Below are 72,089 nucleotides of genomic sequence, written 5' to 3' on the forward strand. Positions count from 1 at the left end.
CCTTGTCTGTTCATTTGAGTCTTTTTTCTTCGTCGCGAAACAAAATTTTGAACGTATTTTTCTAGCTTCTTTGAAAATCCTTCGAAATCTGCATATCCTGAGGTTCATTCTGTCACAAAACCCCTTAAGGCGAAGAGAAAAATAAATTGAGCTATTATAACCGAATAATAAATCATAAAGTTTACTACCCCGGAAAATGGAAAATGGCTACAACTCCAGCTACCAACATGAATCCTTCCATCATATCAATTCCGAAGATCCTTGCTGCTGTGAAAGAATGAGCCAGTAAGTGCCCTAATATTGAATACGGCGTAATACTTTGTTAGCCTAGCAAAAACTTGAACGTTTCTGCATACTTCGCTAGGACTACGCCATCCACAACAGAAAATTTGTTATCTTGGCAGAAAAAAAATTTCAGTTTAGCATTTTGCCAATTTTCCCACTCTGAAATCGCAACAACAAAAATTCCGCAACGAAATCACGAAACCCGGGGCATATTTTCGAATATGGTTGGAGGGTGGCAGGGAAGCTGAGAAAATATTTGCAAAGCAGTCATTCACCTAATTTCGGAGCTCTTCACAGAGGCTGGCTCTCGGCATCTACATAAGTATCTGCTCCGAGTGCGAATCCTTTGCGAATTGAACACATTTCCGAAAGGGATATGTTGAAAAAGTTCAATGCGTACCGACTCACTATCCTATCTGATTATGTGTGTTTTGAGAGATCCAGGACAATTTATGGACATACTTTTTATCCGTGGTGTATGCTTTCGGGTGTGTACTTAACCCTCAACGAGACCGCCTCTCCGAATGTACTCGTAGAGAGGCTCCTATCTGGTCGTTTCTATCTATCTATTCAGTAAATTATTCCACTAATAAAGTTTTACGACAATAACCATAATTTGGAAGTACTTTGTTGTTTAAGTACTTTTTCTCGACTTTTATGACGAATTGTTGTTGCTTTCTTTATCTTCCCAGGGAAGGAAAGTAGTTGTTAGCCCGTTGTGGGGGCGGAGGTGGTGAAGTGATTTAGATGAAAGAGTTGAGAAGAAAAGCACTTTTGATTAGACCAGGGAATGTTGCCTTGCGGTGAGTGTAATTACTTAATTTAGATAGGAAAGTGTGGTCACTACTTTGTTGTTTCGGGTGTTATTTTTAGAATAATAAAGCGGGATTATATTGATTGCTCCGAAATTAATGAGACCGCTGCGGCTGTGGAGCAGATTAGGAAGCAACTATTAAATCATCAATATTCTCTGCGTTTTCTTTACAAGTGGGATATCGTTTCGTTAATTTGAGACAATTAAAGTTAATTTCGTGGTAATTATTGTACTGAATTATGAAGCAAAGCATAACCGAATAAATGTATCTGATTGCTTCTCCCTTAAGTCTCACTTAGTCTACTTAATAAGACAACAATTATATATCTTTTTCTAATTGAGAATTAACTTTCTAAAAAAATTGTTTCCTCCAGGAGATATGCCCGGAAAGGAGTTTCGGCCAGTCAAGCTCACCTGTTTTTTGTTGGAGGCCTTAGAGCGGGTCTTCGACACCCCCCACAAATCCTTCCTCCCACGGCAAAGTGGATAAATGTCTTTCATTCAATAAAAAGTATTTGTGTGTGGCCCTGGATCTTAAGTTAAATTGGAAACTAAACATAGAACTGAGGGTTTAGAAGGAGTTGCTAGTCTTTAATATCCGCAAGAAGACCCTCGTTACGAAATGGCATCTTCGGCCAAGTATAGTCGTTTGGATGTACACAGGATGTACATACGGATCTATCGTATGGTGGCTGAGCAAGTAATACAATAAAACTCCACTTAATAGGATCCAAAGAATCACATCAACAACCGAGGCCCAGCTGTTTTGCCCGCTCTTAATATACTCAAACATCGAATCTACCCGAGCTTCATTTTAGAAACGCTATATTGTGCAGTGTTAACATTTTGAACGAATTACGTTGCGTGAGAGCCGGGCTGGGGAATTTAGCTGTAGTTTTTCATTCCAGGCCGGAGTAGAAGACCGAGCGTATAAAATGGTACTCTTCACTGATGAATCAAAGCTGGTTTGTAAATATGGTGCAAGAATATTCTCGGATAAGCAGAGTGTAGCCCAGTTACGCACTTCCCGAATTCACCAGTGCACTGGCCTATAGGGGATGATGCTGCCGGACTCGGTTTACCTCACAATTTACTTTGGTAAAGTTGGGAAGAGGAGGGAGCAATGTTTTAAAGATTTCAAAAAGTTCCCCAGTTATAAGGTGAGAAGCTGCCGCTACACTTCGACTTTGACATTCTGGACTTAAGCGAAGTAAGATGGTGGGCCTGTGGAGAGTGCTCGCCTCTCTCTTCTTATACCGTATGGCAGTGTGCTTCTGTACTCTGGTTGGTGGAGTGGTAGCACATGTGAATTGAAGGCACGCTCTCTTGAATGACTCCAGGTACAGGTTAAGGACCATCACAATTGCACAATTCTTCTGATATAGACGGCAAAGATGCTTTCTACGGCAAGTTCTTGAGGGGGACATTGTGATCGTGATGGGTAATTTGAATGCCAAAGTTGGCTCTGAGAGGAAAGGGGAAAGACGGTCATAGCGGCCGTAACAAAAATTATGGGAGACTCGTGTATTTCGTCCTTGGTGGTACAACGTTCTCGCGCAGAGCCTACCAAGATGACAATTGACCAACACCGTACGAGCAGTCAGATTGACTACTTTGAGATCAGCAGTCGATTTAGGGGTTTTCTCCTGGATGTGCGTAACAAGAGGGGCGCTGACATCGGCTCGAAAGCGTTCACAATCTGATGGTTGCCCATGTTCGCTTGCGCGTGGCGTCCACCACGGTGATGCAGAAGATACTGCAGAACGAAATGATTTCAGAAGTGTATACCATATCACGAAAGAGCTTGCATGTGGACGGAAATGATCCTATGAAGGCCGTTAATGGTCTACTCCTCATGCACGATGAAGAACAAGTGAAGAGGTGGAAAGAACAGTTCATCACTGCTATTAGTCGTATCACGCTTCTTAATCAGCAGGGTGAAATGGGTAGTAACCGTAAAATGCCAATACGGACTGTTTCTCCAAGCAGAAGAAAAATCATTTTGGCCACATCGATGCACTGAAACAGAGTAAAGCCTGACGGTCTCCCCCACAGTTATTGTCGTTGGACCTACTTGACTTAGGGTCCTACCTATGGATTATTTCGGAACAGTGTGCAGAGTGTAAATCTTCGCTGCACCTAAAGTTTCGAAATTCGCTGATGCTTGGCGACAAATTTCAATTCTTTTTATTCGAGAAGAAGGTAAATCTTTCAGGTTACAGTTACCACCTTACCTGCATAGACAGATTCCTCCGCCAGGCCTTCCTAATGGGTAAATGGAAGCCTTTTACAACGGATGGATTAATCGAGTTGATTGCTCTCATGAAATGACCACCGACCAAGATAAGCAGTTTCATCGGACTTATACAGGCTCTTTGGGCGGTTGACTGGCTCTGTGATGACGAAACCAATAGCTTATCATCTTCAAGCCAAGAAAATTTTGAAACGGCTCCTTCTACAGCTCAAGGCAGCCATTCAATATCACCAACCATATATTTTGACTGAGATATTACCCACCATTCTCACGGGCAACGTGCAATAGATCTTAATATACGAATTGGTTCATGCCGAAAACATATATCTGCCAGGTGAATTTTTAAGTTAATCAGCAAACGAGCCAATACGTCGCGGCTGTTTCAATTATGGTCATAGTCGGGCAGTTGAAACCCAACTAGCCTTGTGGCTCGGTGCCACACCATGTGGTCGAGCAGTATTTTCTGAATAGGATTGGCGTGTACACAGTGTGTTGGACTCCTACAACGGTATGACGTTAAACTACCAACTAAATACCACCCCGGCGTCAGAGAACTAGCCTGGAATCATTTGTCTCATTATTCTGAGCCAATCCTCTAGATCTCCCTCTCCTTTTAGGGAGTATTCAAATCAGGAAATTCTTTTCACCAACAGGAAGGAGAGAAGGAGAGAGAGAGAGAGAGAGGGAGTATTCAAATCAGGAAATTCTTTTCACCAACAGGAAGGAGAGGAGGTAAGAAACTACTATCTCAGGGGAGCCAGTTGCCGTTCATTTAGTATCTGTTGCTATTCTTCACGAGTGACCACCTCCTTAGCAAGTCATGAGTCTTCTCCCTGGTGCAACGTGCTGGTAATACCCCTTCTTGCTAAGAGCATACCATCATACCTCCGCCCGGAATCAGGAGCACAGATTGAGCTGCGAGGGTGAGAGGCTGAGGAATTCTGCCTTCCAGGTAAATTTCTAAAGTGTCAGGTAGTAGGTCTGGCCGATGATGGAATACAAGGCTGCATACTTCTGGTTAGATTCCAACGGATCCTGGAGCCTTCGTGCTTTTCAGAGAGATGATTTTCTCCTCCAACTCTTTTATGGGAAAAGTAGGCAATCTTCGGTGCCTCCCATGCTGCTATCAGCAACTTGTACGGAATATTTAGGCAATAATGCTCGTACAGCCATCTGTTCGGCAGTAAGTGAACAGAATCTCCGCGGAACCCCCATTTTTCAGGTTACTAGTTTACCGTTTAATCCTAAGGGATCTCCATTCACCTCGTCGATTAGATCCTGCCAGCAGTGAGCTTTTCTTTTGTTTAACGCTCCACAGAGTCTCCTTTTGGTTAGTCTGCACTTTCTTATTGTGCTGTATGCCTTCTCCGTGAAAATTTCCATTTTCCAATACATAGAAGTTAGGTCTGTGTTTCCTCCAGAGCAAGCTCCATAGAGTATCGTTTTCAGGTACCTCGCAGTATCCTGCTTTGGCAGATCTTCAGCGTCGAGCCGATGCACCCCGAATTGCCCTGTCAATAATTTCGAATACGATGTGTCGAATTTCACTTGCTGAGATTCTTCCAGAACTCCTCACCCGCCCATCGGTGGTTCTAATGCGAAGGTTACATCGGGAATGCCTCTTTTGCGGCCTGCGCGCCGGATAATTGGCCTGGGTTCTGTGTTTAAAACCACGAGCGTCGTTCTCGCTGCCATATTAAGCCTACGTCCAAATGCATGCATAGTCTCATTTGGAGTTAGATAGTCGTTAAAAAACGATATCCCTAAAACCCAAGCCCAGACAAATTCATTCCCTCGATTGTGGGGAAGAACCCTAACTCGGGTGCCATCTAATGTTGATGGCAGCAGTAATTGATAAGTCACTAAATTCGCTTTTACCCCTGGCGAACTGGGCGTGCAACTTATGAGCGTTTGCACTCCGTTACACCTGATTTGTAATATTGGATTTTACTCTTCCCAATTCTGACTAGACACTGCCCCGAGCACGTAGTATGTGCAATGCTCTCACCAAACATCCTATGACCCTTGCGGAGAACTCTCTTTATCGTTACTTTGTTCGCGTATTGCTCAGCAACTTGGCTCAATGACTTTTAGGCCTGGCGAATTAGTAACAACTATCCGGGAATTGGTTCTTCCTATTTTCTCAGGGCATTCACGTTTCATGGCTTTCTCTACTTTAGTCTTTTCCTAGAATAGAAACCAAAGTTCGACGAGAAATCCATTACGTTTCGTTCTCCATATAGAAGAAACTTCTGCTCCATTGTTTCGGGATTGATTTTATAGTAGATCTTGCTTAGGACTTCCACAAAAGTTTTTGCCTTCCATTGGTTTAATAAGCAGAGCAACCAGTCTAGCGTTGCTTGGTTTCCCCATTTTTTTCTTGGTGCCCTACCATTCGTGGCTGGACTTTGCCTCCCTGCTCCTATAACAACAGTCACGGTTTTAGGAGTTTGTGGCATCAAAACGGCGCACCAAAGCGCTAATTGGGCTCCTCGGGGCGTCCACTGATACCTACCAACCTACCCTACCATTCGAGCCTGTATCGACTTTAGCCACACGGTTTTTTAACGGTGGGACGTATTGTTTTTTCTTTTCCTCCTTGTCCTTCTATTTTTGAAACCGGGAGGCGATGTGGGTAAAGTTTCCTTCAGATGTGTTTCCCGCTTTTCCGCAATCCGCTCTGCAAGCGAGATGTTGCTTCTTTTGCTTGTAATGCATTTTCTGTCACCCTCCACGTCCGCCTCAAGGGAAAAGTACGATCCAGGGTCCAAATCCATCGGATCATCCCTTACGCCTTTGCTAATATTTTTTCTGAAGGAAGGTTGCAGACTACATTCACTGTCCAACTGCCGTGCATTTTCTGTTAAGTCTTTCCTTTTCGGCTTCCGCAAAGACACTCGACGGCGCTCCCATTCAGCTTATATTGAAAGCCCAGCCTCAGCGGTTTTATTTGTGCCGCTTTCCCCCACTGGTGGTTCGTTGGTTGCATTAATTTACGAGACTTTTTCTTTATTTGGTTTTTTAAGTCTCGTCGGGTATTTCATACATTTCTGCCTTTGGCGGTGAGTGTTTCGGCGCATTTTTGTATTGCGTCCAAACGTAGTCCAACTACCTTCTCAGATTTATAATTTTTTCTTCTGCATAAAAATTGTGCCAGCAATAGTCAAAAATTAGTGTACCCTTGGGAACGAAGACCCCACCCCCTTCCGGAAATCAAGTCGGGAGGCTCAGTTCACCCCATCGACGCCACCCAGAAGCTTTCGTAAGGCTAGTATCCAAGACGCGGGTACCTCGGGTACCTTCCCCGCATCGTGAACAGCCCATTAAGGATCGCTTACTACCCCTAAGGGTTATCGCAACCATATGTTACAGCGCACGATAAGATTTACGTTGCATCATTGATCGCCGATGACTATATACGCACATTCAGAAGATAAGTCCCAAATGTATCGCTACTCACGATATGGTCGATCTGATTAGATGTTCGTAACCGGTAAGTTGTAACCCAACTGACTTTGTAGCCCAGTACATGAATAGGTACTCGATCCCGTTATTGTTATGGTCACCATGTTCTCCCATCAAATTACCGAGGAAGGTATTGGTAGAATCCATATTGGTATTTAGATCATCTGCCATCTTTAGGTAAACCCTCCTGAACTGCGTGTTTTTGCTCATAGAAAGCATCCTTCCCAACTCTATGAGAAGCTTCCAATGCAAAATTGTGATGTTCTTTAACCTGGATCGGAATTTCACAGTCAAGATCCTGTCTGAAATCAGCTCCCGAGTCGAGAGAGCGCGCGTAGTGATAGTCGTCAACGACAAATCGACGTCGGAGTAGCGGCTACTACCACTTGGCAGAGGGAGAGGACTACCCTCCAGAAGTCCATTATTTCACTTCACTTTGCCGTAGAATGGTCAGCTAATATCAATGCAATTGTCGCTCAGGTTGGGCCCCCTCGATGAGTTTTCGAGGAGCGAATCCGCAACCCGAAAATTAGTCATAAACAATTGTCGATAGTCAAAGGTCAGAGCCGTGTGGTCAATCCCCCCCTCCCAACCATAGTGCTCAAATAGATTTAAAATAACAGGTGAGCACAGAAATACTCCTTCAAATTAAAGCCTCAAGTAAACGGAAATTCCGGAGCTAATAGCCAATGGCAACTGCATTTGACAAATATTTATGAGCGTGTAATATTAGGAAGATGGTATTGTAGAAAAATGTTGACGGACGTAACCAATAACCACAAATTCCTCCACTCATACAACTCGACGTGGTCGACCGAGGCCACGACGTTATCAAAGAAAGTCATTGCAATAATGTCCAAGAATTTCTAGTCACGTCCAGTTATAAAATATTAAAAAAAATCCTCAACAGTTTTCCAATGATGGCCATATGTTAGAGGTTAAAGCCACCCATTCTCCACATTTATGTAGGTCGCATTAACCTGATCCTTATCAAAAGTTTATCGTTGTTAGTAGAGCAGCGTGTTTTGCCTGCAGCATGCTCACTTGCTCGCCCCCTCAGTCGGCCTCACATCCCCATGGAAAGTAAAGGGTTGCAGGAAAAATATTTCCTATTCTCCGCCACATCAATTATAGTCACGTAAAGGTTTTCGGATAAGCTACCCTTAAAAATGAACAGGATGACTAGGATACCTCCAAGTTTGGCTATCAACGTCAAGGATATCAATTTTACATGGACGGTATTCGGGAATTGAGATCAATGTTCATTCCATGGCCACGGAAACCGGCACGACGATGACGATATTAACGATGGGAAAAATTCCTGTGTCATGTTATATGAAATTTTTTCTTTTCCGAAATGAAAGCAATGACTGTTAATTAATAACGACGGAACTCTTGCGGCAACGCTTTAGGTTGTGTTGCCAACTGCAAGGGTTGATTATAATTCACTTTTGATGTTTGATAAAACTTATCATCATTTGGACCAGATGTTGTTGTAGTTTCAGCGTGCAGATGCTTGTGTATCTTTACTACACATAGAAGTATCTCAAACGACGCAAATGAAAATAAGTACAATGAGTATATTAAATATTACAAAAAAATTTCAGCCAGTTTTTGCGGATGAGAAAAGGGATGAGACTGCACTGTACGAACAGCAGCAGCACTGCAGACAAAGCGTAATTAAACTACACTGCAAAGTACCAAGATGAAAGGCCACCCACAATCAAAAAAGGACATTAGCGACACTAAAAACGGAAACACATAAAATGAAAATTCCGGCAAAAATATCTTTGATAGTGTAATGAACGGATAGAAAGCAAAAAGCCCCGCACTGGTTTGAGCACCACGAGAAGCTCCGTGGCTGCAGAATAAAAGTAGCCATCGTCCCGTGGACAGAAAAAAATGTGTAAAATAGCAAATTGCATAGTCCCAAATGACCTGTATTTTTTTGCTCCTTATTCCTTTCCGTCTTCCATCCGTCGACATCTTGGCCCTTGGAATTTGTGCCGACTGTCCGGCACTCATCCCCGGGCACAAAATAAAAATCAATTCCTTTATTATAAAAACTATTCCAAGAAGGTTCTACGATCCTGTCAGATATGAAATGGAAGGTATTCATATATCATGAACTGTACAGTTATATATCTGGCAATCAATTACAGAAACGGGGCGAGAATTAGAAGACAAGATGACGAAGAAAGACATGGAGTTTGAAGGAAGCAAGATGAGACTACATCGAGAAATAAGTGATAAAGGATGTGGTGGAGATTTTTTTGCTTCATTCTCGTTTACCTATCTCTGGAAGACATTCTAGGCTAAGTAGTTTTTTCTTCAGTCTTCCTGGTTCCTTCTGAGTCCTCATCACAAGGCAATTTATTACGTTGGAAGGAATTTTCCAAGCTTCATTTACTTGGTGTGTTTTTTTCTGTCTTACATTCTTCTGTTCTCATCACCCTTCCTTATGACATAGTCACAGGCTAGGGTGCTGTGTTTTCTCTATGATGGTAAGTTGCGTAGCTTCATTCTCTACTCACCATTTCTTTCAACAAAGTGTTGAAAGTATCTACGAATGGGGAAATTTGTAGGGATTGGGTGGCAAAATGTTCAATATTTTCTGAAAATTGTTAGTGATCTTTGCATATCTGAAGAGTTCTACATCAGAAATGAAGGACTACTTTTTTGGTAATTGGTGTAATGAAACATTAAATGCATGGCTTCCTTAGTTCTAAGAACAGGTAAGCATTAGCCAAGGGACTGGTTTTTGGAATGTGCTCCAATTTTTGGTTGGTTTGTATTATCAATATATCGGGGTTTATTGCAGCCCAGTTCTTTTCTCTTTGATAATTTCATTAATCGAATCGCGGAGTTGTATACCCATACCGGAAAGCGATCCAACAACCATGTCTTCTAAGAAATTATGTAAGGTGGGAACCTTACCGTCTTTTTTTCTATACGATTTTCTAAAACTTCTGCCCATTGGCAGGCTCTTTAAAATGTCTACCTTCTCAATTTTCGGAAGTTGGCAGCCATGTGGGATGAATTTGTTTGTTTCCACAGCGATCATTCTCGTGTTGATCCACTGAAGTTCTTCTTCGAATACATGCATATTGTCAGAGTTATTATATAAACTGGTACACGGAGATGACCTTTTTTGGAGGTAGAAATTTCCCAAAGATACTGTCCTAAACATGCAATTGTCTTTGTACCCACTAAAACTTTGCGGTTTTTCTATAGACTACGCTCAGTTGCTGGTGACCTGCAATGCCTTTCCCCAAACTGGAGCTGAATTAGATTGTGCTTACTGGCCTAGTGTCAGATAAGAATTCTTCAGCCAACCCTTAATAGCACTAATTGCTCAGTCATAGTATAATTCAGCATCTTCGAGCTAATTTGCAACATACTCCTGGGCTCGGGGTCACACAGAAGCATCCGTTCCTGTAAATAACTGTTGATAATAGCTTCGAGATAGGTGAGAATACCAATATTTACAAGAGATTACAGTATAAGGTTCCGATTGGCCGAATTGAATACATTTCTCTGCTACTATCATTTAGGTCGGGAAGAGAATGAGTCAGCTGGAGGTTTCCAAGTCTAAGGCAGCAGTACTAATTTCTGTCAATTCTCTTCAACAGGAAATATCCCCGTGGACATGCATGTTTTGGAAATCTGTGCGAACATGGCCCGTCTGGGGAATAACAAAAGGGGAGGGCATATGATATGTCGCGATAAACGGCCTCTGAACTGTGCCATCATAATTTCATAGGCGCTCCCTCAAGACTTTACATCAGTTTCCAAAATAGAGCCAAAGCTTTCCCTCTTGTCCCATTTGATGATGAGCTTGAGTGTTTTGATGGCTTTCTTAAGTATGTACCCATTTTACCTCTTCTGGCTAGGTGGCTCTGGGTGATCTAAGGTTTGCCAGTTCGCTATTCCATTCCATTCCATCTATCTCTTCTCCCCTAAGCATGGATGCGTCACATGCTTTGGTGGTGCATTGTGCCACATGGACAGCTCTTCCTGTAAAGGCGCCTGCTTTATTAGGGTAGTCAAACCACACCTCTGTGAAGGAAGGCTCATCAAAGTTTTTGTAGTCCAGTCCGAAGCGTTTCTTGGTTTAAGCCATTCTCGTACTCTGCCCAGTGGCTTCACTCATTGTTCAAAGAGGACTGCCTGGTAACTGCTGTGGGTGTAGTCCTCGCTTACGCATAAGGATATGCCACGCACCGGTGCGTGTAAAAGGGTCTAGGCTAGCCAGAACTATTATCCGACGGGGAAAAAGCATCTAATAAACTGTACCCCTTTGCATTTGCTTGTTTGCTACTCTATTCAAGGGGCCAAACATTGAAGTCACCGACAATCACTCTTAGACTACATTGCCTTGCATCGAGGACAAGATTGTCAAGTATCTCCTCGAATTCGGACAGTGTCAGACTTGATGAAGCATAACAGTTGTACACATATATTCGAATTATTTTCGCCCATATGAAATCACTGGCTCCATCACTTGTGGACTACATGCCCATATCGCCGCTCCTCCACCGCAACAGTTTCTGTAGGATTCATTTATGATGACCATTCCCTTCTCAGATTCAGAGGTGGTCTGCGCAAATAAATCCCTTGTGATCTTGCAATCATTGAGGTTTATTTAATTAAACCACATTTTTTCACTACAGTCAACGCCTTCTTGAATTCGGGGCAATTATTACTTACGACAATATGCCGGTTACCTCGTCCCTCCTTTCCTTCGCACAATGTGCATTTGCAGTCCCTACTGCACTTTTGGCAATGCAGCCTGTCTCCTCTGTATCGATCGTACTGAACAGTACTGCTGGGGCCTGCTTAAGTTACTTGAAGGAACTCTTTAATGAAATCTACTTTTTCAGACGGCAGATAACTCATCTGATTCGAAATTGTTCGGTCGACAACTCCAGTTACCATATTTTGGAAAAGTGAAATTATGGTTTGGTATGGGTCCGAAAAACTCCCCCAATTCTGCGTTACCTCTGCCACCGTTTCCGTTTTCTGTGGAATTTTTAGCACTCTGTAAAGCTAGGGGGTGAAATAAGGAAGTACTTTCATCTGAGTTTTCATTAACTCAGACATGAAATAGATGCGAAATCAGCACCTTATCAATCCCAAAATGAAAAGTTGAAAATGAAACGATAAAACTAGAAACTATGATAGCTTATGAAAACAATGCTTGAAACTTTTTCGAGTAGATATTGTTGTGAATAAGTAAATTTACGGCACTTCGCTATCTCAGTGTGCCATCAGTAGTTAGTGTTGCGCTTCCGATAGTGTGCACGTCTTGCCATGGAAGTGTCACATGCTCGGTATATCTGTTGGGGCAGCTACGATGCTTTTTCTTTGGCTGTTCCAGTAAAGTCGGTGTTCCCCCGCAAAATTTTTAAAAATGTATCTTCTTCAGGTGCTTTTCATGACTACCCTCTTTCTGGTTTCTTCAAGAGAGGATTTATTTGTCTGGGTCTCTTATCAATAGTAATATGCATCGCCTAGTGGTCGCTTTGGGTATATTCTTCGCTAAAATGCCAGTGTAGACACTTGAAAGATCCACGATGGAGCCTAGTTCTCCTAGGCTAAAAATGCCGGGAATAATTTTGGGGTTGCGATCTTTGGCATCTCTTGCTAGTCTATCTAGTATGTTTCAATACTCTGGTGTTGGCATTCTTGAGGCTGAATAACAGCTATAAATCTAGAGGTCATCTATCGTAACCCTTACAAAGCTGTGTTGGCGATACTTAATTGTTTACTGCTTCATTACCGCAAGCCCACACTTATGTATGTTTCCCAAATGCCATGCAGCGTCGATTTCCTTTCCGTAGATTTTCTGCGCTAGCAGGTCCTGGGCGGCTTGGCAGTGGTTTAGATGCAGCTGGATGACTCTTATTTACGTAGGGTACTTAAAACCATCCTATAGGCTAGACACCCGATCTGGTTGCAATCGTGATCTTTGATTTCCCTGCAGACAATGAGTGTTGTTAGTGCAGTCCTTGGGCAAATGATTTTCCCCTCCACATCTTCGACACAGTTTGGATCTATTGGTGGAGCTAATGCAATCCTACATTGTCGCTAAGCTCCTTCATCTGTCTTAAATTTTCGCAAAATACCAGTATATGCCCTATTTTTCTGCTAGTACCAATGCTTCTTGCCAGTTTCGTTTCGGAATCATTCTCCATGCTTCACCCCGCTCCTTCCTTGATTTAACCATAGTTCTACTTGGGCTCGGATTCCTTTCAAGGTTGACTCTTTTCACCCCAGCACTGATCAGTATACTGGCGGAAGATCCTTCCTTTTGTGTAAACACAAAACCTTTTTAAAATCGGTTTACTATCTGTCTGTCCTCTTCTTTTTTTCTTTTTTCTTAAGGAGGTGGAAATTTTCAAAAGATTTTGGCTTGAGCACGCCAGAGTGTGGGATTTTTACCCACTAAAACCACCAGCTACTCCCTGATGGAAGGGATCAACCTGTATGTGTATGTGTATGTCCCTCTTTTGACTGGCCCCATCGATGCTGCCATCTCCTTATGGATCTCTTCCTTTCGGCTTTTTTCACCTGCGATAAGGGAGAGATGGACCTGGTGTTATAAATGTTCATCATTTCGGTTGCCAGGATGACTGCTTCCGTCTTTTCCTCCGCGAGTGCCAGTCCAGCGCTCTCTAACCAAACCTTAACAACACTGATTGCTTCGCTTGCGTTCAATTCAGCATCCTCGAAATAATTTGCGACCAGAACCAGTGCTATATAATCGGCGTAACCCACCCCCGTGGTCTCCTCCGGAACCGGAAGGTTAAGCACATCATTATACATGATGTTCCTCAATAGTGGGCCCAGTACAGAGCCCTGTGGACACCCGCGGAGACAACGTACTCCTTGGGTCCGTCATCGGTATTATACCAGAGTGGTCGCTAACAGAAATAGCTATCGATAATAGCGGCGAGGCAGATGGGAACACCAATCGTCGCCAGAGACTTTTGAATAAGGCTCCAATTGGCCGAGTTGAATGCATTCCTCACATGCAGGGTCACCACCACACAATATTTGCTGGTACAACCCCTTCCATGAATTGCATTTTCGGCCAAGCCAGTAACCATTTTGATGGCGTCAATGGTTGATCTGGCTTTACGGAACCCATACTGCCTATCCGAAAGGCTCCTTCGCTCTCGACGATTGGGAGTAGTCTATTATGAATGAAGGAGGACGGTTTCTCTGGCGGTTTGATAGCTTTAGGCAGCAGCACTGGCTTCTGCCGCTTCCACGGTGCAGGAAAGATACCCTCGGACATGCACATTTCGAACAGCTCGGCGAACATATCCGGTCTACATTTGGCGGTAAGGGCCTTATTTGGTATGCCGTCCAGACCCGGGTCTTTGCTGTCGCCCATTCGACTGCAGATCTCCAGCAGCTCCTCCCCGGTGAATGGTGGAATCGGCGTCACATTTAGGGGATGCTGGAAAGTGTCAGTACCCTTCTCTTGTTAGGGAAATAACTCCTGGATTATTTTCAACAAGAGCATAGGGCACGTGATCTGCGGAGATAATCGGCCTCTGAATCTTCCTGTCACGATTTTATAGGCGCTGTCCCATGGATTTATGTCCGCTTCCAAACAGAGCTTCTTAAAACATTCCCTCTTACTCCGCTGAGTGGCAAGCTTGAGGTACTTGCGAGCTTACCTATAGGCATGCTCCTTTTGCCCTTGATCGATCCTACCTATTGCCCTCTGAGCCGTTCGTGGCAAATCGATCGAAGACTGGCCTAACTTCACTATTCCACCAATAATTGGGTCTTCTAGTGGGGAATGAGCATCTCCTAGGCATCGACGCGTCACATGCCTTAGAGATACTTTGTGTAACATAGGGAATTCTATCCGTGGAGGTGTCTGCTTTACTAAACAGGTCCTGCCACACTTCCATGAATGTTTGCTCATCCATTGCTTTTTCAGACCATCCTGGTGTTTTGTTGGATTTCGACTTCCGGGGTGCGTGTCTCCTGCCTTGTGACTCCGTCCTTAGTTGAAAGGTGATTGCCTGGTGGTCGCTGTACGTGAAGTCCTCGCTAACTTGGCAGGACATGTCACGTCCCAACGCAGGGCTAACAAAAATCAGATTTACAATTGAACTAGTTCCACCTTTCCAATAAATGTTTACATCGCCTTCGTTGGACAGAATTACATCTAACTGGGCAAATGCTTCTAATAAGCACCGCCTCCTTGCGCTAGTCTTTTTGCTGCCCCATTCGATAGCCCACACAGTAAAGTCACCGGCTATCACCTTTGGACCTCGACCCCTTGCGTCATGAATTAGATTGTCTAACAGGTCTTCAAACTCAGGAAGTGTGAAGCTCGGTGGAGTGTACCAGTTGTATACGAATATACCGCTTATTTTTGCCCACACAGAGCCACTAGCCGCCTGACGCATGCTATATTGTATGGCTTGACCGCACGCCCATATCACCGCTCCATCAGTCGAATCTGTGGCCCATACACCACCGTAGAGATTTCTATACGGTTCGCTAATGATAGCAACTGCCATTGCGGACTCGTAAGTGGTCTGCGCAATCTTGTGCGACCCTGCAATGATTAAGGTTTATTTATGTTAACCTCATTTTCACAGCATTTAACGCCTCCCTAAATTCCGGGCATTTACCACTTCCGGCAATACGCCAGTTATCCCGTCCCTCCTTTCCTTCGCACAAAATGTATTTGGGGTCTCTATTGCACTTCTTGGCAATATGTCTGTCTGTCTGTCTGCCCATCACACGCATTTTGCTCGGAGACGATTATAGAAGTTGACACCAAATTTAGTAGAAAGGTGGGAACTGTGAATGCTCACACATGCAGTGAGTTACATCCTTTTACGTCGGATGCAAAAGGGGGGTGTACAATTTTTTTCATCAAATATAGTCATGTGCGGTATCAAATCAAAGGTCTCGTGTAGTACTTCTCGAAGCCGGTCCTAGTTTTGACATTTATTGGAAAGGGGGAGTGCGAGGGGTTAAAAGTGATCATATCTTTAGGGGGGCCATTCTCAGAAACTATCCAACCGAATCTGAAGAAAGTCAAGAGGCTGCCACTATATGGTGCCTGGGCTCCGAAATACCTTCCATACCGATATTTATTCAAATAAAGTTAATAATAGTATATTACTATAATTTTTTGTAATTGGCTGGAAACCCGCCCTCAAATTCATCATATTTTGTTATAAGAATCCCTCAGGGCCCGTACCTGATTTTTGATATCGTGGTACACATTAATTGTTGGGCTGACTTTTTCTGTTAGCTGTATAGTTACCAAACCCAGCCTGGTGAACTCATCCATTTTGATTGAAGTCGCGCTAGTGTCGGTTATGCCGTCGCCTGGGTAATTTTTCCAAGGTGAAAGTAGTATTTTGACACCTTTTGCCCCAATCTCCCGGTCATCATATCCACCAACGATACCACCCTTGCTGCTTATTCAATGAATCCGTTAAACAGTATTCCGATGAAAAGTAGACGACGGGAGGGACGTTCCTGTGTGGAAAATGAATAAGATGGAAGGACAGGGATGATGACTATCATCTTGACATGAACGAACTCAAGAGATAAAAGTCAAAATCATTCTTGACTGGCTTAATGGAGTTGTAAGAGAGCGAGAACTTTATAAAGACTCGATTCACTATAGTTATGGATAATGGAAAACAGCAAAAGCTCCAGTACCAACAGCCTATAAAGGAAGACACTGGTGAGGAGAGAAAAAACTGTGAAACTGGGTTAAGTGTCCTTATGGTCTTGATAGTGTATAAGCGGAAATTATTGACTGGCTAAAACTCTCTTTATAGGCATCCATTTATTCGATTGCTCTGCTCTGAGGTATCACACAATGGCGTAAAATACGACTATTAATTGGCAATAGGTTCAAAGTGGGGAGATTAATGGTGGGTTTTTTGTTCGTTTGAGGTTCCAAACGAGTTGAAATGGTTCTAGAGGTTAAATTAGGTTGTGGAAGAGTAAATAAATCGATAAAGGAACATATCTCATTTGAAATGCCCAAGCAGGTCTTCTGGTGTTTAATGAAAGGTACTCAAGAATGATTGGTGGTGGAATCTTTTCTAGAGCGGATTTTAATTGCTGTTGGTATTGAAGCTATGTATATATGCCATACGGTCTTTTCAGTCCTTTGTAGAGATCGTTAAGTCATCAGTCCACCGAGGATAATACATCCGTTCCTCAATGTCCACTGCTGAGTTTATTCAAAATGTCCATTCAAACGAAAGAGGGCAGCGTTGAGGGGTGGTTGTGTCTCCTAATTTCCCATTGTTTCCACGCGGAACCGGGTCATTGTCTTGCTCATGCTTCCTTTATAAACACATCCACTAATCATACCCTCCGGTGATTTTCTAGTAATTTCAAAATGCGGCTATGCACATGAAAGCGCAAATACTTGCTCTCCACCGCCAATAAGCTATGAGCATTTATTTGAGGATAAATAGTTTTATTGTTTGTCGACATTAAACAAATTCCGTGTGTATTCATTCCTCACGGAAAATGGAAAAAATCATGGGAGAGGAGCATTTTCATTTGCGAAGTGGAAGCGGAAAAGGATTCCTAGGCGAGGGTGGGTGGTGTAGATGTGGGATTTAGTCGGTTCGTTGGTTCGCTGCTTTGTTGCTTCGATCTAAATTGTTCCTTCTTTCTATTGTGTATAGTGTATTCCTCAAGGATCATTTTATTAAATTTACTTTCGTTCGTCTTCGCTCGTTATATTGGCTCGCATTGCCCGCGGCAGTGTTTTCCGATTGCGCTTTATACAAGTTCGTTTGTATGTTTTGTGTATGCATGTATGTATGTAGAGCGGGAAGAAGATGTGAAAAAGTCTTAAGGCACAAACAACTTATTTGCTGGATCCTTTTTGTAGATGAGCTTACCTTACTGCGCTTGATTTCCTAAAATCTTAATGAAATCCTTGGAGTCATTGTTACAACTGGGACTTTTGTTTGAACACTGCCGGCTAGTGGCATGTGTACATACATTTCCAAGTACAGAAATAAACAAGCATCAAGATGACGTTGGTGACGAATGACGGAAATTTCGGAGTTTTCGAAAATTTTAGTAGATTTATGTATACTTGTAAGTATTTGTATTTCCACTTCTTTGCACTTGCCGCTTCTTGCAAGCTAATTGCACTGGGAATTAAGATACTTTAATTTGAACTCTATAACATATTCGAATCCGCAATGAACAAGTCGAAGGATAATAAGTTGAATATCTAAAAAATAAGTGGCTGTTGACTATTTGAGCTTGAAAACATTTAAGGGGGCGGGGTAGGGGAGATAGGTAGGTAGCAGTGGCCGCTCCGAGGAGCCCAGTTAGCGCTTTGGTGCGCCTTTTTGATGTCGCAAACCCCTAAGACCGTGACTGCTGTTATGAGAGCAAGGAGGCGGAGTTCAGCCGGCTCGGATCTTCAGAGCCAGTCGGTAACATTCACGAAAGAAAGCAACTTTCCCAACCTGCTCCTAGAAATCTCTCTGAGGCCTCGAAAGGATGGTTTACCCAGTGTACGCAACCTGACTCTAACTGGAGCTGGATAATCGCAGAGGAAGTGTATGAGGGTTTCCCCGTCTTCTTCTCCGCATCTTCGGCAATGCAAATTGTACGGTATGCCAAGCCTTGCAGCCATCCAAGAACTGCGGCTGCTAAGTAGTGCGGGTTAATTTCGCCCTTGACAGTCACCAGCGGCACACCGACTGTACCCGCCGAAGGATTGCCAAGAGCAGAGCCTCCTCTGGCCAGTCCATCAGGCTGCTCATTCGCATCTATGTTCCTATGGCCGGGAATCCAGAGTACCTTAAGTGCTGTCGGTGAGAATGATTTGTTACGGTTAGGGCTCGGATCATGCCCCCTCGACAAGCTTCCAGCATCGTCAGTACCAGCTTGGAATACACTGCGAAACTTGGAAAACGATGTGACTCATATACATTGTGTGTATTCGAGACAACCCCGCACCGACTATACAGGCCATCTGTGATCCGTCGGTACGAAATACGTGTCACAGTCTTGCAACATACCGCTGCTCTTGTACTCTGGTCTGGTTAGAAAGTCCACAGCAAAGTTTCTCGTGAAGGTCAGCTTGCGTGTGGCATAGTCCGTGGGTATGCCCAGATTTTCCTAGATACTTCGTCTAGGATGCTACTGTGGGCGTAAGGCTTTGCTGTCCAGCATCCGGACTCACGTAGTCTGACAGCACAGCACGCTACAACCTATTTAATGTGGAGGTCTAGGAGAACGAGATGCAGGATTACATTGAGAGCATCTGCTGGGCAGGACTGCAGAACTCCGGTAACACCTGCACACGCGGTTCTTTGAAATATATTAAGCTTCGTTCTATTGTGCTTTTTGCTCAAACCTGCCACCATACAATAGAGCCGTACGTTGAGATTGGACGCTCCAGAGCGGTGCACATCCAGAGAACCATCCTCGGCGGGAGACCCCGTTTCTTTGCAGTTTCTCTTGCAGGCCTTCTTAAGCCTCAGTTCCATGTTGAATCTCCAATTTAGTTTTGAATCGAGAACCTCCCCAGATTCTTTACATTGAAGAAAAGAACCATTCATTGCACATTCAGCTGTAGTAGGTGGAATTCAGCTACTCGTCCCTTGGTGGTGAATAAGGTCAGTCCCGTTTTGGTTGGGTTGATGCCGAGTCCGCATCTTGTGCTCAGAGCCACACTTTTCGCAACGTTCCTTCCATAATGTCGCTCATAATGGATGGAAACATCCCTGACACTAATATCACCAAGTCGTCAGTATATACCACCACCTTAACTCCGCGCTGTCCAATATTCGTAAAATTTCGTCCATCACCATTAAGCAGCATCACAGGCGCGCGTCTCTGATCCAACTGGGCTATCCTGATACTTAGCATGAATATAATCCAATGCGAAAGTCCTTCACGAAGCCTCCCCCCTTTGTCTTGCATTCTTTTACTTGATCGGGGGTCGATAACCTCGCGCTTTGGTGTCTCATGGGTCGTCTGTAACACTCTTGGGACAGAAAATCAACAGGCACTTAAAGGAAAAAGTGCATTCTAAGCAGTCCAATGAACGGAACTAAAGTAGAAGTATCGGTTAGCAAAGCCAAACCCTAATAAAAGAAAAAGGGTGGATTGGCTGTGATCGTAAATAAAAAGAAGAATTCAGACGTGTGAATTCACCCAGAGGTAAATATAATCTCCACCAAGGAAATTAATTATATGCCGAGATACTAAACATGTTACACCCCTCTGTTGCATGTATGCGGACCCCCTTCTTAAACTTAGTGTAGAAAACTGCAACTTACTGCATGTGTGGGCGTTTATAGTTCACACCTTCTCACCGAATTTCGTTACTATGACCATTTCTGAGAAAAGTCCGTGCGACAGACATTGAACTGATTTTATTAAGGTTTTGTTTTACAAACAAACGATTAAACAGGTCAAAGCTGATCCCAGCTAAGGGACCTAGCACCCAGACAGCGGCACTCAAATGACCACAATGCGACTGCCATTAGAGACAGCGAAGAAGTTGTTGGCTTTAGGGAAAGTTCGAATTGGAGGGGCTGTTTGCCATCTAAGGGAACAGATCTCCCTAAAGAGGTGCTTTAGATCCCTGATGTTCGGGCACTTCGTGAGGGTAAGCACAAGGGTCATGCAGGAGGGTGTCGAAGGTCTGGCAAGAAAGAACACATTGCTAAGGAGTACAAAACATTTTGCACGAAGGGAAGGCGGGACGGAACATCGCCGGAAGTAGTAAATACCCGAAATTTAGAAAGGCGCTAATTACAATTTAGTGAATACAAATAAACCTGCGAGGTCGCACAGGATTTGCTTGCGTATCCCACTTATGAATCCGCGATGTAGATTGTCATGATAAGTGAACCCCACAGAAATGTTGACGGTGATGTATGGGTCGCAGATTTGGCTGGTGCAGCAGCAGCCAGTGGCTGCACATGCGTGAAAAAAAGCATAGCGCCTCACATTGTCTGATTTTTGAGAACCGTTAGACAATCTTGTTTTCGACGCAAAAGAATGAAATCCCAAGGTGATAGTCGGTAAATGTGTGGTCCGTCTAGTGAGGCACCAAACAGACCAACAAAAGGGGGCGGTGCTTATTAGAATCATTCTCCCATTTAAATATAGTTCTGTCCAAAAAAAGAGATGCAAGAACCTATAGGAAAGGGGGGTCTGGTTCAGTTGTGAATCCGACTTTTATGAGCCCTATGCTGACATGTAATATGTCCTGGCAACAAGGACTCCACGTGCAGTGACCATTATTGAATCAGCTTTGAAATAGGGACGGAGGCACAGAGTAGGAGATTCGCATAAATCAAAATTGAAAAAAACTGCTCGGCAAAACAATGGATGGACAAACATTCATGGAGTCTGGTTAGACCAGCCCAGCAAGAGAGGCACCCTGACGATTGGAGCTCAACATGCCACACAATTTATCACTAAAGCATGTGACGCATCGATACCTAGGAGACACTCATTCCTTACTTGAAGGTCCAATTATTAGTAGAGTAGTGAACTGGCCAGCCCTTGGTCGACTTGTTGACCCAGAGGGCGATAGGTAGGATCAATCAGGGCAAAATGAGCATACCTATAAGGCAGCCCGCAAGGACCTCAAGTTCGACATCCAGCAGAACAGGAAAAAATGTTTTACGAAGGTGTGTTCGCAAGCGAACATAAATCCGTGGGATGGCTCCTATAAAATCGTGACGGAACGATTCAAAGACCGTTCATCTCCACAGATTACGTGCTCTACCCACTTGTTAAAAATAATCCAGAGGTTATTTCCCCAACACTGATTCCGGCAGTCATCACCGACGACTTGTTTGAGATATACGGTAGAATAGGCCACAGGGTCTAGAGGGCATACCGAATAAAGCCCTCAGGTTACATATCCGAGAGACTTTTCCTGCATCATGGAAGCGGCAGAAGCTGGTACGGTTGCCTGAGGCTGGTAAATCTCCAGGGGAACAATCTTCTTATAGGTCAATATACCTTCTAAACACTATGGAAAAAATGTTGGGGATAATTTACAATTGATTATTCCTGGTTTTCGACGGACAAGAAGGCCTTTCAAATCAGTAGTATGGGTATCTGTTTAGCGGGGATTCACCCGAGCTCCACACCAAAGTAGCCCAGCACAACCCACCACGATTGAGCAACTTGAAACTCACCCGCCTGAGCAGCTCGCCTACGTATCGGTAGCAGGATGACAGTCACGGATCCGGCGTAGGAATTGGGCTAACTTTAATTAATTAATATATTGGCAGCTAATAAATGATTATTGTTTTTGCACAATCAAAAATTTTCCATTTACTTGTGAAAATTAAATTGCAAAAAGATTTGAAGAAAGTTAGTGATTCCCTCATTTTAGATTTAATGATTTCTCTATCGTAAAGGAAGACTTAACCATTGACGCTAACAAAGTAGTTACTGGCTTGGTCGAAAACCCAATTCGCGGAATGGAGTTGTACCAGGAAATATTGCATAGTGGTGACCTTGGACGTGAGGGATGCATTCAATGCGGTCAATTGGAGAATTATACCAAAGCACCTTTAAACAATTGATGTTCCAAACTCTTCCCAGTTATTTGAAAAAACGGATGCTCTGGTATGACACCGATGATGGATATTAGGAGTATGTTGTTTCCGGGAGTGTTCCACTCATTGTACTGACCCCGCTACTGTGAAACATCATTTACGATGATGTACTTAATCTTCCGGTTCCGGAGGAGGCCACTGGTGAATTCCGTCGACGACATAGCATTGGTTGTAATCGCAAAGCATCTCGAAAAGGCCGGAATCGGTGCTTTTAAAGCTTGATGAGAGAGCGCTGGACTGGAACATCCCAACGAAAAGACGGAAGCTGTCCTCACCACTGAGCTTCGCAAGAGAAATTACGCTCGAATTAGAATTGGGAATCATGTCATCACTTCCCGCCATCAAATACCATGGGGAGATCAATTATAATCACACTTAGTCTCTCGCCGCCATGGAGGATACCGCCATTACCTATGTGGGTTTAAATAGGACACTCTACCTGATTGGCAAAATTGCGAATGGGTTCCGGAGAATTCAGCACACGAATCTTTCCAATTCCCGGTGTTCGTGGAGAAAGAAGGAAATTAGACGAAACTCTAGGCGAAGTACTTTCACCGGAAAATTGTCCGAAGCATGGAATGGAATCGAATGAGATCAACTCCGTGATCCTATCAAGCTTCTATCCAGAATGAACTGCAAATAGCGGAAGAAGTCAGTAAAACATGGTAGCGAACGCCGCGGGTAGAAAAAAGGAGACGTAGGTAAAGGGCTAACTCTGCCTTGTGATGTAATACCTCATGGGGGTTCGACGACTCTAACGTGAAATCTTACATACAAGATATATATTATAGTAAAACAGATTAGTAGAAAAAACGGCTGCGCTGAAAAATTATATTATTCTATCCAAATAAAGTGCACCTCCCCTCTCACCGCCAGCGGCTTTCGGAATGCGCAAGTAGGGTCCCATACCCTCGATTGCAATGCCGCTGAGGAGAATCACTTGACCACCCCGCCACCAGGAGCATTTAATACTACAAGCAGTTTGAACATGGGTGCCTTAAGAGGGTGAATAATTCCTGGAAATACCAGTGAAAAAGATACAGAAAGATGCTTCAGCTTACACTAAGTCTTATGCCATAAAGGGAACTGCGAAAAGTATAAACAAACGTTGGATTCCTTCTTCATTCCTGCCGTAGCTGAGGAGGTGCTTGTGGAGATTTACCAGAGAATCGGAGACAATAAAGCTCCCCGTTTGGATGCCGTTCTGAATAGGATCCTGGTCGCTATTAAGACCAGGCCTGACTTCTTTACCAGCATACATTAAAGTATTTGAAGCATAAGAGGCAAAAAGTAGCTTTTGCCATCGAAGCAAAAAGCAACCAGGAGGCTCGTCACCCTCCAGTGCAATTTTTTTGTAGACACGCTAGGAAAGGTGCTTGGAATGGAATGGAAATTTATAATACTATTCTGACGTCATCTATCGAAACGACGATGTAGGCTTCGTCAGGCTTATTCAACGATTAACGCATTAGAAATGGATATGAAGTTGCTACGCAACCCGATTCATCATCAACGGCGCAACAACCGCTATCCGGTCTAGGCCTGCCTTAATAAGGAACTTCAGACCCGGTTTTGCGCCGAGGTCTACCAATTCGATATCTCTAAAAGCTGTCTGGCGTCCTGACCTACGCCATCGCTCCATCTTAGGCAGGGTCTGCCTCGTCTTCTTTTTCTACCATAGATATTGCCCTTATAGACTTTCCGGGTGGGATAATACTCAACCATACGGATTAAGTGACCCGCCCACCGTAACCTATTGAGCCGCATTTAATCCACACCCGGACGGTCATGGTATCGCTCATAGATTTCGTCATTGTGTAGGCTACGGAATCGTCCATCCTCATGTAGGACGGAGGATTCTTCTCTCGAACGCGGTCAAGAGTTCGCAATTTATTTTGCTAAGAACCCTAGTTTCCGAGGAATACATGAGGACTGGCAAGATCATAGTCTTGTACAGTAAGAGCTTTGACCCTATGGTGAGACGCTTCGAGCGGAACAGTTTTTGTAAGCTGAAATAGGCTCTGTTGGCTGACAATAGCCATGCGCGGATTTCATCATCGTAGCTGTTTTTGGTTGTGACTTTCGACCCTAGATAGGAGAAATTGTTAACAGTCTCAAAGTTGTATTCTCCTATCCTTATTCTTCCTGTTTGACCAGTGCAGTTTGATGTTGTTGGTTGATTCGTCTTCGGTGCTGACGTTGCCACCATATATTTTGTCTTGCCTTCATTGATGTACAGCCCAAGATCTCGCGCCGATTACCGCCTGCACGATCTGGATGAAGGCAGTTTGTACGTTTCGGGTGGTTCTTCCCATGATGCGGATATCGTCAGCATAGGCCACTAGTTGGGTGGACTTGAAGAGAATCGTACCTCTTGCATTTACCTCAGCATCACGGACCATATTCTCGAGGGCCAGGTCAAAGAGGACGCATGATAGGGCATCCCCTTGTCGTAGACCGTTGTTGATGTCGAATGGTCTTGAGAGTGATCCTGCTGCTTTTATCTGGCTTCGTACATTAGTCAGGGTCAGCCTAGTCAGTCTTATTAATTTCGTCGGGATACCGAATTCTTTCATGGCCGTGTACAGTTTTACCCTGGCTATGCTATCATAGGCGGCTTTAAAATCGATGGAAAGATGGTGCAACTGTTGTCCATATTCCAACAGTTTTTCCATCGCTTGGGCAGAGAGAAAATCTGATCTGTTGCTGATTTGCCTGGAGTGAAGCCTGTTTGGTATGGGCCAATGATGTTCTGGGCGTATGGGGCTATCCGTCCTAGCAAGATTGTGGAGAATATCTTATAGATGGTACTCAGCAACGTGATACCTCTATAATTGCTGCACTGTGTGATATCTCTCTTTTTATGTATGAGACAGATAATGCCTCGTTGCCAATCGTCAGGCATTGATTCGCTGTCCCATACGTTGAGCACAAGTTGATGAACTACTTGGTGTAACTGGTCGCCTCCATATTTAACCAACTCGGCTGTAATGCCATCGGCTCCTGGCGACTTATGATTTTTTAGCCGATGAATTGCACGGACTGTTTTTTCCTATACTTGGTGGTGGCAGTATTTGTCCGTCGTCTTCATTTGGCGGGACCTCCAATTCGCCGCTGTTCTGGTTGTTCAGTAACTCATCAAAGTACTCAAGCCATCGGTCCAATATTCCAATATTCTGTTGGAAATCAGGTTTCCTCTTTGTATCGGCAGGATGAGCATCATGGTGAATAAGGCTTCATCCGGCTGACTCGTTAGTAAAACTTGCGCCCACGGTGCGGTTGCTCCCTGTACTTTTCTAGTTCACAGACTTTTTGGTTCTCTCAGGCTTGTTTTTTCTGTCTGTGAAGTCGCTTCTTCGTTCGGCGGAGTTCGTGATAAGTCTGTACGCGTGCCCGCGCTCTTTGAGAATGCAACATTACTCGGTATGCGGCATTCTTCGGTTCCGTTGCTAGTTTACATTCATCGTCAAACCAGCCGTTCCGACTCCTTTTGCGGCTGGGGCCAAGTATGTTTGTGGCCGTATCAATGATAACGTTCTTCAGGTGGTTGTGAAGATCATTTGTTGATGCTTCATCTCCAGGTCCTCTATTGACTGCGGTTATTGCGGCATCCACTTCCTCTTATAGGTGTCGCGGAGGACTGTGTTGTGGATGGCTTCAGTGTTTGCTCTCACCTGATTGTCAGAGGGGATTCTAGGTGGTATTGTTATTCGAGCTCGGAACACCATGCCAACGAGGTAGTGATCCGAATCTATATTGGCCCCCCTATATGTTCTGATATTCATCAAGGCTGAGAAGTGGCGGCGTTCGATCAACACGTGGTCAATTTGGTTGAAAGTGGTCCCGTCTGGACAGGCCTACGTATGTTTGTGGACCGCTTTCTGCGCAATCCAGGTACTTCCAACAACCATTTCGTGTGACCCTGCTAATTGAATAATCCGCAGTCCGTTATCATTTGTTTTTTCGTGTAAGCTATGGGTTTCAACGTATCGTCTGAATACGGGCTCCTTCCCTACTTGGCTGTTAAAATCCCCAAGTATGATTTTAATATAATATCTGGGACAGGCTTCGCGGGTTCGTTCTACTGCCTCGTAGAAGGTATACTTCTCCGACTCTGCAGTCTCCTCTGTAGGGGCTTGAACGTTAATGATGCTTATATTTCTAAACTTGCCTCGCGAGCGCAGAGTGCATAGTCGTTCGCTTATATTTTCAAAGCCGATAACAGCAGGTTTCATTTTCTGGCTGACTAAGAAACCTACTCCGAGCACATGGTTTACTGGATGACCGCTATAATATATGGTGTAGCGGTTCTTCTCCAGGAAACCGGTCCCTGTCCATCGCATCTCTTGTAACGCTGTTATATCAGCCCTATATTGGGGCAGGGTATTGGCTAGCTGCTCATCAGCTTTATCTCTGTACAGGGAGCGCACGTTCCATGAGAAAATGCGCAAATCGTTAATCCGTTGTCGTTACCGGGTTCGTCGTTGTAAAGTCCATCCTGTCCGAGGCTCCTGTTGTGGATTCGTAACCAGTTGTTTTCCGTGCACGGTTGTCAGCCCTACCCAACCCCCAACCTGGAGGACCAGTTTTTATAGTTTGTCCCGTTTTTAGGCGCGGGAGACTCCCCTTCATCCTTCTCCGTCTGCAGCTTTTCGTTACGAAAGAGCTCCCAGCGGTCACCACGTGAAGGTGGAGATAGAGTTTGGTAGTAGAGCTGGTGGTGGTGGTTCTGCAGGCATTTCCCAGGTTTTATGCTCCATCGTGGGTACCAATCCACGTTTCGCCCTGGGACCTATACTACCCTTTGATGACCGCAACCCGATTATTTCCAGTAAATTCGGTGCCCTAGTCGGATGTCAAAAATGCATTCAATTCAAACCAGCTGGATGGATTAAAAAAATCATTAACTAAAACGAGTGTCATTAGCTACTTGACTAAGTGGCGCGAAAGCTACCTCTCCGAAAGGTTTCCTTAGTACAATATGGATGAGGGACATAAACAGTAGAGCGTTACTGTAGGAGTATCACTGAGTTCAGTGTTGGATCCTCTCCCGTGGAATGTGACTTACACTGGAGTCTTGGCTCTCCAAGTACCAAAGTAGACTACTATAATCAGCTAGTTGTGACTGTCGTCGCAAAATAACCTGAAGATGTTGAATTATTTATTATTTTATTATTTATTTATTATTGTTGAAGTTGAAACCATCCGTGTCATAAAAGTGGGCTATCCGGCTAAAAAAGACTATATCTGTGGTATTGTATAAACAAGACCTCGGCGTTACGCAACGACCAATAAAGGCATTTGGATAAAAAAGAACTTAAGTGAAAATTAGCATAATTGAACGAAACTGAACTAAAAAGGATATTAGAATCGTAGTTGAGTTCAGTTCAGTAAATAAGCATCCTGAAAGTAGGATCGGTTCAGATTTAGAAATGGCAATTGAGGTTGAGGCTCTCCATTATTCGTTGAACCTATGACAGTCTTTCAATTCCTCGAGCTTCAAAAGACGGTATTTTATTTTCAGTTGGACACCATTCTGGGTGAATACCAAGTCTCCTTTTTAAAAAATAAATTGGAGTATTGAGAATAATTTAATTAATTTGTAGGTCAACAACCACTCGCTGGGTAAGCTCTCTATCATCAACTTCATTTGGCTGAAATATTTCCATGGAGTCCATTAAAGTTTCCTGAAACTCTTCAGAAATTAATTTCCAATAATAATGAAATTCTGAGCTGTGAGAGGAAAATGAAAATTAAACCTTTTCCGCTCATAATTCATGTTTGCAGTGGTCGTTATTGGAGTTTCCTCGATGGTTAGCAAACCTAATTTGATTACTAGAGGCGGGAAGTTGCGGCCCCGGCCACCCCTCAAGCAATCAGGTGAATAAACTGCAATTAAGGCATAAAATGGGAGAAGACATGGAATACTCATTAGACTATCTACAATCCATCATATGATGTTTCTGAGTCACAGCGAAATCTAAACGCTCCGCGTATCGAATCGATCCCTCTGATTATGTTCTAGTTGATTCCAAGGATACGGAAGAGCTCATTTATTTTAATTACGCTTAATTTGAATAGACAGTAATCATAATGTGATGGTAATGAGAAGATGGAAGATTTCTAGGACCGGAGCAGCAAGGAGGACAGTGCAGTGTTTGGGTTATGCAAGGATTGTGCATGGATTTAATCCGAAATCATGTTTAGTCAGTCAGGTTTGAGGATAATGATGTTAACATTCCATTGTTATTCCTGCATTTAATGGGTGATGGCTGAATATGTTATGCGTGCTTGTAGGGTAATCATGATAAGTCGGAGTGAGCACCTTCATACATTGTAGTTTGCAGCTTGTTGTATTCAATTTTCGATAGAATTATTGAATTTGGATATGCAGGACCTAAATTTGTGAGCTTAGAGATTGAATTCCTCTAGGATGCACTAAATGCGTTCCTATCTCCTTTGTGTAAGGGCCACATTCAATGGTAACGTACGATATTCAAAATATCGGAATGATCCCATCAAATAACTCCGAAAAATCCTCCCTCACTAATAATAGACCTATAGAATTTGTAATCTGATTTACCTTGCATTTATGTGGCCAAAAAAGTAACTGCCTACACGTTACAAGCGGGAAGAGCGACATAGAAACAAATACGCGAAATTCCCTTCAAATATCTACATACTACGGTGAAAATGATTCAGCATCCAAATTTCGATTAAAAATTGAAGCAATTTTTCCCTTTTTTTCTCTGATCCATTTTTCCGATTTTAGTGATTGGATAAAGCATCGATGTTGATAAAGCACAGGATGTAAGACCAAATACATTCTATGAAATGTCCATAGAATATCTGCGTCGAGGACACGGATGTACCATTATATATCGGAATCGAACAAACCAATTAGTTTGCAATCAATACACTCCAATAAATTCAAATTTATAGGGTTTTCATTTAAAATCCATTGGAGGCAAGGGTTTGTAATATCCGAATCTGGCTATGGAAATTGGCATTAAGTTTACATGGTAATCATTCAATGTATCTTGTTGATTGCAAATTGATAAGTATGTACAGTTGTGGTGAATGATGCATTCGAACTAGTAACATTTTGGAATTAACAATTTTTTTACAAGTACCTGGTTATATTATTTCAATGAGGATGCATTTCCGGGAAATATTGAAATTTACAAGTTGTATCTTAATTGTGCTGCTGCATACGAATGTACTACATAATGAGAGAGCTTGTAGTCTGATTAGAAATCGACTTCCCTGTACATTTATGGTGTATTAGGGCCTGTTATCAACAATTATATAACAAGGGCACAATACTTTGGAGTTTGCCGGAAGTTTGCGATCCATAGTCGATTACATCAGTATTTAGAATTTGTTGTAAATGGAACTCCCCTCGGACACGATCCTGACATGATTAGGTAGTCTGCAGTAGCTCACTGTTAAATCCAACACCCTGGATTGCTCCACTCCTGGTAGGCTCAGTATAGCTCCCATACCCGTGCCACTTAATTTTTAAGATTTTGTTTGTCTGTTTATCTGGCTGTCTGTCTTTTTTTTTGCGGAGGTGGAAATCTTCAAAAGACACTGGCCTGGACACGCCAGCGTGTGGGATTCTTACCCACTAAAACCACCCCCGACTCCCTCCAAGTCCCGTGGAACCACCGTACGGTATTACATCACGGGGCGGAGTCAGCTCATTTTAGCTTGGTCCCCTTTCGTCTCTACGCGGGGTACCTAACCGCGCTGTTCTATTCTCCTCTGACTTTCGCAGTTTGCTCTGGATGGAGACGACCATGGAGTTGATCGCATCCCAGTCTTCTTGACATGCTAACATTTTTCGAACCAGATTCTCTGGTACGAGATCCTCTCCTAGAGTCTCCTCTATGTTCTTCCTTTCCTCCACAAACTTTGGACAGTGGAAGAATACATCCTCTGGGTCCTCTGGGACTCCATCGTAGTTTGGACAATCGGGTGAGATATCTAGTTTAAACCTGAAGAGGTACTGGCGATATCCTCCATGCCCCGTGAGAAACTGAGTAAGATTATAATTAATCTCACCATGCCGTCTCTCCAACCACTCCTTGATGGGAGGGATGAAACTGCGTGTCCACCAACCCTTTCCCGAGCGTTCCCAACGCTCTCGCCGTCTATTTAGAGATCTCTCCCTTTCTGCGTTCTTCGTCTGCGATAAAGGAGAAAGAGACTTCGCAGTATATATATTGCAGTGGATGCTTTATCATAAACATACTGCACGCGTTTCTTATAGCTAAGCTTCCCGTCTATCATTACTCTCAAGTATTTGATGACAGACTTAGAAGTGATGATATGACACCCAATTTGAATACGGGTAGAATTTCTTTTACGACGCTTGGTGATGAGGACCGCTTCCGTTTTTTCCTCTGCAAGTGTCAAACCAGAACTCTCTAGCCAACCCTTAACAGCACTGATCGCTTCGTATGAGTATAACACAGTATCTTCGAGGTGCTTTGCGACCACAATCAGCGCTATATCGTCGGCATAGCCCACCACCGTGGCTTCCTCCGGAAGGGGAAGATTAAGTACATCGTTGTACATGATGTTCCACAGTAGTGGGCCCAGTACAGAGCCATGTGGGACACCCGCGGAGACAACGTGATTTTGGGGTCCATCATCGGTGTCATACCAAAGCCTCCGTTCTTGTAAATAGCTATTGACAATAGCTGCAAGATAAGCGGGAATACAAGTCTTCGCTAGAGATTCCTGTATTAGATTCAAATTGACCGCATTGAATGCATTTCTCACAGCCAGGGTCACTACTGTGCAATATTCGCTAGTACTGCCCTTTCCGTGGATTGCATCTTTGACCAAACCGGTAACCATTATGATGGCATCTGTAGGAGGTTGGTTCACCCGGAGGTTTGCCAGCCTTAGTGTCGTTTCCATAATGCGGGTAATATCCCCTCGGACATTCACGCTTCGAACAACTCAGCGAACATGTCCGGTTTGGATTTCATGGCAAGCTTAGGGGTCATCCAGACCCGGAGCCTTGTTACCTCCTATCGTAGCACAGATCTCCAGCTGCTCGTCACTGGTGACTGGCGGTATTGTCGTGTCGTTCAGAGGTCGCTGGAAGCTGGCTTTGCGCTCCTCTTGCTGCGGAACAGATCTTTTTAAAGCATACCCTGTTGCTCCGTTGGATGGCGAGCTTGAGGGTTTTGCGGGCTTCCTTATAGGCGTGCTCTTTTTCCTTTGGTCGATTCTGCCTACCGCTCTCTGAGACGCTCTTCTGCCTCGGTGGCAGGCTGAACGAAAGCTAGCCAGTTCCACCAGTAATTTGGTCTTCTACTGGGGAATGAGCACCTCCTACACATGGACGCGTCACACGCTTTGCCGATGCATTGGGTCACATGGACAGCTTTTTCCAGAACCAGTTTTATTAGGTCTGTTTGTCTGTCTGTCTGTCACACGCATTTTTCTCAGAAACACCTTGTAGCCACCGATTGACACGAAATTTGGTGAGAAGGTGGGAACTGCAAACCCCCAGATATGCAGTGATATCCTTCTAGGTTAAGATTTAGGGGCGGTGTCCCCATTTATGTAAAAGAAGGGTGTAAAAATTTTTTCACCAAATATAGTCATGTGGGGTATCAAATGAAAGGTCTTGTTTGCTACTTTTCGAAGCCAGTCTTAGTTCTGAGATTTGTTAGAAAGGCAGGAACTGCGAGGGGTGGAAAGTGATGATTTCTTTAACGGACCCATTCCCAGAAACTACCCAACCGAAATATCTAGAAAAAATCATGAAGCTTGCTCTATATGGTGCCCAGGCCTCAAAATACTATCCATATCGATATCTGTTCAAATTAAGTCAACAATAGCATATTACCATATATTTGGAAAATTGCGTAAAACCCCTTTTGAGTTTATCCCAGAGTTCTAAAAGTTGATAACAGTATAAAATATGATATGAACCATATTATCCCCAAATTTGATCAAAATTATGCTATTAGCAACAAAATTACGGTAGCTCAAAGTTGTCTTTACCGTGTAAATTTACAACCCGAAGTACTAAATCTGACATGCAAAATGCATATACATAACGGGCTACGTACAATTGGCATAGTTCTACACTCGAATGTACTCACAGAAGAAGCAAACAAAACCTTTCATACTTGAAGCTCCTAGCTTCCGGTTTCCCGATTTGTTTAATATCATAGCCAGCCGTTTTCGATTCCACAGAAGCCCATGTAAAGGCGTCCCTGCTTCTTTCGTGGCTAAGTCGTCTGTTGCCCCATTGCCCTCCAATACAACATGGCGTGGGACCCAGAGTATCTACACCTTATTGAGCGAGCCGAGCGTATTCAGTCTCTCAAGGCATTCCTATCCCAGTATAGAGTTCATCTGGTTGGACCTAAGTGCCTTGATCGTCGCTTAGTTGTTAGTCAGAATGGCAATGTATTGCCCCTGTAGTTCCTTTGGAGATTAAAAGAGGCATATCTGTCTATTGTATATATTTCCGAATATGCTAGTGTACCTGCCTAATGGTTCCAAGTACATTTACCTTGGACCAATGGCACCGGCACCCGCTCCCTCTGCTGTGAGGGATCAGCCAGTATACCATGTAATCAGTTGCTGCTTTCAGTTGAATGTCGCAGCCACGCTCTGCCACTTTTCCTTGTTACTCCAACGCCTGTCAAATTTCTGATCGAAATGAAACCTCGTCGTCATGTTATCCTTTGATATTAATAATTCGGGGTACCACCTAGCAAAAATGTCAATCTTCTTTCAATTTAGGCAGTTCCCCATCTCACTGATACTCCCGGCCTACCAGAATATTGCGCTTCTTGGCTACATGTGAGTGTACAGATGGACAGGGGTTAATCCCAGAAGGACCTCAAAATATGGCGTTGGGCATGTCCCCAATGCTCCACTCATACACAGGCAAGCCAGTCTTTGCAGTTTGTGTAACTTCTTAGCTTTTGTGCTGAGTTCGGTTCTTTCTGCGCAGATTACCGCCTCAGCATTGGCCTTACTATTGCAATGTATATCCGAAGTAGTATCTTCGGGGTGCAACCCCATTTATTTCCTGTTTTGGACTTGCAAGTTATTAGAACCCTCTCAGTTTTCTGATATGCTTTTCCCAGAGTAATTTTTAGTTTAGCGTAATTCCCAAATATAGGGTTGGGAAAAAGAAATGTCGTATTTGTGATCGAAATTTGACGATTTATTTAACATACTTAGAGTTATCTGATTGAAGTCAAATATGCGCCGTTTTGTTCGCAAACTTGTTTCCAATTCGAAGGCATCTTCATTATCCCCCCTTATAAAACCCCCCTCCTTATTTGCAATGCCTTCTTTTTCTACCATAGTAACTTTTTTTCAGCTTTTTCTACCATAGCGCCTCTAAATACATCGCGGGCTGCATCATCTACACCTTCGCAGATTAGATGACCCGGCCACCGTTGCTTAATAAGTTTAATTTTATCCAAACATTCATATAATAATATCAGTCGCAGAATTCTTCATTATATAAGCTTCGGAATCGCTCATCTTAACTCCGCCATGCTATTAACATAGTATGCTGGCCCCAAACCCATGTAAAGGGGGAGCGTTTGAGGCAATGTACTTTGCACTATCCTCAGTAAAACAAAATGCTGAGATCATGGAAAGAGATAAATAGAGTATATTTGGAGTTATTCTACTATGCAAGATCCTATCTGATCTCTCTTGGAGACGGGTCCCGCAACAACCCGACCAACAAAATGCACACAATGTCGTTAGAATCAAGATGATCGGATTCAGTCACAAGCCTCGGAGAAATGTTAGGGCGTCCACCTCATTCGACGTGGGAGAACCAGCCCCGGTCCTGTCGAGAAAAAGGCGAGGGTTCTTGAAAACAAATACGTGTCTGCACGCTAAATGTTGGCAACCTAACTGGAAAGACTGAGCAAGTCGCAAGAGCCCTTCGGAAAAGCCACATTGATATCTGCCCTTTGCAGGAAATCCGATGGTCTGGTGCCCGAAGCTGTGACATTGAACGCGAACGTGGTAAAAATGGTTATAAACTTCTCTACTTTGATAGCCCACACACTCAATATGGTGTTGGCATTGCCATCTCAGAGAGTTTCCGTGATGCTAATAAAGAAGTCGAACGATTTGATGATCGGCTAATGAAGCTGATGCCGAGAAAGATGCCTTCTAGCAGCTGCTCGATGAAAAGACTTGTCACGTGCCTGCTGACGACTATATCATCATTCACATTTGGTCATTACATAATACATAAAAACACTCCGTGATTTGTGACCTTTTCTTTCTCTTCCTTACTTCCAAAAAGAACTTAGAAAGATAAATCTCAAATTGAGTACCTCATGTGACATCATCGTGGGGAAGAAGTCGCCATAGTACTTCTCCGTTCTGTCGCGTATTTGATTTGTTGCTGGTGGATGGACAACGCTCTAAAAGTCCATCCTGTTTCATTTTCATACCATCCTTCCCAACTGAACTCTCCGTTTCAAAACCAGCATCTTGGATTTTTCCAAACTTGAGCATTTGCACATTTTAGCCTTCCGTTACCATTTATGTATGTTACTTCGAATGAATTCTGTTTTTTTCACATTCTAGGTTTGAAGCACTACATTTTCTTTTTATTTGTAGGTTGCGACAATTGCCTGAGTCGATACTGTAAACAGTGTACTTGCGATCACTGCCGATAAATTCTTCTAAGATTTGCCACCCCTCTGTGGCGCGGCAGGATTCGCAGCATTCGAAATTTATTTCGAATGTTGCGAATGCGAACAAATAGATGGCGCGGAACTTTCTACTTTGTAGAGCTCCCCACGGGAGTGGAGGACTAGCGAGGAAAGTGTGCCATGAGTTAGGGGCAGAAAGAAACACATGAAGGAAGATCGTTCTCTTCTGCCTCTAACGTTTAAATAGTCGGTTATCACGCGGTGCAGTTTTTAATTAATTTAAACTCATTCATTAAAATTAATAAAGTCTAATTATTACATCTATCGAGTATTGATTGTAAAAACCTAGTCTATGCTCCGGCGTACCTAAAAATTGTGGTTTACAAAAAAATGGACTATTTTAGTTAAATTGGTGACCCCGTAACAAAAAGTTTGAGTAACGGATCTAAAAATTAAAAAAACCATTGCCGAGAATTCGATGTTGTTTGACTGTTTTGTGACTCCTAGTTGGATCATGTTGACATTCTCTGGATTGATCCAGGAAAAGAAATTCACATTAGTTCCTATGCAAGAATTTGTCCATGAAGGTAAACAAAATTCTCATATCCCATTACTTGTGTAACTGAGAGCAATTCGTTTGCAGCGACTGAGGCCGCTCAACAAGTGGCGAATGCGAAAATTGAAAGTGTCGGCTGTTCACACTGTCAGAAGGCTCCACCACGGTTGGTGCAATTCTGACTCGCGGCAGCGAAACCATCATTTGCCACGTATCCAGAACCACTCGGAGAGCCGACGCATCAGAAGTTCAACGAGCGCGACCACCTTTCAACATTGGCAGTAGCAACCTAGAAAACGAACGATTATTTGGCAACCGCGGCCTTAAACTCAAATAAGGCCACAATTGACTTCATCTCAACAGCCACCGCTATCAGGCAGAAGCCGAAGACCCCGCCACCATCGTTGCCGCAGCCACTATCGCTGCCGCCGCAGCCACCAGAGACGCCGTCGCAGCCACCAGAGACGCCGCCGCAGCCACCAGAGAAACCGCCGCAGCCACCAAAGACGCCGCCGTAGCCACCAGAGACGCCGCAGCAGTCACCAGAGAAGCAGCCGCAGCCGCCAGAGAAGCCGCCGCAGCCACCAGAGATGCCGCCGCAGCAGTCACCAGAGAAGCAGCCGCAGCCGCCAGACACGCCTCCGCAGCCACGCTCGCCGTCTCCAGCATCGACGCCGCCGTCGCCTTCACCATCAACACCGCAGCCGTTGCCGCCAGCGCTGCCGCAGCCGTCGTCACCATCACCGCCGCAACAGCGAATCATTGCTGTAATTTGTTTTAATTGAATTTTAATTTGTTTTAGTTGAATTTATTTATTTAAAAAAAAAAAAATCAATAAATAGTATACCCGCTGCAAGAGACGGCATTCAGGCGTTTTAGGAGCGGATCATCGTTGGTTGTCCGCTCTTTGGGCGAAGTTCTGGGAAGTGGTTTCGGTCTGCGCTTAAAAGCGTCCGCTTCGATGGTGATTTCTTTGTACGTGCGTGAATTTGTGGGTTCGGCCTGGCGTGTAGTTAGAACAGTTTCACTGCGTTTTCGTTTTAACACTCGCGTCGAAAAGAAGTTTCCTTTTTATTAGTCAAGATGTCGATCGACTACAAAGACGCGGCAGGCCCATTGGACCCACAAGTGACCGCCCTCGCCGTGCGTGTTCCTCCATTTTGGCGGCGGAACCCGGAGCTGTGGTTCATACATTTGGAAGCGCAGTTCTAAATGTCCGGAATCACATCGGACGCGACCCGCTTCAACTATGCGGTGGTCGGCCTGGATGAAGAGTCGACTCGACTCTTCTTCTGGTGTCCGATGTAGTGAAGTCGACATCATACACGCAGCTCAAGAGGGAGTTGATCAAGCGCCTGTCGGCAAGCGAGTCGGCAAAATTAGACCACTTGCTTGCGGGTTTAACGTTGGGTGATCGAACTCCCAGCCAATTGCTTCGCGAAATGAGGCAATTGGGTGAGAGCAAGATCGGCGATGGCCTGATCAAGTCGCTCTGGCTGCGACGGCACCCAGGCGATCCTCGCTTGCGTTTCCGGTTCCTTGGAGGCACTGGCAGCGACGGCCGACTAGGTGCAGGAGGCCTACGTACGCCCAACCATGGCGGCCGTTCAACCACCGTCGGATGAGGTGAGCGACTTGAGGCGCGAGATAGCCGCTTTAACAGCCAGTGTAGCCGAGATGCGGGCGACGTTGGACGCTCAGCGTTCGGGCGCCAGATCGCGAGCACGCTCACGGTCTGCCACTCGAAAATGGCGTTCGGGTAGCAGGTCGTCGGGACAGTCCACGGACCGAGGGATTTGCTGGTACCACCGCAGATTCGGCGATAAAGCCATCAAGTGTACTATCCCTTGCAAATTCACGCCTGCCGCAAAAAACTAGGTCCGCGGGGGGTCTTAGCGACGGCCACCCAGAACGCAGCGCCACGTCGCCTAACAATTTACGACCCTCTCAGCAGGCGCAACTACCTTATTGATACTGGTGCGGAGGTTTCGATTCTTCCCGTACCTCGGCAACATCAACTATTTCCACAACCGCTCAAACTGGCGGCAGCAAATTTCTCTCGCATAAACACATACGGGTATAGGCAAGTGGACTTGAGTCTTGGCTTGCGTAGGACGTTTACGTGGCGTTTCATCCTGGTGGATGTCAGCTTCCCCATATTAGGCGCAGACTTCTTGTGTCACTATGGGTTGCTGGTGGACTTGCAAAATAAGTCCCTTATAGGCCCCACGACCAATTCTAATTCGTCGGGACAAATGGTATCTCACCCAGGCAATAATCTTTCCGTTCTTTTAGAAGACATTACCGACTCTCGTGTTCGGGCACTTCTCCAAAAGTTCAGCCAGATTGCTACCAAGTGTAGTCGCTCCAAACCAGTGAAGCACAATGTGCAGCAACATATTATCACTACTGGTTCCCCGATCTTCTCGAAGGTGCGTCCTCTACCATCCCAGAAACTGGCTATTGCACGGAAAGAGTTTGAACAACTCGTTCAACAGGGTATCTGCAGGCCCTCAAACAGCTGTTAGTCTTCCCCACTGCATATGGTCCCTAAGCCAAACGGCGAATGGCGCCCATGTGGGGATTACAGAAGGCTAAATGCACAGATTGTTCCTGACCGATATCCAATTCCACTCATCCACGACTTTGCGCATCACCTCGCGAATTGCCGCATCTTTTCGACCTTGGACTTAACCAAGGCTTATCATCAAATCCCAGTAGCTCCTGAAGACATTCCAAAGACGGCAATATGTACACTCTTTGGACTCTTCGAGCTCACCCGAATGACTTTCGAATTGCGCAATGCGGCGCAAACCTTTCAAAGGTTCATTCACTCAGTCCTGCGAAACCTTGATTTCTGTTTCGTATATTTGGATGATGTTTTGGTCGCTTCTTCCACTGAGTCTGAGCACTTAGCCCATCTCGAGTGCATTTTTCAACGTCTCCTTGAGACCGGTTTAGTCCTAAACGTTGAGAAATGCAAATTTCTCCAAAAACAGGTGAGATTCCTCGGCCATTTCATTTCCCCTGAAGGAATACAGCCCGACCCAGACAAGGTGCAAGCGATAACAAGCTTCCCGCTTCCAAAGACAGTGAGGGAGTTGAGGAGGTTCTTGGGCATGCTGAACTTTTACCGTCGTTTCCTGCCCAAGGCCGCCCATCACCAGTCCGTTTTGAACGCGTACTTGTCTGGCCCCAAAACTAAGGACACACGAGAGATCGTGTGGTCTGAAGAGGCTATCCGCGCGTTTGACAAATCCCGTCAACAACTGGCCGACGCTACACTCTTCGCATTCCCTCTGCAAGATGCACCCCTAGCCGTGTTTGTTGATGCCTCCGACATCGCAGTAGGTGCTGCCCTTCACCAAAAGGTGGATCAAGTTTGGCAGCCGTTGAGCTTCTTCTTGAAGCAGTTGAATTCCGCTCAACGGAACTACAGTACCTACGATCGCGAACTGCTCGCCGCGTACTTGAGTATCAAATACTTCCGCTTCTCCCTACAAGGCAGGCCGTTCACAGTGTTCACAGACCATAAGCCTCTCACATATGCTTTGAAACAGAAGCTCGACAAAGCGTCCCCTCGTCAGCTTCGACACCTGAGCTTTATAAGCGAGTTTACGTCAGACATCCAGCACGTGTCCGGCAAGGACAACATAGTTACTGACGCTTTGTCTCGTGTCTCCGAGGTTAACATCCCCGCTTCACTCGATTTTTCGGCTATTGCCAAGGCGCAGGAGGATGACGCAGAACTTCAGAGCCTCAAATCCAACCCCAAATACAAATTTCGGGAGTTGCCCATCGTCGGCTCAAACCTCTCTCTCTGCTGCGAAGACTCGGAAAAGGGACCTCGGCCATACATTCCGGCCACCTTTCGCAAAGAAAGTGTTCCACGCAGTTCACGACTTAGCGCATCCAGGCATCAGGACAACAAATCGGCTAGTCACCGAGAAATACTTCTGGCCCTCTATGAATAAGGATGTCAATTCCTGGGTCAGAAAGTGCATCGCATGCCAGAAATGTAAAGTCTCCAGGCATGTAAGGAAAGAAGTGGGCTTATTCCCCCGCACTACCAAGCGGTTCCACACAATACACCTCGACATAGTAGGGCCTTTGCAAGACTCGCACGGTTATTGGTATTGTCTCACAATCATTGACAGGTTTACGCGGTGGCCTGAGGCAATACCTCTGAAAGACATTACGGCGCAATAATGTGCCGAAGCCCTCTGTCAAGAGTGGATACCTCGCTTTGGCGTCCCTGCAGTGGTCATCATTGACCAACGAATGCGAACAAATAGATGGCGCAGAACTTTCCACTTTGTAGAGCTCGCCACGGGAGTGGAGGTCTAGCGAGGAAAGTGTGCCATGAGTTAGGGGCATAAAGAAACACATTAAGGGAGATCGTTCTCTTCTGTCTCTAACGTTTAAATAGTCGGTTATCACGCGGTGTAGTTTTTAATTAATTTAAACTCATTCATTAAAATTAATGAAGTCTAATTATTACATCTGTCGAGTATTGATTGTAAAAACTTAGTCTATGCTCCGGGGTACCTAAAAATTGTGGTTTATAAAAAAAGGACTATTTTAGTTAAACCTTGAAGAATCTATACAAGCCTTTATATCACAATAGATCAAGAAAACTTCCACATATTCTGGACTTCTGAAGTCCGTAAATTGGTCCCAGTCAGTCAGTCGTATTTGAAACATGTCCTTCTCGTGAATTCGTCGTTTATACCTATGTTCCACTCAGCTGCTTTACGGGAAAAATCCTCTGTGAATAGTGAAGGTTCTCCCAATTTTGATGATTTGTATTCGATAAAATCAATAAATTTTCGATGCGATTTCAGGTTCTTGTTGTTGAGTCACAATTCTGCCGTACCAGATTCGCTCAGTGGTTAGAACACAAGGCTTTCGTACGGAAAGTCGCGGTTCAAATTTCACTGGTGACAATAGACTTTGTGTCCCGATTTGACGTCGTATACCAGTCGACTCAGCTGTGAACGAGTACTTGGGTCAAATCAAGGTAATAATCTCGGACGAGTGCAATGCTGACCACAGTGCCTTCTATAGTACCTTATTGTAATCCTCCTCCAACACACTTGAAAGCCCTGATCCAACTGGTTTGTGGACTTCAATAAGTAGTCAGTTGGCTTATTTCCAACATTCGCATAGAAGTAGCATTTTCTTGTTTTGCTGTACTGGTTACTCTTGTACCTTTCTTCAGCACAGCGATAACATACGACGACTTAGATCCCGACATTGACAACATTCATCGCTTTTCGGTATGGGCGCATCATGGCTCTATACTAATCGAGTTTCATGCCCATTTGGTTCAGTTGCATTTTAGCCCCATCACTCACCAATGTCACGCGCGCTATCTTGTGTCATTTAGGCGCTGTAAATCTAACACATCAAGAGGGCTATTCAGGGTACTGCTTACAGCGTTTCACACGTTCTCTTGAGCTGTTAGTTTCACCATCGTCTTTAGTTGTTTCTCCAACTTTAAAGTTTAGAAGTTGAGTGCCAATCTTTGGTTTACTGATTGCCTTGACCGTTACAGCTTCGTTTGCCTGAATTTTACTGCAACTGGGTCCTTCCCTTGTTTTCAGCAGGATTGCCTACCTTTGGTTTCTGTCTCTTTCTAAGAGTCCTTCTGCCACCTTTCCATTGTTTGCCCCTCACTTTCCTGCTATAGCCTGGACGATTTTCTCGTCATGGTATTGATTCCTCATTTTCGTATTGACCATTGAGGTTGCTTCTGAGGCCATCACTGGGTATTTTGTAATGCCCCTTTCATCATTTCCCTCCAATCATTTCCGACAGTAGTGAACGATGTTGAAAAGTCCTTCGAGCTCGTAGATACTGTTTTGCACATCTATCCTGATGTTTGCCTGCTTCACCGTTTTGTGTAGGTTACTGTCTTTTCCTGTCCCAACCAACGGCACCTTCTCACCGCTAGTGCTCCACACCCGTGGCGAGTTCTAAAAAGTGGAGAGTTCGGCGCGCCATCTAGTTGCTCGCATTCGCAACATTCAAAATAAATTTCGAATGCTGCGAATCCTGCCGCGCCACAACCGTTTCAGACCAAATTTTTCGCAGGATTAAGCAGCGTATCCTCTTCTTCAGTGTGCGATATCTTCATCCACTCTTCTTGTTGATAATGCCTTACTCCTAGCACTTCATGCGCTTCCTCCATGCAGCATCTTTCCTAGCACATAACAGCAGGATTATGGAGCAGCAGGAACTCTCAGGATTATGGAGCTTAATAGTCAGGCTAAGTTCTATGCTGATCTGGCAGTCTTCAAAGCCCGTCCACGTCGCTCAACACTTTTCCCTTTGCATCACTGGGCGTGGTCCACTTCTTATAAATGCGGTGCAACCTATTCTTTGCCTTTCTATAACGAATGAGTTGACTCTTATTTTTGTCCTTGGATTGAGGAGATTTGCAAATAGTCAACTTAGCTTCGAATTAACGTAATAATGGTAAGTGAAAACTTTCTTGGTACTTCTTTCTTACAACTAAATTTAGACAGGTACCTATGTAGGAGCGAGTACGATGTCGAACTAATGGAGTACGAGGGATATAACCTTACCCTGCTATCCATCAAGTCAATTTCATTTCCTATGTAGAAATAATACAGTAATTTAGGAGAAATTTTCGAATCTGCAATGGAGAGGATTCCTAGTATGTACCCAGCATTGATTATTTGATGTTATTCGGACAATTCTCCAATGATTATAGGTAAAAACATTATCTATTGGACAATAGTATGTAATCAATTTGATGGATATTAGTCAATTCATTATAATCCAAATATCCACCGTTGTCCGTTATTCAAAATTCTGATATCGCCTCAATGCAAATATTAAGTTGAAAACTTCTCTCTGAAAATTCAAACGCAGATAAACGTGTAACCAATGATATTCGATTACATGTTTCTGACGCGCATTAAATTTTCTGTATATAAATCGTCATGGCAGTGGATGCATTGTACTCCTCCTGCATTATATTTACACTATAATAAACCAGAGTGAATACGGGGATTTCGCCTGCTGTAGAATGCCAAAATATCTGTATCTTTGAGAGTAGCTAACCAAATAATGGATATTCGTGTAGGCATATGAAAAACACAGCACCCAATTTCAATTAAAATTTCCAATTCATGTAATTTATGAAATACAACAGAACAGTAAAAGGCATTCAGATGCAGATATTCAAGGACCAGGTAGGAAAATTATGAGGGTTGCCCGTTTGGACTTTTCTCGGAGCTGAAATACTTATGTAAATGAGGCTTGAAATGCGAAATAAGGCTTGAAGTTATTGGGTAATGGGAACATGTACATTGAACTTTCATATGTGGATACCAATTTTCATCCTTTCGGAATGCTCTTAAGAATTTCATACCCGATCTGGGCGACCTGTCATATAAGACTGAACTGACCGACTGAACTGACCCCAGTTAACCGGCGGCCGGAAGGTGATTGTGATCCGACTGTCACGTTGACATTCAATAGATGTTCGGTGTTGAACTGCGTTTTGAATTTAAAGATGTTTGAAAAAAAACCTTATTAAAATTGGTTCACTGCCTGTTTCTCCATCTGTCTGTTTGTCAGTTTGTCAGCCGTACGCCCTTTTTTCAGCAGCGGTTACACCTATTGACACTAAATTCGGTGGAAACTTCGAAACATGCATGCGGTGTGTTACATTGCCGCACGTTGAACTTAAGGGATGGGTTCGTATTCCTCTAAAAAGGGTCCAAATACAGAATATAGTCACGTAGTTTATCAAATGAAGATTGGCATTGGTTGTAAAGGGGAGGAGTGCCGAGCTCCGAAAAGGGTTAATTACTTCAAGCACCCGTTCTTAGAGACAACCATACTGAAAAATCTTTAAAAAATTGTAGTGGTCCATGCACGCGGTTAAATACTCTCTGTTACGATGTTAAATTTATCCTCAATCAGCAAAATTTCAATAATATAGTGATGATAGTGGAAAGTTTGTTGGAAATCCTACCATTGTTAACAAAATTATAGTAGGTAAAAGTCGCCACTTTCACGTCAAATGACTACTCTCTAAGAGATAAAATGTCACTACCATAGTGGATTGAATATCTGGTCTATATGTATATACACTACAAACTAGTTATGAATAAGCAGAATCATCGTGTACCAAACTATTCTTACATAAAAAGGAAACAAAACTTTTTATACATGTTTGTGTGGCAATTTTTCCGTGATGGGTGCACGCCTATATTAAGCCCGGATATCATTATTTGTGTACGATGTAATCATAGCGTGTTACGTTATTGATTCATTTCAACATCTGGGTCTCAAATAAGGCGTGGTGGTGTCTATTGTCTTTGTTGTTCAAATCTGGCAACCATACTTTTTTTAAAGGCTTAAATCAACGGTTTTCGGTTGGTTTAATCCATATCCATGTTGGGTTTTGAAATAGTCGCGCTGTTTTGCAAGGTAGTCTGATAAGTTTGCCAGTACCCTCTATCCGTGCGTGAGGTCAACTTCTCACTTTTATGACATTCTTGAACAGCTTTTTAAATCAAATCAGATTCGACCTTTGTCAGTATCTTCGTATACGACAAATTATTCTTACTACGCCCATGTGGGAATGCTTTCTTCTTTCGATTTTTTGGATGATCTTGATATATCCTTCGTTACTATTTTCTGTGGGTTTGATGTTCGCTCTACGCCTTTATCCGCCACTCTGCCTGGTATATGGCTAAGATTTTTTACCATGAGTTTGTAAAGCCCCTCCGCAGAGTTATCTATAGTCCGCAAATATCCGGTTAACTATTGTCTCAAAATCAGTAAATTCAGAAACCCTTGACTCTGCCAACGATGACTTGACTATCACCATCATCAACGGCGCCACAGCAGGTATTCGGTCTAGGCGTGCCTTAGTTGGGAACTCAAGACATCCCGGTGTTGCGCCGAGGTCTTCCAATTCGACATACCTAAAGGCTGTCTGGCGACCTGGTCTACGCGATCGCTCGATCTAAGATAGCGTCTGCACGTCTTCGTTTGCTACCATGGTTCACCTATACGGATTAAATGACCTGTCCACTCCAACCTATTGAGCCGGATTTTATTCACAACTAGACGGTCGTGGTATAGTTCATAGATCATCATTGTTATGTAGGTTACAGAATCGTCCATCTTCATATAGAGGGCTAACATTTCTTCGGAGAATTCCTCTGGAACACGGCCAAGAGTTTGTAGTTTCTCTTGCTAACAACCCAAGTCTCCGAAGGATACATGAGGACTGGAAAGATCGCTGGCTTGTACAATGATAGGTTTCACCCTATGATGAGACGATTCGAGTGAAACAGTTTTTGTAAGCTGAAATTGGCTCTCCCGGTACTCAACAACCATGGACGGATTACATCGTCGGAGCTGGTATTGGTTGTGATTTCCGACCCTAGATCGGAGAAATTATCAACGATCTTAAAGTCGTAGTCTCCTATCTTTATTGTTCTCGTTTGACCAGTGGGATTTGATGCGAAAGGTTTTTGATTCTGATACTACATCATTATTGTACAGCCCAAGATCTTGCGCCGCCTATTCAATCTGCATGATGGTATACTGTACATTTCGGGTTGTTCTCCCCACAGTGCCAATATCGTCTACATGTATGAGTAGTTAGGTGAACTTGAAAAGAATGGTGCTTCTCGCATTAATTTGGTCTCCAGATTTACCCTCCTACTTTTATGTGACCTCGTACATTGGTCAAGATCAACGTAGTCAGTCTTATCAGCTTCATTGGAATACTGAATTCCCTCATGGCCGTGGACACTTTTGATTTGGCTTTGCTATCGTTGGTGGCCTTGAAGTTGCTAAAAAGATGGTGCAACTGATGTCGATAGTTCAACAGTTTTTCCGTCGCTTGCCGCAGAGAGAAAATCTGATCTGTTGCTGATTCGCCTGGGGTGAAGCTCATACCAAAGAAGCCAATGAAATTCTGAGCGTTTGGTGTTATTCGACCTAGTAAGATGGTGGAGAATATCCTGTAGATGGTACTCAGCAACCTGATACCTCTATAATTGCTGTACTGCGTGATATCTCCCTTTTTATTGTATGGGGAAAATAATGCCTCATTGCTAGTCGTCAGGCATTGGTTCGCTGTATTAAGCTTAAGTTTATGAACGGCCTATTGTAGTTGGTCGCCTTTAGTTCAGCTCTAATTTCATCGGCTTCTGGCGACTTACAATTCTTAAGCCAATTAATTACACGAACAGTCTCTTTCATGGTTGATGGCGGCTGCATTTGTCTGTCGTTTTCGGTTGGCAGGAACTCCAAAATACACTTCCGCACCTGGTGGGGCTGCTTCCTGAAATTTTCGAATTAATAGACTTGTTAGTTCTTCCAGGCTTCTTTTTACTCATCTGTAAAGTTGCTTCTCCACTTGATGAAGTTCATGATAGATCTCTGCACGTCTTGGCGCACTTTGAGGGTGCAGCATTACCCGGTATCCAGTATTTTCCCATTCCGTTGCTAGTTTACATTGATCATCGGACCAGTTATTCTGGCTTTGTTGCGACTGGGACCAAGTATATTTGTGGAATATCAATGGTAACGTTCTTCAGGTGGTTATGAAGATAGTTTGTTGATGCTTTGTCTCCAAGATCTCTTTCAACTGCGGTTATTGCAGCATCCATTTTCCCCTTATAGGTGTTACGGTGGAATCTGTTATGAATGGCTTCAGTGTTCACTTTCTGGTGGTATTTTTATTTAAACTCTGAACATCATGCCATTGAGATAGTGGTCCGGGTCTATATTGGCTCCCCTGTATATTCTGATATTCATCAAGGGTGAGAGGTGGCGACGTTCGATTAGCACTTGGTCAATTTGGTTGAAAAATGGATATAATATATCGTGTAGTGGCTCTTCTCTAGGAAACCGGTCCCTGTTCAGCGCATCTCTTGCGACACTGTTACATAAGCCTTGTATTTAGACGGAGTAGCTACTGGAAAGTATTCAGTCTATGCAGGGGCGCTCGTTCTGTGGAAAAATGTGGAAATCCTAATTCCGTTTCGACGTCGGGTTCATTGTTCTAAAATCCGTACAGTACGCGGCTTATTTTGTTACTACGTAACTTCGGTTTTCCCCAAGCTTGAAAGACCAATTTTTCTGTCTTCAGTTTTTCATTAAGAAAGGACTCTCAGCAATCACCACGCAGAGGAGGAGAAAGAGTTTGGTAATAGAGCTATTGGTATTGATTCTGCCAGCGTTTCCCAGGTTTTATGCTCCATATGGGTACCAATCCGCGTTTCGCTCTGGGTCCTATACTACCCTTGAGGCGCTATTTGAGCCCAACTTTAATGTCATTAAGCTTTCTCATTTCAAGAATGTGTCTGATTGTCTGAAATCAAGGATTAGAGAAGCACATAAACGATGTTTGTTGAGCGGCGAGACCGCTCTAATATGCTGAACTAGTGTTTGACGTTCATACTTTCCGTAATTCCACTCAACCTCCCACAATTTCCTTCAATTCAACTGACTTCACTGATAATTCAGTGACTTACTTTGTTCTTACGTCTCCTCCCTGCTTGCTTCCTCACTACTCACGTCCTCTGCGGCTCTTATAGGTGTAATCTGTTCTGAATCTCTTGCCGTTCATCTGCTTATTGCCACCTTGGTTAAGTTCCTTGCTGATAAACTTGACACCAATATCGCCCCTGGTCTTGATGCGTTACCTAACCTCTTTTTAGTTAACAGCAATAATATATCCACCTCTTTATATGTATAATTTTTAATATAACGCGGAACTTTAGGAAGAAGGGGAGAATACTTCCTAAAGTTCCCCTCCACCCTATACAACGCCTCCTACTAATCCTGTTTTTAATTGACAGTAAAGCCTGGGTTATATTTCCTGTATCAACTGTGTGGAGTTATCAAAATTCCCATCAGGACCGTCCCTTCGTTCGGACAAGAGAAAGTTCAACGCATGTGAAGATGGGTGTGTATGGACATACTTATGCCCAGGCCGGCTAAGTGGGAATAGCGTGCATCGCTCCGGAGACTCAGTACAAGTTATATTTGACAGTGGGCAAACAGGCTCTCTGCCTTCGATATCCATTGGCTGTAGTGTCCAGGTGGGAACCAGGATTACTGTGACAAGAACTGGTTCCATCGACGGACCCCTTCAGAAGAAGTTCGATTCTTCGCAGATACGGGCACAAGCCTCCGCTGGTAGAAACGCTATCCCAGTGGGGAGTATGTATCGGGAAGCCGCCCCCTGTAAAGTGCAGTCACTAATCTGAAGTTGCCTTTATCGCATTGGGTAATAAAATCATGAAGCTTTACGAACTTATCACGGGACACTCATTAGAATATAAGGACCATTATAAAAGGCGACCGGTTCCCGTTCGGCAAGACCCAAGGTAAAAGAAGGGCAAAGTTCTCGGCGAAACAAATGACACCCATTAAAAATACTAGAGAAGAAATAGGGGAAACTACTGCGAACTGTTAAACAAACTAAAATACCAGCAACCTCCGAAGAGAAAAAGGAGCTTAACTCTGAGGTCTGAAGTTGCCGGTCCAATTCATGTAGTTACAATTATCGAGAATGGAAGTGGATCTCACAAGGAAAAGGTGAAAGGTGACATCTCGAAAAAGGTGTGTTCGGAAGAAGGTAAAACGCACACTGACATTTTCATGAGAGTGAAGGCAGACTTCAAATTCAACATTTTGGGAGATAATGTTAGTTGGATTAGACAATCCCAAAAAGAGGATCTTATTTTGGAGTTCAGCAAGATTAACGATGTAACAGCGGACAGATTTTTGAGCCTAATTGGGAATTCCATATGATCAGAATAAGAATAAGAATAAGAAATAAGAGAAAGCAGCCCGGAGATGACTATAGTCTGTAAGGAGGTCGAATGACCGCTATAGAGGAGGTTCGTCAGACATTGGAAAGGCAGTTCGGCTTTACCGGGTTACAGCAGTCAGTCAGTGAAAACGCTAAAGAGATGTTACGGTCGAACACAAACCGCCATCATCAGTCTACCAATGGAGGCAGCACTCAAACTATCGGCACCAGGCAGAGTAAGAAAAGGCAGAATTATGCGACGGGTTAGGAGACAGGCAATTAATGATGTTTTAGATGTCTTGGCTTCAGTCGTATTGCGAAAGAAGCACCAGTTCAAATGACATGTGGAACCAATGCAGGAGATGCGGTGCGGAAGACTATATCAGCAAATACTGTAGAGCTGGCCCGAATTGGTTACTGTGCAAAGCGAAGGAGGGTGCGGAAGATCGGAAAATTGGAGGCAGGTGCCCGGAATATAAGAGAGCTCCAACGCAAATCACAGGTGATGTCGATACCCATCAAGATCAACCACTCCCAGGTAGCGTAGGACCTCGGGATGGGTTGGCCGAAAATCATTCTAGGGGATTTTAATGCGTGGGCTTTTGAATGGAGCAGTTGGGCAACGAATGTGTGAGGACATGTTCTGCTCGAAGCATTCGCGGAACTGGACGTAGTGCTCAAGAATATTGGAACCTTATACGATTTCCGAGGAAAGTTTCTTAGACCTACATTGGATCTGGCATTAGAGAGTGGCGCTTTCCCTTGTAGAGTTGCTCGGTAAGCTGTTGAAGGCTATTCACACAGTAATCGCTAGACAATTAAGGGCGAATGGACCCCGAAAAAGAGCTATCACAAATGCCGGTTGAATTGTGCGAGTGGATGGCGAAAGCTTTTGGGAGGACAAGCTTCTGAAGGGGACACGTTCCCCGCGGCGTTGAGGCGCGACATACCTCTGGACGGTGCGGCCTGAGAAAAATTCACCTAAATCACCACAGGGGCGACTAATGCATGTGATGCTACTGTGTGCAGAAGGCGATTGCTTCCCAGTAGGCAACCCAACTACTTGCAAGCCGCATGTTTCCTGGCAAGATGACTTGACAGGAAACTTAGGGGAAGACCTCGTAGCGTCGATAAAGAAGAGACACATAGCCAACTGGGTATTTGGCTAGTTTGGTCGAGAATTACCTATGTAAAAGGATTGTCTTGTACGAGGTGAGTATGGTACCCAAAGGGTAGCCCTCGGTACTAGATCCTTTGCTGTGGAATGTCCGAATTTTGACGGACCAAAATCCTGCTTTTAGCCAGAGTGGTGCCATCTATCTTGCTTTATGCCACAGCTTTATGGGCGGAGGCATTTGCAAACTCTCGGTAGAGAAAGCATTAGGGTTGTGTTTCCCAGCTAATGGCACTTAAGGTTTACAGAGCTTTAAAGACCACATTAGATGAGACAGTATCGATGGTGTCAAGACGTGGTCTTATTCGACATTCTGGTGTAAGAAATGAGTTCAAAGTACCACACATGCGGCAAGGTAAGACCTGAACGGGAAGCCCTAACGGAACGCGGCAGTTACTACGGACATTATCTGCATCGATTTGGAATGAATTATTCGCCGAATCGTCGAGGATGGGGTGCAATAGCGGAAAAACCAGGGTGTGTGATGTTTCACTATCCAAGGTTTGATGTGGAGAGAAAGAATCTGAACCAACTGCTATGCAGAGCGTGAGCCCAGGGAATATATTATTTGAAGAAATGATGAGGTCGAAGGAGAGCTGGCTTACGGTACAGAAGGAGTCCGTGAAGAAGGGAAGAAGTGTACAGTAGAAAGGAGCAGATGGACGAGCGCGTAAAGGAAACGTCAAGGGAAAGGAAGTCCACATCGCGAAGTACTACCTAAATAGTGGTTCCCCTGGCTGGGGCTCGAGCTACCGGCGTGCGAATCTCACACGTGCCCACTCTGACTATGACGTTCGCATAGCTGAGGTGGTGCAGCCACATCTTTCTAAAATTTTCCAACTACATATATGACAAAAAAGATACTTCCGTCGGACGATGTTTGGACTTTCTAAACAGTAATATTCTGCCCTTTGAACATATTTTTACGGAAACTTCTTGGGACAAGTTCTCTATTCTAATATGTTTCCATGCCCCTCCAGGAAGGATAAAGAAAAATACTTTCTCCTGCAATGGAGGAGATGCTCTTTATCCTACACTAAATATTATCGCTTCATAGGCAGGCGTTTCGAAGTCAAATTAATTTATCTAGTCCAAAGAATTGTACCTCTTTTCCAGCTGCCAGACTCAAACCAGTTTCTTCTGTTAATGACTCCATGACTGACCACTTAAACTGCCTTTGAGGAACTTCCTGAATAGTTATCGCGATAGGTAATGCTACCTTGAACCTATCTCTACCTCTTTTAATTTTGAAAACTTGGGTGTTAAATCCAAAAAGAGGAATCCGAAGAGCATCAAGAGTGGGAGCAAGTTGCTCTCCATTTGGTCTAGTCCGGGATCAAGTGGCCAAGCTTTGGTCTGAACTTTTTACGTTGATTATAATTCGTACCCTTGTCGTGTTTTGCGAATGATAAAATATAGCGTATAACATCTGCGAGCCGCTTCGGTCACGCTGCTGCCAGGGCAGAGGTGAGGTAGCGTCTGAAGATTTGCCTCTGTCCTGGTAAGAAACCGTAGCCGTCTTCGTCCCTCTTTTAATTTTGGAAACTTGGGTGTTAAACCCAAAAAAGGAGTCCGTGGACCATCAAGAGTGGGACAAGGTTGCTCTCCATTTGGTCCGGTCCGGCATCAAGTGGATGCGGATTTAGGACTCCCCAACCCCTAAAAAAGCTTTCAGACTTTGTTGATTGAAAGTGGAAAAACAATGGATTTTCTGGGCTTGTGATTGAATTTTTGAACATGGACGCCGTGTGCTATTTATTTCCAGAAAATCTCCGATTAAATGAAGATAAGGATATTTGAGTAAGCATCGAAAACCTCATGAACTTGGTAATACTGGATACCACTTTACATATTACTATCCAATATCCACGCCATCATCATCGTTGGTGGTTATCATCCTCGTGACTACTGCATCCACTGTAAAACATTTTAGCTTGCAGGTCATGGACAAAAATAAATGATTATTATCTCTTGTAAATTGGATTGGGCCCGGGTGGCTTGAACCCTCATTGAATAATCCTTTATTATTAATTTCAATTTTTTTCTCTTTGCACCGGCGAAATTATTTTGATGATTGATTGAAAGAACTTTTAATAATGATAATGATGGCCAATGATTAATTTCGATTCGGGATAGTTAACGAATAATTACGGGCGACGGCAATGTATAGTCTGATGATTAAAAGAAGGAGTCGGTGGGGTTTGATGACTTGATTAAAATTATTCGAGTGGTCTTGCATTGCTTTCAGTACTTGTGAGCGGCAGAGCCCGGGCTTTGAAAGCCATATTCATAGAGAAATCATTTGCTTTTCTGGCTTAATTGGAAATTTTCGTCAGTGATAATTACTCCTTATTGCGAATAATGCATCACCGACTTTGAATTAAATTCATTAAATGCGCACATTCACGCTTCAATAAGGTTCGAAGGCTGTAAGGACTTACCACATATCCGTATATAGGACGCTATATCTTCCACAAAGAGATGCTTTTTGAGTCCTTCTTATCATACTATTCCCCATTTTCCAATTTGGATTTTAATCATTTCATTTTATTTAATCAGTCTCGGTATAAGGTTCATTTGAATGCATATTGATCAAAAATATTTTGCTCGAACACAAAACAAGCCAAGCAATCTACTGTTGCAGGTCTCGTGAAAAAGGAAAAAGGATTCAGTCCTTTCGAGGTGGTCGAATAAATGCCTTTACAGTGTTTGGCAAAGATTAGAAGAACCCTTCAATGCATTGCATGAATTCACTTTCATCACATATGGAGACAATCAGTTGGAAAATTCAACTGCAATTCAGAAGAAAATTAAAATGGAAAACCGGATGGATGATGGAAATCCAGACATAAAAATGCAAATACATCTCGGATATATATGAGATGGAACTAAATTGTTCTACCATACACTAAAGCGTATGAGGAATGGCTGCATGATAAGGACTCATATTCTGGAATTTTTTAATAAGATCGCTATTTAAAAGACTTACAGCGGGAAAAACAGAAAAACCCGCAGAAAGATGAAGCCATAAAGAGCGAAATGCGCGGTTTTATATCACATTGCGTGGTACATATCATTTTGAAAAATGTGGACGATATAGGAAGGAAACCACATTGTATTAATCGTAGAATTGTGCAGTGGAATTTAATAAATGGAAATCTAACAATGTTACTGCAGTTTGGAAGTTAAATCTACCGAATGCATATTACAATACTTTCTTGTGAAATGGATGAGTCGCCAAAATATTTTTATTCGGAATTCATATGGAGAATGATCAAAATCTCAGACAACCTAAGAAATGTAAACAAGGATCTTTGTCAAAATAGGTCAAACGTTTTTCTGTGTGCTACGTTATTGCTTATGATTGCACCAATTTACTATTTCAAGGATCAACTTAAGATGGCTATTGGTGGACCTCGGCGCAAAACCGGGGTATCTGGAGTTCCTTATTAAGGCAGGCGCGATGATGATGAACTTAAGGGGGGTTTTCGGGTAAATTTTTAAAATATGGTAATCATCATCATCAATGGCGCAAGAACCGATATCCGGTCTAGGCCTGCCTTAATAAAGAACTCCAGACATCCCGGTTTTGCGTCGAGTTCCACCAATTCGATATGCCTAAAAGCTGTCTGGCGTCCTGAGCGATGGCGTGAGGCAAGGTCTGCCGCGTCTCCTTTTTCTACCGTAGATATTGCCCTTATAGACTTCCCGGGCTGGATCACCCTCATTCATACGGATTAAATGACCCACCCACCATAACCTATTGAGCCGGATTTTATCCACATCCCGTCGTGGTACTGCTCATAGATTTCGTCGTTATGTATGCTACGGAATCGTCCATTCTCATGTAGGGGTCCAAAAATTCTTCTGAGGATTTTTCTCTCGAATGCGGCCAAGAGTTTGCAATTTTTCTTGTTAAGAACTCATGTCTCCGAGGAATACATGAGTACTGATGAAGGGAGCAAGTGGTTCCCGAAATGTCGAAATTTGCAAAAATAAAAATATCAACAATAGCGAATAAAAAAAACAAATTTTTTATTATTTCAAATAATTAATCGTTGGAAATGCCGGATAATTACACTCATAGGCCAGTAGTTGGGCGGACTTAAAGAGGATCGTACCTCTTGCATTTACGTTAGCATCACAGATTACTTTCTCCAGAGCCAGGTTAAAGAGGACGCAAGATAGAGCATCCCCTTTTCGTAGACCGTTGTTGATGTCAGGGTCAGGGTCAGCTTAGCCAGTCTTATCGATTTCGTCGGGATAACGAATTCTCTCATGGCGTGTGCAGTTTTACCCTGGCGATGCAATCATAGCCGGCTTTAAAATCGATGAAAAGATGATGCAACTGATGTCCATATTCCAACAGTTTTTCCATCACTTGCCGCACAGAGAAAATCTGACCTGTCGCTAATTTGCCTGGAGTGAAGCCTCTTTGGTATGGGCCAATGATGTTCTGGGCGTAGGGGGCTATCCGGCCTAGGAAGATAGTGGAGAATATCTTATAGATGGTACTCAGCAACGTGATACCTCTATAATTGCTGCACTGCGCGATATCTTCCCTTTTATGAATGATACAGCTAATGCCTTTTTGCCAGTCGTCGGGCATTGATTCGCTGTCCCACACCTTGAGTGCAAGTTGATGAACCACTTGGTGAAATTGGTTGCCTCCATATTTAATCAAGTTGGCTGTAACTCCGCTCCTGGCAGTATTTATTTGAGCAGGTATCGGAATGTGATGTATTTTGAGGCCTAGGTTTTGTATAGGTGCATCATAGTGATTTTTTAAAAATTTTTTGGTTGATTAAATTCTGAGAACGAGACCTGTTACACTTTTTGCAGAATACATTTTGAGCCCTCACTCCCCTATATTTTTTCTAATGTCAGAAATAAGGTCAGATTCAAAAAAGTACTAATCGATTCCTTTTATACGACCATTTTCTGTGGAAACAAAATGTTCGTAAAATAGATGTTCACATGTATAAGGAGCCCCCCTTAAATTCAATACAAAATGGAGCTACTTACAGTATCTCACAGAAAGACGGACACAAAATAAGGACTCCCTTTTTTTGAAGCTCCCAAGTTCATTGAAGTAGCCCCCACTTCAACTCTGGGAAAGACAGTTTTACCATTTTCTTGACCAACAATCCTCCAAGTGTGTAAAGTAGTAAATGAAGGAAACATAGGCGGAAGTTAAGTAGAAACTTTAAGCTTCAGTGCTAACTAAACTTGACAGGACAATAATTCTTAAAAACTATCGGATAGGGTTCCTATCCGTACCGAAAGGTGACGATACTTCTTTGAACGGCCACTATGTCTTTGGAGAGTCTGCATTGCATTTTGGTTAGAGTGCCAGACTGTCGCAGCGGAAGTGCAATGTTCAAATCTCACTCGTAGAAAAGAAATTTGTATCGTTACTGGATATCTGATACTAGTTGAAACAGCGAGTCAAATTAAGGTAATCTTTCAAATGTCCCTTTCAAAGTAAACTTGACAGTGGATGGTCGGATACCCAAAGCTAGTTCAGGCATAATCATTGAGGATCCACACCTTTGGCGAGCAAGCCTCTCAGCCCTTTCAATATCAGCGATGTTTGAGTGCCTTGGCACCCACATCAGGAATGTTTCGTTCAGCCGGCCTAGTTTCAGCAGCACCTGATGAATATTTCACACCAACTGGCTTGATATTATGTTGCTGTCTAGTGTTGATAATGCTGGCCGACTCTCGGAACAGATTCGAATGGTGCAGCCCCTCCATTTTTGTTACACGCAGTCTTCTGCTGCTAATGAGGTGACAAATGGAGTATGGTCGTCATTTTCCCGAGGAGTCGGGTCATTTCACAATCGGATCACCGGAGAACACCCCTGCGCCCAATCCGTCTTCCAAGATTGGCCCATCAGTGAAGATTATTAAGTCTGTAATCTTAAGAGACTCATGGCCGTTTATCGACCATTCTTCTCTGTTGGTGATTACGACAGTATACGTTTTTGCAAAGACGAATCGGGAAACCACATGATCGGCCGGCATCAGAGTTACCGGATGTTTGTCCAGGAATTTCCAGATGGACATATGATCGAATGATTGACCCCCTTTCCACATTCCAATGGTATCGAGTCTATAAGGGTCATTAGCTGCTTTGCGTTTCACCTCCTAATGAGAGAAGGGTGATTTAGTATAGCTTCGAGTGCCGCAGTCGGCGAAGTACTCATTGTGCCAGTAATGAGCTTCTGAATCTGCGTTAGCAGATTCCTGCTGTTAGTAAAATTCAGTATCGGCCACAAAATGATGCATGCATACATCAAAATGGGTTTTATTATGTATGTCTATATCAATTTGTTGTGGAGAAAGTCCCCAGGTCTTACCTATCGCAGTCCTATAGTACTAGAGTTTTGCAGAGTTTCGGTTGTTGTTCCTGAATATGGTGTTAGCTTCAAGTCGAAAATTGCTCCTAAATATTTTACTGTTTGTACCAGCTGGATTTCTGCCCGTGCTAATAAAAGTAGCACATAGCTACCCCACCTGACGTTCCTGGTAAACATAACTAGTCCAGTCTTCTCAGCGTTTACCGTGAGTTCATTACGGAGGCACCAGCTGTGAATTCCATACAGTTGCATTCAAGTGGTCAGATACTGTGTCCGCAAACTTGCTTGTGATTATTACGGCTAGATCGTCAACAAATGTTCGCGCTAAAATCTTTTTGCCCTCTAGGGGTCATAGCAGAGTATCCATCACGAAGCCAGAGAAGAGAGACTACTACTCCCTTTGGGCAACCCTAAGACATCTTGCCTCAATGGACTTCTGGCCGACCAATATGTTGATTTTTCTCCACTCTAGCATGTGAAGGATCCAACTGATTAATAATGGTTCGATTCTGTGCTCTTCTTTTGAACTTTCTGTACCTCTTTATAGCGATTCCATCCAGTGACTGAATCAGGCCTCAGAGCACGACTACTGTTTGCTGCCTTTTGTTTGAAGAGTTTAGATGGTCCGAGGACCGCTGCCGCTTCGGTTTTGCCTTAGCCATAGACACAGCCCGGAGGCGGTTTGCCCGAAAGTGGTTTGCGCAGAGGTAGCTTGCCCGGAGGCGATTTGCTCGGAGGTGGTTTCTCCGAAGGCGGTTTGCCTGATGCTTACCCACGGGCAAAAATTCAGCCGCAGCTGGAGGCGTGCTTCGGTTCGTCCATTAAGAACTGGGCCCATTTGAGTAAGTGTCTGAGTCTAGACTCAGGTTCTCCATTGATGAGCTTAGGGTGGCTCCTTCACTTGAACTTGGATCTTCACAATCGAGATTTAATTTGGGTTTTTCAATTTTTTTTTGTTTTCAGTTTCTCATAATTAGTTGCCATGGAACCATTTTTATCGGGGAAAGTTAGTCGATCTCGGCAGAGTCCTTTTTTGCCGAGATAAGGCTGGTTGAAACTGGGGTTGCCTGGTACCCAGGGTTCACCATTCACACACAACATCTTAACGGCTATGACCATCTAGCCCTCGGCACGGTAGTCGCATTTTGGCTTGGGGTCTTAGTTACCGCTTGGCTTCAAGTGTCAGCTCTTGTTTCTTGAGGATCTTCTTTACTGAGTTCCCTCACGACGATAAGGCTGGTAATCGTTGGGGACGCTATACTGACCACTTTATCTCTTATAAGGTACCGTAGTCTTACAGTGTGTTATTGACGTCTTGAATGAGTTGCTCTAACAAGATTCAACGCTCAGATCCAAGTGGGTAATGTAGGCTAGCAATTTGCAAATTTCCAAATTTTGCTGCTATCGGGGACGCTGGGCTATCAAAAACGATTAATAGTGGGTTTGCCGGGATATACGAACGCTCCTTGAGAAGCTCGAGAGAGAATCCTAGCGATATAAGTCCGGCATCCTGGGCCTAAGTGAAGTGAGTTGGTCGAACTCTACAGGCTATTTTTTTCCTTTTTACAGAAATGTGTACTCTGGAGAGTCAAGTGGTGGCAGACGCGAATTCAGTGCATGGTTGATACTCACGGGTACCGCAAGGCGCGCTCTCCTGGCCTAACAATGGGTTTCTGACAGGATTCTAGCTGCCAGATTCCGGTTCAAGTTTAAGGAGCATCGCAATTGTATAGTACTACACACCAACGGAGGTTTCATTTCTAGTAGAGAAAGATGCTTTCTACGAGCAGTTACATGCAGTTCGGAAAAGTGACCTCATGATTGTGATAAGCGATCGAAATGCCAAAATGCCTCATCATTGGTGGCACATTATTCAAGCAGAGAGCTTACCATAAGCTCAGCTGATATTGGTCAACAGTTGGCTGCCGTCAAAAGTGCTCTTCACCCGGGTAGTACGCAGGTCGTCGGTGACGTTCTAAAGAGGTGACGCAAGGCCTGTCTGGTTGCGGAATCATGGAAAAGTATTGATAAGTGGAAGGTGTTAAGGCTCTATTCATCCGATACTGTGCGAAACTTCGGGAAATTCAACGCAGTGTATGTCGTGAAAAAAGAAATGTGTTTTCGTGCCAGACAAGGAAGCATAAGTTGCCGTAAATTACAATTACTTCGGAAGTGTATATCGCATCACGAAAGAACATGTGGTCGCAAACATTTGTTCCTGTGAAGGGCGTTAATAGTCGACTTGACGACATCGACGATAACGGACAGCTGAAAAATTGAGAGGAACATTTCACCTCGATTCTTAGCAGTATTACATCCGTTAAGTTCCTTTTGTGGAAAAAATTTTTAGGTATCGAAAAATGCCATTACGGATTGCTTCTCCAAACAAAACAGAAGTCATCGCTTTACCCGTTCTTCATCGATTTCGGAAGGGTTTTCGACTGTAGGGAGCGTAACTGCCATTCTCAACAGAGGAGTGACATTTCAGAGCAACCATCAGAGCGATATATGATGATGCAAAATGTCACGTGGTACACCGAGGTGAGATTTAATAATTAATTTTGAGATCTAAAGCGAATTGTTGTTATCAGTGACGTTCTTCATGCTGCGTTAACTGGAAGAGGAGGAGGAGTTCCAAATACCTCGACTACGCTGATAAAAATCGGGTGATGGACTTTGGATTTGGAAATAGAAGCAAGTAGACTCCGAAACCAATAAAACCAGGATTCTCAGTCTTTCAGATCAATGCTCTCTCCCTGTTGCTCTGCTTTAAAGGGCAGAGCTGCGAAGGGCTTGAATTTATATATTTAGAAATGCGGTTTCCGCCGACGGTAGCCGCGAACTGGATGTTCCTGGATATTAATACCAAAATCGAATTGGGACTGTTGTATTAATGCTCTTTTTGGCAGCTGGAATGCAGGCGGATAGGTCACACATTAAGGTGGGGCGACAATTCCATTGTTGGCTACGACAATTAATAAAACCCATGTTCTCGCCATGGGTGTGTATTGCGCCAGAAGCATTTCGCAAGGAGTGTATGCATCGTGGAAGGTCCTGGAAGAAGGTGGAGCGTATTTCGGCGAATAGTGTACGGTGGAGCCTAGGCGTGGTTGAGGTTTCATGGGTAAATGACAACCATATGTGTATATTATGTATTTCTAAAGAGATGAAGATGTGTTAAATTATTTTTCAGTACTCCAAAGTTCTTCTTCCTTTCTACTGGAAGTAAAGGTGACGGATTTTCAGAGCTGCCCTTGTACACGTCATACGCACGGTATAACAGAATGTACAGTATTGGATCAGTGAAGGGCATAGGATCTCTCAACACGAAAGAACTAGAAGGTCGAGACTTCGACTTCAGTTATGGACCTAATCCCACGGTCGACAATTAGGCTTGGGTCTGATCGCCCTGATTAGGCTTTTGGAGCATTCACCTACTGCATCACGCCCGGCAAGCTAAAGTGAGTACAGCGTCTCCCGGTGCCACCACTATGGAGGTTCTCCTCGCCACTTGGTTTTGCTTTGGCTGACAGGGTTGCCGCCTCGTTTTTCTCACCGCCACCTCTGAGCACCTGAGTACGTTGACAGGTGGAACTGCTGCAAATGTCGGCAATGATTGTGGAAGTGGAGGGTGAGTAATTTTTTCAGTTGAAAGCTGCTGGAAATATTCTCGCCATCTATCCGTCGCGGTTCGACAGTCGGTAAGCAAAGTACCGTCCTTGTTATTAACGCAGCAGAAGTGTTCGATATCCTGTGTGCGTTCTTGTCGGCTTTTGGCAAGTTGATACAGATCTCTCTCGACATCCCGAGTGTCCAGTTCATCGTAAAGATCTTTGCAATGAGCCGCTCGGATGACAGATTGCCCTTGCCCATTTCTTGACAGGACCGGGGACCGTCCTGCCGCGTCGACTGAGGTGGACGCCCTAGCATTTTTCCGTAGCTTGTTACTCGATCCGATCATGTTGTTTTTAACGACATTGGATAGATTTTCTTGGTCTTTTTGTTCGCTCGACCTATCACCAAGAGAGATCAGGTAAGATTTATCATAGTAGAATAACTCCAACTATACTTTATTTACCTCTTTCCCTGCATTCAGCATTCTACTTTTGTTTTACTGAGGATAGTACAAAGTACGTAACCTCAAACCCTCCTCCTTAATCTGGGCTTGGGACCAGCATACTATGTTAGTAGCATGACGGAGTTAAAGCTGTGTGGACAATAACTTTCCATATTTACAAATGGTAAAAAGGATTGATCCGACAGTCTATGTTTTGTTCATCTCACATACCTTTTTTATAATAAAATGCGGTTTATTGTAGAATAGAGGACGCTCCTCCAAGTATTTCGCTATAAAGATATGGTTAAACTTGTTAGTGTTTCGTGTCTCTATTCGCCATCAGTAATGACTTTCTTGAGTATATTGGCGCGGAAATTGAAGAAATCGCAGGGACGCAAATGCCACTTAATGTGGCCAAGAAGTCCTTACACTGATTCTAAATTGATCAACTTCTCATTACCGTTCGATCCTTTTGAAATATTTAATTTTAGGGATCTTCCTAAGTTAAGAAAGTATTCCACCTGTAGATTCACTATCTGAAACATCCTAGTCTTAAAATCTAAAACGTAGAGGCCATCGTTGACCTTGTTGAATATGCAGCTCAAACTTTTCATCCTGCATCCTCCTTCTTCACAGCAGATACGTTGCACCAATCACAAAGAAACTTTCACTTCAATAGTACTTACCCCTCTTCTCTGAAAAAGCACCCACATCCTACAAACCTATTTATCGAATGAACCACTCAAACGACAAAAAGAAAACAATGAAGCACTCCAGCAATGAAGTGCCACCAGAGAGCTGCCAATAAGATTATTAACGGCACCAAGTCTATTGAAACAGCAATAAATTACGACAACCACTACCAACACATTAATTTTCTTGTGGTGATTTTTTCGTCCTTAAAAAATATGGTGGATCAGATTAAAACTGGAAAACGAATGAAGAAAATTAAGTGGCGGTGTTTGTATGCTATTTTGCAGTTTATATTGGAGGAAGGTGCAGAAAGTAGATTAATTTACACTCTAGGAGGTAAGGGCATATGTGTGGATATGTGGATCTAAATTGGATGTCGAACCGAAGAAGGGAGTTTGGTAGAAACAGAAGAATTAAGGACGAACTCGAGTGTATGAAATCAGAAAGGGTAATCAAAGCAGAATGCAATTTGTTGGTTTAAGTTGTTATGGTCGTTTACTTAACTGTCTATAGTTCAGACAGTCATTATTAGGGATAATGGATCTGCTATAACTTTTCTTATGAGCCACAGTATCAGCATTGATTGTTGCTGAGCGTACATGAAACCATTAGACCATTAAGAAAAATGCACCAAATTTTCGCAAAATATATGAAAAGATGCAATAGTCGGGTAGGACAGCTACCTACACTATTGGAGGAGAGACGAGAACTTCCTTTTCCTCTTAGATTATGCCTGAACTATTTTTGGGAATATCTCAGATTCAAACTCAAATTTAAATCTGGTGGATCATTCAAATAACTCGGGAAACCGGACGCTTGACGCTTCAAGTTTTGTGTTTCCTTATGTGAGGAGCATAACGCGGTTCTTCATTGGCTGATAGCATTGACTCAAGATATTTAAATCACTCAGTTCCGCCAATGGCAGTAACCTGCCCAGAACTGAGCGATTCAAATATCTCGGGTCAATACTATCAGCTAATGGAGAACTGCGTAATGAAATTGCTTCACGCATTAGCGCAACCCGGATGAAGTGGCATTCCACAACAGGTGTATCAGCGAACGTCTCAAATTTAAAATCTACCGCAATGTCGTTCGTTTGCCGCTCCCTATAATTCATGAGTGTTGGCCGACTATAAAAAAAAATGAACGGCGTCTCGCGGTAATGGGGACTAAGATGTTGCGTTGGACTAGTGGTGTGATACGTTTTGATCACATCCCAATTGAGGATATCCGCGATCAATATGTGTGTGTTGCACCGATCGTGGAAAAACTGCGAGTGAGGCGTTTTCGATGGTCTAGTCTCGTAATTCGCACTAACGAGAGTTCACTTACCAATATTGGTGTGAACATCGAAGTCAATGGTAAGCGAGCAAAAGACCGGACGAAAGAAAGGTGACTTGAGACGCTGAATGGGGAGTTAAAAGCCTGGCGACTACATCCAGATCAGGCAAATACTCGTAAGATGGCGAAACCGATCACAACCAGCCGAGCCTGCTTGTGAACGGGACAAAGGCTAAAGAAAAAGAAGAAGATGTAAGGAGCGATGAGTGCATGGCAGCTCTATATCAAATAGCTAAAAATTCCATTGCCCTCTATTTTTCAGAAAGCCACTTAAATAAATCACGCGAATATCAATTGTTCTCGCTAATTATGACATCAGCACCTTATTTGCACTGCTTTGGAAGCAGTTGATTTGTGCGAAATTGCTAAGTTTGAACTGCCATAACTTTGGGGCACGTGTGAACGAAATATTGTCCTCTATGCTGGTGTGAAATTTTCAAGTCCTAGAATGAATTTTAGGAGGTTTCCTTAGTCAATTTCTAAAAGTTGGTAATATACTATTAGTAAGTTTATTTGAGATATCGAAATATGACATATTTTGAGGCCTAGATTTCATCTAAGCGCACGACCCTGATTTTTTTCGGATATTTGGGTTCGGTAGTTTACGAAAATGGGTCCTTTCTCACCTTAAGTATGTACATTTTGACTCCTTACTCGCGCACTTTGGAATTCACCTCATCACAAAACTAATATCAAATTCGGAAAGTACTAATTGAAATCTTTCATTCAATAACCCACATGACTATATTGGATGAAAAAAATGTTTACATCCCCCCATTACATATATAGGGAGCCCTCCTTTAAACTACACCCAAATTTATGCCACTCACTGTATGCGCGGGACTAGGGGATAGTTCCCCTATGTCCACCAAATTTCGTTTGGATAGGTTTAGCCGTTTTAGAGAAAAGTGCGTGTGACAGACAGACAGACAGGCAGAACAGAATTGATGGTCCTGTCGAAATGAACCCTGATATTGCCTTTGAGCTAGTGATTATCCCTTGTCTGATCTTGAGGCTGTGTAAGAGCGTACCGGTCTCCTTAAGATTTTCCTGAATTTCCACAATAAACCAAGGGTAATTACTGTGGTTAAGGCTGCTTTTCTCGAAATGGAGCGTTAGAGTAAGGCTCGCTTTGTAATGATAGCCTATGGATCGGGATGCATAATAGCATAGAACAAGTCGGAATACCGGAAGCTCGCGCTTCGGATATAAAGGTTTTGTGTTCATTTTATGTAAGAAATTTCAACGCATATTTTGCTACCCGTATTTAGCTACAAATCTAACATAATCCTTCATATTTTTCCAAACTACGAGACATACGTACATATTACAGCCATAGATATTACGCTCACCCTAAACAAACAAACTGCCTATTACCGAATACTGTACACATATATGCACGTATATAAATTGATAATACCCATATTTCCGATTTACTTCTTATATCTATTTGAATTAGGCACTACCCGCAAAGTTCATTAGCACGCATATATTATATACCTACATGCACACATGTCTGGCTGGCAAATAACTAAAAAAACTAAAACAAAATAATTCTCTGCGACCCAATTCATAAGAACTTATTTCGTTGTGGTATTGACGAATTGATATGTGATGATGACGTCAAGCAGGTTGTAGAGTGCATGAAATTCACAAAAAATTGTAAAGTTTCACCTCCTATAACTTTGTTAATAATAATTGGATTTTCTTCAAACTTGACCAAATTGTGCATTATGTTCTTCATTATACGCATGCCGAATTTTGTACTTCTGGGATGAATATAAGGGGGGTGCCGGGTAAATTTCTAAAATGTGGAAATATACTATTATTAACTTTATTTGTGCAGATATCGGAACCGGATATATTTTGAGGCCTAGATTTCGTAGAGATGCGCTACTGTGATTTTTTTCAGATTTTTCGGTTGGATAGGTTCTGAGAACGAGACCTGTTACACTTTTTGGGGGTCACATTTTGAGCGCTCACTCCTCCATGTTTCACCCAATATCAAATATTGCACCAGTTTCGAAAAGTACTAATTGATACCTTTCATTTGATACCCCACATGATTACATTCTGTGAAAAAAAAATTTGCACCCTTCATTCACATATATGGGGAGCCCCCCTTAAACTTATCACAAGATGGCGCCACTTACTGCATGTAAAGGGATCACCAGGTTACATACTCTCACCAATTTTCGTGACAATCGGTCCAGCCGTTTCCGAATAAATCGGCTGTGACAGACAGACAGACAGACAGACAGACAGACAGACAGACAGACAGAGTGCGCCTATAAGGCAGCCCGCAAAACCCTCAAGCTCGCCATCCAGCGAAGCAAGACAAAATGCTTTAAGGAGCTCTGCTCAGAAGCGGACATCAATCCGTGGGGGAGTGCTTATAGAATAGTGATGGGACGATTCAGAGGCCGCTCCTCTCCGCAGATCACGTGTCCCACCCTCTTGCTGAAAATCATCCAGGGGTTATTCCCCCAGCAAGAGGAGAGCACCGACATATTCCGACCACCTCTGAATGTGACGGCAATTCCTCCAGCCACCAGAGACGAGCTGCTGGAGATCTGCAGCAGAATAGGAGGCAATAAAGCGCCGGGCCTGGACGGAGTGCCGAATAAGGCCCTTAAGCTTGCCGTGAAATCCAGGCCGGACATGTTCGCTGAGCTGTTTGAAGCGTGCATGTCCGAAGGAATATTTCCGGCGGCTTGGAAGCGACAGAAGTTGGTACTTCTGCCTAAGCTTGGTAAACCTCCAGGTGAACCATCGTCATACCGACCCATATGTCTTTTGGACACGGTGGGGAAAATGTTGGAGCGGGTAATCTATAATAGATTACTCCCGGTTGTTGAGGGCCAAGGCGGCCTTTCAGATCGGCAGTATGGGTTCCGCAAAGCCAGATCAACCATTGATGCCATCAAATTGGTTACTGGCTTGGCCGAAGATGCAATTCACGGAAAGGGTAGTACCAGCAAATATTGCGTGGTAGTAACCCTGGACGTGAAAAATGCATTCAATTCGGCCAATTGGAATCTAATACGCAAATCCCTAGCGAAGATTGGTGTTCCCGCCTATCTCGCTGCTATCGTCGATAGTTACTTAACTGAAAGGAGGCTATGGTATGACACTGATGACGGACCGCAGGAGTACGTTGTTTCCGCCGGTGTCCTACAGGGCTCCGTATTGGGCCCACTACTGTGGAACATCATGTACAACGATGTACTTAATCTTCCCCTTCCGGAGGAAGCCACAGTGGTGGGTTACGCTGACGACATAGCACTGGTTGTTGTCGCAAAGCATCTTGAAGATGCTGAGTTATACTCAAGCGAGACAATCAGTGCTGTCAAATGCTGGTTGGAAAGCTCTGGTTTGACGCTTGCGGAGGAAAAAACAGAAGCGGTCCTCATCACGAAGCGCCGGAAGAGAAATTACGCCTGTGTTAGAATCGGGAATCATATCATCACTTCCAAGCCGACCATCAAATACTTGGGGGTGGTGATAGACAGGAAGCTCAGCTATAAGCAACACTTACAGTATGTTTGTGATAAATCTTCCACTGCTAGTATGGCCCTGGCGAGGATGATGCCGAACGTGGGAGGGCCACGGCATACCTCTAGGTTGCTTATAGCCAGGGTGGGGACCTCGATCATGCTCTATGCGACCCCAGTTTGGAGGGAGGCGTTGTGGATGTCAGGGAATGCTACCAAACTGAGTTCAGTCTACAGGAGGACAGCCCTGAGGGTATGCTCTGCCTTCAGGACTGTCTCAGATGATGCAGCATTCGTCATCTCTGGAATGATGCCCATTGACATCTTGGCAGATGAGATGGCGAATATATACAATGCAAAGCCAACCTCTTCCTCATCGCAGACGAAGAACGCTGAGAGGGAGAGATCCATAAATAGATGGCAAGAGCGGTGGGAACGCTCGGGAAAGGGCCGGTGGACGCACAGGCTCATTCCTGCCATCAAGGAGTGGTTGGAGAGACGACACGGTGAGATTAATTATAATCTCACCCAGTTTCTCACGGGACACGGAGGATATCTCCAATACCTTCACAGGTTTAAATTGGAGACCTCACCCGATTGTCCAAATTGCAATGGAGTCCCAGAGGACCCAGAGCATGTATTCTTCCACTGTCCGAGATTTGTGGAAGAAAGGAGGAATCTGGGGGAGACTCTAGGAGAGGTGCTGGTACCAGAAAATCTGGTACCGAAAATGCTAGCACATCAAGAGAATTGGGATGCGGTCAACTCCATGATCGCATCTATTCAAGATAAATTGCGAAAGGCAGAGGAAAGGAGAAAAGCGCCGTCACGTGCGCCGCGTATAGAAGAAAGGTGACAAAGCTAGAGTGAGCTGACTCCGCCCCGTGATGTAATACCTTATGGTGGTTCCGCGGGGCAGGGAGGGAGTCGGGGGTGGTTTTAGTGGGTAAAAATCCCACACGCTGGTGTGTCCAGACCAGTGTCTTTTTGAAGATTTCCACCTCCTCAACAAAAAAAAAAAAAAAAGACAGACAGACGGACAGACAGACACCGTCTCGATTCTAATAAGGTTTTGTTTCACACAAAACCTTAAAAATGGGTCGGATGGCTGGATCAGTCTTCCAGGTTTAAGAATTGGTGTTGTGTTGCTTAATGTCATGTCTTCGGTATCAAATATAATTTACACTTATCAATTATCAACAGTTGTTTTCAACATTATCTCCATGCCTTTCATGGGGCAGCCGTCAATCAGGTTTATGATGCCGGTTTGGGTTAGCAAGACTTTTGTTCTGCTGTCTTTGCATATTATTGCTATGGCTTTTTTTTGGTTGATACAGAGTGAGTTTTCCTTCCAGTTATTGTATTTCGTAACTAGCAGGAAGGTTTCGATGCTGTGAACAATTGTTGGTGCACAGAGATGGATGTCCTTCGTTTATGGTGAAATAACTGCTGGTCGAAGTTTATGGGAAGTGTTGAATATTTTGAAGTTGTTATAGCCGACCTGGTTTTTTGTATCAGTTGCGAAATTGAAGTGACGCATATAAGTTCAAACATGCTTCTTTCGACAATGTTGAGATACCTATAAAAGCAGAATGAGGGAGCGATTGGTTGCCCGTAATTCGAAAATTTCCTCTTTCGATTTGGGAGACCTTTGATGTAGAAACGATGTCTTGGTTGGAAAATGTCATAACCCCTTTCAAAGCCAACAGTCAACCAATAAAGAATTAAAAGCGCTAAGTTTATTAGTTTTGAATATCATGCCCAGAGTGCGTGGGGTGGGTGGTTAATTCCGGTCTTGTTGTGTGGACCTTGTTAAGGTATCTCGGATGATGATGATAAATCCCAGGCCCCAACATTGAGAAAGAAGATGATCTCCCTTCACTAGGAGCTCCCTTGCTCTACACCCTGTGTTATTGTAGTGTGGGCGAATATTCTTATGTGTTGGTATAGTCTTATGACTATCTTTCACCGCTGTTGGGCATGTAGCTCTTCAGTTTCGGGAACAGAAGATGCCATAAGTGGACGGGCAATAACGGACAAGGCAGGAAAGTCACAAGAATGGTTTGATACCTAGCCGATTGGCCAGGAGTCGAGGTATGCTTCCACCTTGCATAGAACTGTGCTGAACTCTGCGTAGAGGAGCATCATATTACCTAATATGCCTCTTCGCCGATTACGCTGGCTTACCGTAGTCTTCCAAAGTGTGCACCGGTAGAGGGGAGACCTTCAATTGTGTGCCAGCATTTACCAATGTTTCAACGGCTTTTTTCATCGAGCGGTTAATTGCCCACGAAATTTCTTGGTCTAGCCTGCTTTTGGCTTCGACGAAGTACGCCCCGTTATCGCTATACATATATCCCTTGTACACCCCGCGCAGAAACATAAACTTTTATATGGAACAGGAAAAAATGGGTGATGAAAACTGTTATCAGCTCAAGGTGAATAGCCTTTGTGATAAAAAAGGCTATATAACCCTTTGTAGCCTTGATTCCTAACCCTTTGGATCCCTTTATTAAGAATGGACCTGTATAATTTATTCCGAACCGGAAAAATGGTGGTTCTGGTATGAACCGTGATGCTGGCGGATCACCCTCAATTCTGGAGATGTTTTTGCAATATCTTTGACATGTTATACATTTGCGGATTCTTCCTTGAATAGTTCTTCTGCTGTCGATAATCCAAAATTTGAATCTCAAATATCGTGCAGTGTTTGCTTCGTCGCATGCGTAATTGAAATATTTGTGAAGTGACGCTTTTGAAGCGAAAAGATTGGATGCTTTGTATTGTAAATTTGACCTCTTTCCGTCTACTCTTAGCAACCCATTTTTGACCAAAAATTAATGAAGATGCAAAAGCTTGATGGAAGATTGAAGGAATTAGAAAAGGCTAGTAAGCTTTTGCATCTTCATTAATTTTTGGTCAAAAATGGGTTGCTAAGAGTAGACGGAAAGAGGTCAAATTTACAATACAAAGCATCCAATCTTTTCGCTTCAAAAGCGTCACTTCACAAATATTTCAATTACGCATGCGACGAAGCAAACACTGCACGATATTTGAGATTCAAATTTTGGACCTGGTACTAGTATATCCATTAGCACAACACAACACAACCTCCCGGCCAAATCGATATACTTCTTGGTGCTGATGTCTGCGCAAGCATAGTTTTAAGCGGCCTTAAAGAAGGACAAACAGCAGCGCAAAATACAAAGGCCAGGTGAATTATCTTTGGAGCGATTACCACTACAACTCGTAAGACCAGTACGGTGCCATGCTTTCTCTCTATGGCAGAAATCGATGAAAACCTACAGCAATTTTGGGAAGTAGACGAAACAGTAACGCCTCACAGCAAAACAATAACGAATGCGACGAACATTTCAACTTTACACATCAACGGAACAAAGATGGAAGGTACGTCGTCATGGAAGGATGGTCTTATGCAGAAACTTGGACAATGAAGACGAGTAGCAATGACAAGTTTTTTTTGAAATGGAGAAAAAAATTTATCAATTTCGAAGAACTGCAAACACTATATAACGCATTCCTATTGGAGTATTTGAAACTTGTACACATGACACTGACAAAGCCGTATAAACGAGACGAGATTATGCGCTGTGTTTGACGCATCTTGCAAAACACGCTCAGGAATGAGCCTTATCGAAGGATTCCTTGATGGAATTCTTCTTTTGTAAAATACGGACAATGTGATTTTCTGCAGTCTTTATTTTGTCAACGTTTAAGTTATCGCGTTTTCGAACTTTATTTACTAACTTTTTGTTTAAAAATCGCAAACAGTAAGCAATGAATCGAATTTGTTTGGCGTATGTGGAGCATGTTAAGGTATCTTCCGAAGATCTTTTGGTCGTATATCGGCAATAGTGAGGTAACAGCTAGTAACTTTACTATTTGCTGTAATGGTAGGTTTTGTCATACGCCAGTTTCCTGTACAGTGGCTAAGCCAGTGTGAACCGTTCCACTAAAGGCGTTCAGCATTCCATGACCTATACCTTTTGATGTACCTCAGCTGGATTCCCAGAGGTTGGAAAATTGCTGATTTCCTTGTTATTCATGCTAAAACTTTCCATGAGTCACATCACGCAAATCTTCGGGAATTCCAGCGTCAATATTATCTATACACCATTTTAATTGATCTGTTAGTATCAAGGCGGGGCTAAGCTCCAACCGGGGAATGGTTACTTCCAGCTTCAACGGCTCAACCCTTGTTCTAGCAGCCAGTATTATCGTACTTATTTCTTCGAACGCCGTTTTGGCGTAAGCGACGGCCGTATATGCTCGATGGCATTTCCGATACCTTATCCAAAGTCGAATTCTGATTGGTTGTAGGGCTGGCAGTGCGCTTTCAAATTATCCACATGAATTAGACAGCTCCGTGGGCAAAATATCCCAGTATATCTTGGCTTTCCCAATATACTCCGTGATACGCTTCACCGTTATGGTAATTGAGGCTATCAAGCCCAACGGGTTGAAGATGGAGGAAATTTACGAGAGTAATTCCCTTCTTGTTATACTGGGTTGTAGTGAGTCCTCGGTTGGATGTCAAGCGCCTTTAAGGTCCCTTCGTAGCCAAATTCCCTTATCCTCTTTTCCCGCATATCCTCTGTTCCGAGCAATTCTTCACAATTGAATTGCTACTTGTTTTAGAGCTTTCACAGCAAGATATGTAGCCGGTGTAGTTCCGTAGGCAACTATATTGAGTACCAACTTCTCAATATGATGCTGACCTCATAAAATGCGTTGGTAATTTCTGTCCTGCTTGGCGAGTTCTATTTGTCGAAATCCTAAATCTGCTGTGTAACCGTGGTAATGTTTACATGCCATCTTAGGGATACCTGCCCAAAGTGCTCCTGGAGTTTAGGCTCATTCCTGAGCGAGTTTCGCAAGATGCGGTTAACACAACGCACAACGCATACTCTCCTCTCGTTTGTACAGCCTTGTCAGTGTCATGTGTATAAGCTTCAAATACTCCAATAGGAATGCGTTATATTGTGTTTGCAGTTCTACGAAATTCATAAACTTTTTTCTCCATTTCAAAAAATCTTGTCATTGCTACTCCTCTTGATTGTCCTTCATCTTTGCATGATACGGAAGATACGTCCATTCTTGTTCCGTTGATGTGTAAAGTTGAAATGTTCGTCGCATTCGTTATTGTTTTGCTGTGAGGCGTTACTGTTTCGTCTACTTCCCAAAATTGCTGTAGGTTTTCATCGATTTCTGCCATAGAGAGAAAGCATGGCACCGTACTGGTCTTACGAGTTGTAGTGGTAATCGCTCCAAAGATAATTCACCTGGCCTTTGTATTTTGCGCTGCTGTTTGTCCTTCGTTAAGGCCGCTTAAAACTATGCTTGCGCAGACGTCAGCACCGAGAAGTATATCGATTTCGCCGAGGGGGTGTGTTGTGTTGTGCTAATGGATATACTAGTACCAGGTCTTTGAATTTCCTCAGGTTAATTTTTGATGAAGTGGCTTCCGGTAACGTCGAATAAAATTTGGGTAGCGATATTGCCTCGAAGTATAGGTAGATATTTTCTTTGTAACGAAGCTACAATCTGACTTCGACGAAGTTTTAAGGGTTGCACCGCATTTTTGGTTATGAGTGAGACCTGTGAATCAAGATCCACTAACGCTCTGTACAGGTCTGGTTGTCTGAATATATTGCGGTTCCAGTTGCAGTTGCTAGCAAGACTCTCCGGGTGCTCATTTTCTGGTGCAATGATAACACGTCGTTGTTCTGGGAAGTAGTTACTTCGTTGATTGCGCTTCAAACCCTTACCCTTTTCCTGCGAACGGGGTACACTGGGTTCCTCTTCATGACGAAGTATAGTGTGGTGCTTCGTTTTGCGATAACAAAAACACTTGTTTGGCCTGTAAGTATGCCCCATAAAGTTAATGCAGAGCTTCTTTTGTTCCCCAAAGGCATACCTGGCTGGAATGTTTAAGCGCTTAAATTCCAAGTACTGGAATACGCTGTGCTGATGGGTGCAAAATATCCAATTCTAAGCACTTTTGGTGGAAAATATTATCTTCTTGATTACTGCTTCATGCCTGATTGATCTGCTGCCCTTGATTAAGTGCAGAATTTGGAAACACTTCTCGAGAAATCTCAGTGAGTCAGTCCTCTATTGAATGCATTCCGTTGGGAAGGGTAAGACCCTCCTTGAACAATCTGATACTCCCTTCATCCAGCTTTTCCATTATTAAACAATCCGCTGTTGGATTCCGCTCATGTGTTTACTACTTGTAACTCTTTAAGGCCTCTAAGCTCTCCTTGACTGTGTCGTGAAGCGGTATTATGTATTCTTGGCAGCGGTGTTCAACTTTCTTTGCGTCGATTATGGAGTTTGTGTGTGTCGTTATTATTTTCCCGATGTTACTAAACCGAACTCGAATGAGTTGTAAAGCCGTTTTATACTTGCCTTCGTACAGCTGGAGATGATGGATTACCTTAT

This window comes from Hermetia illucens, chromosome 2, assembly GCF_905115235.1.
Source record: "Hermetia illucens chromosome 2, iHerIll2.2.curated.20191125, whole genome shotgun sequence".
NCBI lineage: Eukaryota > Metazoa > Arthropoda > Insecta > Diptera > Stratiomyidae > Hermetia > Hermetia illucens.